Raw genomic sequence first — 72,089 nt, 5'->3', positions numbered from 1 at the left:
TGTAAAGGAATGTGAATCACTACCCACTTTCAAAAACACTCTCAAAAAACACCTACGTGAGACTGCAATTCGAAACTGGCCCCTACAAATGTCCTAACCTAGTTGTGCAGTAAATGACCAAGTAAGGCTTTGTCAGTATTCCAATGTACAGTGTAAAATGTGTGTGTGTCCCCTACCCAACCCCCCCCCCCCCCCCCCCCACCTCCAATGTACAGCCCTCACCTAAACCCACCCATCCAACCTCCTCCAATGTACAGTTTCTACGCCAAATGTATATACACTCCTTTTCTGGACACTTTTGTATCACAAACAGTACTGTATTTGCAAATCTGATATGTCATAAATGTATAGATGTAGCAGTACTGTAACTGAGGGGTACAATTCCCTGACTGTATTAATAAGTATGGTATCATTAAACCACTACTGTCTTATGTACATTACTACTGGCCATACAGTACACAGGTATATGATATGAACACTTCCACAATGACACGGTTCCACACAAATCTGGGTTATAATAATATTTATTAGCAGCAATGATAGTATATAACAATACTTTACGTAGGGTCGCGCTTATAAGGCGAAGAATGTGCGTGAGTAAATCAATAACGTAAGTCCATTATCATATTACGCAGGAGATAATGAATACCACCTGTGTCTTAGGAATTATATCTATGGTACACTAGTAAGGCAGCGGGAGATACTGGTAGGGTCCCTCCGGTTGTAGGCCAGCAAGGGGAGAAGATTTGTCGGTAGCAAAGTCTGGATCAACGGGGACTCAATAAGCTCCTGCTACGGGAGACGGTACATTACTCCCTTGATCGGCAGACGAAAGCAGCAGCTATTCTCCGGTATGCAGCTCCGCATTGAAGAAAGCTAGCCAGCCTCGGGCGTCCTAGAGGCGGGCTCGACGATGCTCCTCACAGGGTAAATCCCACACAATTGTGGGTGTAGACGATTCTCCGCTCCATCAGATACAGGACCAAAGCAAATATAATCCAGCCGAAAAGGGCTATGTAGTCGTCGGGTAGGTTATCCAGTGTACATGTCCACACGGTCCTCGTCTAGGGCTCCTCGGATGAAGGCGCCAGGGTAAGCTGCCCAGCCTGGATAAGCACACTAGCTGGTGCGAGGAAACGTTGGTGATGCTGGTCACTGTAGAACGGTAGCCGCACGATACACTATACATAAATAGACTATTACTGAATTAATAGAATAGGTCGAACTCGACGGTACAGCGTTAAACTCTGATACTTCAGTTATCAATTCGCACGCGGTCTCAATGCTCTATTTGGGGCCAAACGGGCCCTACTTCACCGCACGTTGTATCGTGGGTGAGGCTTCACTTGGGTAACTCGAACTACTTCTGTATTCACCTGCGCCATATTTATACGTTAGGTGAACAAACTAGTACCAGCCTTATTCCTGTCTCGTATTCTTGCGCAGAGCCGTTCACGTCCAGGCATGTCTTTGACGGTGACTTTGAACTAGACCTTGGGGGTATGGCAGTGGCGCCTAAGGGACCGCTGTCCAATAGGAGAACGAAATATTATGGTCTGTACTAGGTTAAAGGGATATTCCGTGTATATGTACAAAGAATACACAAGGGATATCAGACGATATACAAATATTATGCAATATATATATCAATTAGTAAATATATATATTCGGTTTAATCTGATCCTTCGTAACAAGTACTGTCTATCTGTATGTCATGTATGTCATATATGTTATGATGAATTGAAAATGGGGGACCCTGATGTAAACAAGATGAAAGTCTTTCTCTGGTCTGCATCCCCTTAACAATTGTATGTATTGAGCTGTACTGTACTGTACCCATTCTGCAATCTGTTAATAAACGTTTCAATCAATTCAATCAATCAAGTGTATACAGGTTCTGTACAGTATACCACATGCAAATCCCATATGGTCTAGCGGTAAGGATGCCCTGGTTTCAACAGGGAGGCGCGGGTTCGACTCCTGCTATGGGAATTACACCTTTTTCTATACATAGCAAATGTTATGGTATGTTTTATTGTAACTGTTTGACTGTTTGGTTGTTTTAGTGCAAGACTGTTGCATCATCTAAGAAGGGTCCGAGGTGCATTTTCGTCCTAACGATAGTTTTTTACATACCTTTGCAAGGATATGTATGACTGTGTTGCATTCATTTATTTTAAATTTGTTGGACTTTATGGTATTTTATGTTTTATTTATGATTTATTGTGATACTTCTTCTTGACTTGTTTAAATAAGATGTGTTTAACCCGAGGGGTCATTAATGTATGTATTGTAGGACCTTACAAATATGATTTGATCCTAACAAATGTTAAAAATGTTTTCATGCATTACATTTAACAGACAGTGGTGACATTTCGAAGTCTTAAAGGAATCACATTCACATAGCTGAACTTAAAATCATTCAAAACAATTATTACATCTAGAGGTAGAAAGAAACGCAGATGGGTATATTATAAATTCTTTTTATTAAAGAATATTGCAGATCATGCTGTAACCTTTTTTATCAATAATATAAGCGTGGATAACAGCGATAATGTGATTAATATCTAAAGTTTCTAAACACTTATGATTTGTCAGTTTAAAAGCCGTAACATCCACTATTACGGTGTATAAACATAACAGATGTGCTCTGTTAAAATGACCATTCATATGATCTAAAATAGTAACTAAGCCGTTTTCAGATAGAAGACTTTCATCCTCTGAGAGTGTCTCTATCATATATTGCCAATTATTTAGCAAGCCTTTCTCTCTCACCAGCTTCAACATATTTTCAAAAAGCCTTAAGCGCAGGATATTGACATTCCCGGTTACCCATCGATGTACAATTGTCCTGACAGCTCCGCGGCGGTCACTAAGGCTTTAAGAGTAGCTACTTTGATTGGGAAGTGGAGGGTTTTTCTTCTAGTAGGACACAGTCTCTTAACCATACCCCGGGTTGGGGATGGCAGTGATGATGTTTTGTTGGTTACATCAGCAATAGGTATTTCTTCGGGGTCAGGGTGGAATACATCAGATTCTGATGTAAGAGGGGTGTACCAGGGGCTATTAGGATCCATACACCTGACGGGGTTTGACGGTGGTGACTCCGGAGATGAAGTCTCCCAAATCGTTGTAAGAGGGCTGTAACTAGACTAGTCCTAGGGGTGTCTAGGAGGCTTTGCAATGAAAAAGTTTTAGTTGAACCATACAGGGGTACGGGTAATGTCTCAACTTCCTCGTCTGGAGCGTATAGTGGAGACAGGCTATCTAGTGTATCCGAGGCATGCTTAGAAGGATCTTCCCCGTGTCTCACATAGTAAGCAAAGTTTGATCGCGTTGAAGTAGGGTCACCGGATCTATAACCGCCAGCGGGTAGTGTCTCAACATCGTCAGGCGTGTATAGTGGAGACAGGCTATCTAGTGTATCCAATGCAGAGTTAGCAGGATCAGCCTCATGTGACACATACAAAGCCATGATTGCTATCTAAAAGTACAAAATGCACTGTAAGTCTTTTTAAAGGAGGATTTAGGGTTGACACGCCCCATCCTCCGCCCCCTCGCTGGGTCACTCCCAATCCATCTCCTCTGATTCGGTGTATGGGAATAGACGTCTTTTTAAATGATCCAGGTCTGTCCTCACCTTAACCCCTTCTTTAGTAACCATTCCGCAAGTCCGAAGACATTCTAACCAGGCCGGTACCGGTACTGAGAAGAGGATATACTCATGACTTGTATTAAGGAACCTTGAGAAGATGGTTAGATTAGTCTCTACACCAAAAGCCAGAGTACTTTTTATAGATATCCGCCCGTAATACACATACCCGTAGTCTTTTGAGCTTATTACCAGGGTGAATATATGCCCGTCCTTAAGCGGTCTACCCATTAATCCGTCCATAGCCTCATACGAAGCTTTATTTAGTTGCCAAAATTCACTCTCCGATAGGTCTATCTCAGATCTTCTTCCAACACCCTGGAAATTCTCCAAGGAGGTCTTGTAGAACAGAACTCTCTCAAATTTAACATCATAACAGAATCCTACCACACCATCCCTGAGGGGCCATATCTCGGTGTAAAACACGCTACCAAATTTGGATGGTGCAAGTAACTCTGCCTTAAAATGTGCTACTCGGGCTGACGTGCGTATAGTAGATGTAGCTAGACTGCTCGCCATTTTCTTTTCTAGGGTCTCTCTAAGAGGTAACTCTCTAAATATATAGGTTTCTATCCTACACATCTATAGCGTCATACAGACCCGTCCGCAGCTTCGCCCCCACCCCCATACAGAAATACACACCCACATAATCTTTTTGACAGTCGCAGTCTTTGACAGAAACTTTGAAGTATCAGCTGTTGTTTAAACTACCAGGATCGTAGCATAGGAAATGGGTAATTTCTTCAGCAGGACGAGCAGCTGTATTATGAGCTCTATAAACTATGATCTTGCATTGCTTTTAAAACATGCTATAGCTAATAAAGTCAACGATGCCCACTTGTACACTGTAACCGGGAATGTCAATAGCCTGCACTTAAGGCTTTTTGAAAATATGTTGAAGCTGGTGAGAGAGAAAGGCTTGCTAAATAATTGGCAATATATGATAGAGACACTCTCAGAGGATGAAAGTCTTCTATCTGAAAACGGCTTAGTTACTATTTTAGATCATATGAATGGTCATTTTAACAGAGCACACCTGTTATGTTTATACACCGTAATAGTGGATGTTACGGCTTTTAAACTGACAAATCATAAGTGTTTAGAAACTTTAGATATTAATCATATTATCGCTGTTATCCACGCTTATATTATTGATAAAAAAGGTTACAGCATGATCTGCAATATTCTTTAATAAAAAAAAATTATAATATACCCATCTGCGTTTCTTTCTACCTCTAGATGTAATAATTGTTTTGAATGATTTTAAGTTCAGCTATGTGAATGTGATCCCTTTAAGACTTCGAAATGTCACCACTGTCTGTTAAATGTAATGCATGAAAACATTTTTAACATTTGTTAGGATCAAATCATATTTGTAAGGTCCTACAATACATACATTAATGACCCCTCGGGTTAAACACATCTTATTTAAACAAGTCAAGAAGAAGTATCACAATAAATCATAAATAAAACATAAAATACCATAAAGTCCATCAAATTTAAAATAAATGAATGCAACACAGTCATACATATCCTTGCAAAGGTATGTAAAAAACTATCGATAGGACGCAAATGCACCTCGGACCCTTCTTAGATGATGCAACAGTCTTGCACTAAAACAACCAAACAGTCAAACAGTTACAATAAAACATACCATAACATTTGCTATGTATAGAAAAAGGTGTAATTCCCATAGCAGGAGTCGAACCCGCACCTCCCTGTTGAAACCAGGGCATCCTTACCACTAGACCATATGGGATTTGCATGTGGTATACTGTACAGAACCTGTATACACTTGATTGATTGAATTGATTGAAAAGTTTATTAACAGATTGCAGAATGGGTACAGTACAGTACAGCTCAATACATACAATTGTTAAGGGGATGCAGACCAGAGAAAGACTTTCGTCTTGTTTACATCAGGGTCCCCCATTTTCAATTCATCATAACATATATGACATACATGACATATAGATAGACAGTACTGCTACATCTATACATTTATGACATATCAGATTTGCAAATACAGTACTGTTTGTGATACAAAAGTGTCCAGAAAAGGAGTGTATATACATTTGGCGTAGAAACTGTACATTGGAGGAGGTTGGATGGGTGGGGTGGGGTTGGGTGGGTTTGGGTGAGGGCTGTACATTGGAGGTGGGGGGGGGGGGGGGGGTTGGGTAGGGGACACACACACATTTTACACTGTACATTGGAATACTGACAAAGCCTTACTTGGTCATTTACTGTACAACTAGGTTAGGACATTTGTAGGGGCCAGTTTCGAATTGCAGTCTCACGTAGGTGTTTTTTGAGAGTGTTTTTGAAAGTGGGTAGTGATTCACATTCCTTTACAGCTTTAGGTAGGGCGTTCCACATTGATGTGGCATAATTGCGAAACGTGTTTAGTCCCTTGTTTGAGCCGAATCTGGGTTTTACATGATTTGTGGAACTCCCTCTGGTGTTGTGATCGTGGTATTCACTGACCTTTGGGAAGTATTTTATTTTACACTCCGACAGGGCTCCTGGGGTCGGATATTTATCTTTCTGTACACGTTTTTAACATAAAATATATTAGTAGAACTCTTTTTACATAATTCTACATAAGACTTGTAGATATATAAGAACATCTTATAGAACATAAGACATGTTTTGATATTATAAATGAAATGCCTCATTGTTTTAAGGTGCTTCATACAAAATATAATCGATCCACTATACCCCTGGATTCACTATACAGTGAATCAGTCCGGATATTATACATTATTTTTACACAAACAGCATATTTATTGTGTGAATGAAGCAAATCTTCCATGTAGAAATAAGACATGTCGACAATAGACCTATCAGCCAGGCCATCACTGAAACAATATGAATTGTTTTTTGCTACACAATACATTTCACAGAGTAAATTTGACTCAAACAGAGTACATTTGGATAATTGAATGTGAATGATACATTCCTATCTCTGACTTCACAAGTCTGTCCAGGGTTACTGATAAAGGACCCCGTCCTGGATACATTCCTATCTGTGAACACTATAATCACGGTAAAACCTAACATTGCATTATTTTCATGGTTATAATGAATAAAAATACATCTTTGATGTTGGCCAGCTGTATGGTATGGTCAACTTGGGTGGAATTGTATTTGGAGTTACATACATACAATGGGTGAGTTTAAAGAAGTAGGCTCACTGGAGCCCGGAAATCATGTACATAACCACAATGTCGGATATGGAAGAAATATATGATTTTGAATATGATGTTGATCCTGAGACCCATGTGTTTAATGCAATTAATAATACCTGTAAATATTATACAGGTGAACAGCTTAGTGACATTGTTAAACCAGAAAATAGGTTTTCGTTGATACACCTAAATTGTAGAAGCCTTTATGCGAATTACACCAAGATTAATGAATACTTAAAAACATTTAATAATAGATTTTCAGTTATAGCATTATCTGTAACGGGGTTAAAGTAGGAGAATTGTGCTGATTTTCACTTGGATTATGAGCTGTATCACCTGGATAGAAACAACAAAAGGGGAGGGGGCGTGGCCCTGTATGTGGACAGTGACTTGAAATGTAAACAAGTGCAAAGTATAGTAATCGATGACTTAATGGAAGGTATAACTGTGGAAATTGAAATGGATAAGGTGAAGAATATTGTTGTTACTTGTGTATAAAGAACACCAGGGTCCAGCATAGAATCATTTAAAGACAGTTTGGAAGAGTTATTGAATGGGTTAAATGAGAGCAAAACATGTCTGATTTGTGGAGACTTTAACATTGATCTCTTAAAGGAATCTAATCACTGCACGTCAGATTTTGTGGATGCTCTATATGGCAGAGGGTTCTACCCACTGATCACAAAACCCAGTAGAGTAACCTCAACTTGTGCTACATTAATTGACAATATTTTTATAAACACTTTGGAGAACAATATTAAAAGCGGATTTGTGATAAATGATTTATGACTGTTGTGAAGGATCAGATTAAACCGAATATATATATTTATTTATGGATATATATTTAATAGTATTTATATATCGTTTGATATCCCTTGTATATTCCTTGTACATATACACTGAATATCTCTTTAGTCTACTAACAGCCCATAATAGTTTCATTCTCTCATTGGACAACAACCTGGCGCCAGCAGCCAAGCCCCTTGGTTCAAGTTCAATCGTGCCGACGAACATGTCGTTACTAGCCCGGTTCCGCGTAGGAATACGTCTGGCGAAATACGAATGGTACTATTTGTTCACAGCGCATATATATATGGCGCAAGTAAAGTAGAACTTTCTTTTAGTCCCTTAGCCCTTAGTTCTTTACCCTCCAACCTAGTGGCAAGACGTTAAGCCTCACCCACGATACACGTGTGGTGCAGTATGGTCAACTTGGCCTCAGAATGGCATTGAGACATCGTGTGGATTAATAGTTGAATTGTCATAGTTTGGCACTATACCGTCGAGTGGGACGTATTTCTATTAAGTTAATAATAGTCTATTATGTATGGTGCATCGTTCGGTTAGAGTTATAAAGTGAGCAGTACCCCCATCGTTTCCTCGCGTTATTTAGAGTCTTAACCAGGCTGGGCAGACCACGTGTGGTGCTTTCATCCGAGGAGTTCTGGGCCAGGACGAGTGGACCTGCACATTGGATTACCTTACCCGGACGACGGCGAGCCCTACACGGCTTGGATTATCTACTTGCTTTGGGTGCTTTGATTTATGCCATGGATAACAGCCAACACTAGTGAGTGTTGGAACTACCCCCCGAGAGGAGTCCAGGTGAGACGGCGCTCTACCCCGAGTGAGGTCGCCTCACGTCTCTTCGTTGTGAACCGGCAGCTACCGTCTACAAGAGGGCCCAGCTGTATTCATCTGTGGACCGAGGTTCTGTGGGCACCGTGTTCAGCACTCTGAATTCTCCCAAGAAATCGTTGGCCAGATGGGATATCGCCAGCGGCTCTCCTAACCCCCCCCCCTACTGACTTACAACCAGCGGGACCCCTCTTTAGTGTATCCAGCTATAATCATTTAAGTACCATCGCTATAGTTCCCTAAAGAACCAGGTTGTATACTTGCTTCCTGCGTAACCAGAGATTGGACATTCAATGTTGATTTGCCTACGAATACTCATTTGCCTTACAAGTGCATTCAAATCATAAATGTCATTAAGTGAACGTTGTATATACCCTTTGCTATATAAAATATTCGATTTATACATTTGTGTGGACTTGGTTTCATGGTGGGAAAGTGTTCATCATATCTATATCATGTACTGTGTGGCCAGTAGTTAAAGTACATAATCGGTAGTGGTTTAATGATACCATACTTATCAATACAGTCAGGGAATTGTACCCCTCAGTTACAATTGGTCCTTCGAGCCGGAGGGTAACTAGTGTAATATTAATATAGTGTTATTAATATTGAAATGGCCTATGATGAACACTCCACGAAACGGTCCTCCTAACGTAGAACGCCCGCGGCGCAGACGACAGACACCTCAGTACTTAGAGGATTACGCTGTCAGTCAACTACCTAGCCTTCTACAAACGGTAAACGCGGTAAAAGTAGAAAGTAAAATTATGTCTGACCTTAACGACCAGGTTACCCCGACCACAGAGGCCCTAGTGGGTTCTAATGTAACTGACCAAGCTCACGGTGGGGACCAGGAGGGAGCTGACATGCCTTTACCCCCCGCCAATACCGAAGAAGTAGTCCCCGACCAGCACCAGGAAGACAACCCTACAGAGAGAGAACTCTGCACGGAAGAAGAGGAGGAGAGCGCCGAGGAAATAGAGCTCCGGGACTCCCCAACGAGTACCGCCAGGAGCGGCTCACCTCTACAACCGTCTTCCCCCAGCGAAGCGGAGAGGATGCTATCACAGGCGTTCCTCGTCAGCCTGACAGCCTCTACCGAACGCGATCGACTCCAGGGTGAACGCGATCGACTTCAGGGTGAACGCGATCGACTCCAGACACAGCAACGGAGCGAAGAAGAGCGCATACGCCTGGAGATGAGACGCCTTCAGACGGAAGAGAATATGGCAAGAGACCGAGCAGACACCCAGCGTGCCGCTGCCGGTGCCCAAAGAGAAACAGAGCGCGACCTCGCTCTCATCCAGCGCGAAACCGAGCGCGACAGACTACAGGGCGAGCGCGACAAGTTACAAGCGCAGCTAATGGAGCAGCTGATCCTCAAGGCAACACCCTCTCCCTCCGCCAGGGGTTCAAGGAACTCGTCGAGACAACAGTCAAGGGCAGCGTCTCCTAACCGAGCAAGCGACCCTGAACTTGACCAACAGACCAAGCCTATACCCCCCGCAGACCCCCTTCCCAGACCGGTCCAAGCGAGACCCAGCTACAAGGAAGGAGAGGCATACACTGCGGAGAAGCTAAATAAACGACTACAGGATCTAGAGGACCTGATAGAAGAAGAAGAGGGAGAGGAGGAGAACCAAGCCCGACGACAGCACAGTACTCCACCGGACCAGGAGGTCCAGTACAGCCCAGGCTATACCCCCGCGGCGCTGCGCTACAGACCCCCGACTCTATTCACGGGTGAGCATGACGCACGACCAGCCCCGAGGAATAGCACCTGGACCAGCGGGCCATGGTACCCTGCCGGTACCAGCCCACAGAGAGGCGCAAGAGGAGACTCGCCTAGGAGGCCTCTCCCCCAACGCTCGCCGATGTATCAGCCATCCACGGCGTCATACATTGCCACACCGACGTTTCCAGACTTCACCTATGAGAATCGAGCACAGTACACGGAGCTCCGGATGTGCTTAGAGACAATGATGGTGGATGTCGCTGATGAACGCCACAAGTATGCAATATTACTGAAGCACCTGAAAGTACCGCGAGCGCACAATATAGCGCTAGCCTATGCCACCTCTACGACCCCATACACCGCGGCTCTAGCAGCGCTGGACCAGAGATATGGACGTATATGGGATTACGTAATCCAAGAGATAAGGCATATTGATCGCCTACCCCCAGCAACAGACAATCGCTCATTAGACGACCTGTCTATAAAAGTGCAGTCCCTGGTAGGGATGCTGGGAGCGCAACGAGAAAAGGGTATGCACGAGCTATACGCCAACTCTAACGTCGAGAGGATTATAGAGAAGCTGCCACCCGCCAGACAAGAGCGCTTTAGGCGGCAGAGAGACCACCGTGATCCTAACGGTCCCGAACCATCCCTCCTCGATCTAGCCGACTTCCTGGCGAGAGAAGTCAGCAGCTTACGACTGGATACGTTCGTGCGGAGCACACCAAGCTCCAGAGAGGGACCCAGGAGAATAAACGATGGAAGAAGATCGGTGACTGTCATGCACCAATCAGAATCAGTACCGAGCAGTAAGAACCACAGTACCCCCTCGAGAAAAGAGAAGTGGAAGATGGTGTGCCCGTACTGCGAGAAGGAACACTGGCTGTCACAATGTGACCTGTTCACAAAGATGAATGCAGAAGAAGTGAGTCAATGGATAAAGTCCAACAGGCGCTGTTACCGATGTGCGCGCAGTCACATGGCAGCCGAGTGCCGCCTAAAGAAGAGGTGCAGTCGGTGTGACGGAGCACACCTAGATGTACTACACGACAGTAACAGAAGAAAGCCTGCACCTGCACCATCGAGCAGCACCAAGGCAAGTGTCATGTACATTGACCCCGCCAGCAGCAGCGGCGCCCAAGTGCTCTTAAAGGTAGTCCGTGTAACATTGAGCTACCAAGATAAAGTCATGGACACTTACGCCGTCCTTGATGACGGGTCAGAGAAGACCCTTCTGCTCGCGTCCGCTGCGGCCCAGCTGGGACTGCGGGGGAGCGAGAACCAAATGACGATTCGGACAATAAGAAGATATTTAAAGACGATAAAGGGCGATAATGTCTCCTTCACTATCGCAGCAAGCGGGCAGCCAGAGCGACGGTATAGGATTACAAATGCTTTCACCAGCCAAGAAATAGGACTATCACAGTACACCTACCCCATCGCCAAGCTGATGGATAAATATGTGCACCTGCGTCAACTACCTATCCCGCTCATAGACGGCGCCACCCCGACCCTGCTGATAGGCTCCGACCATGCAGACCTCATAGTCCCGATAGACCGGGTCCATACAGGACCCAGAGGCTGTCCTGCAGCAGTCGAGACCCGCCTAGGATGGACACTACAAGGCCCCCTCGCTAAATCTCTCAACCGAACAGCAGCCACTAGCTGCCTCCACTCCAGAGTGACAGAAGAAGACACCACTCTCCTGCAGCATGTCGAGAGGCTATGGACACTAGAGACAATGCCCTTTAAGAACGAAAAGAAAGACATTCGTTCTAAAGAAGACATTTACGCCATAAACCTCCTCGAGCAAGGGACAAAGAGAGTCACAGTCGGCGGAGTGATGAGATACGCAACTCCACTCCTGAGGCGAGAGGGAATGCCCACCTTTCACGCAAAGAAAGACGCTACGGAGCGGTATCTATTGAACACAGAGCGGCGCCTAGCCAAAGACCCCGCTCAAGAGAGTGTGTACCGCGCTGAGATTGAGAAGCTAATCACAGCGGGACACGTGACAAAGATTGACATTAAAGAGGCCGATCAGACGACCGAATCATAGTACGTGCCGCACCACAAGGTCCACCACAACGGCAAGGATCGCATTGTGTTTAACTGCAGCTACCAGATCGGATCCCAAAATCTGAATAAAGAGCTCTTGCCCGGCCCCACACTCGGCCCCTCTCTACTAGGCGTGCTACTACGCTTCCGCCAGGACAAGGTGGCTATCAGCGGGGATATCAAAGGGATGTTCCTGCAGGTGAGACTAGTGGAGGAGGACAAGCCCCTGCTGCGGTTCCTATGGAGAGAGAGGATCGGAGATGAGCACCCAGCCATCTACCAGTGGGAAGTCCTCCCCTTCGGAACCACATGCAGCCCGTGCTGTGCTACATTTGCACTACAGAAACACGTCGCAGAGGACCCAGCAGCAGATGAAGAGGTCCGACACAGTGTGAAGAACAGTTTCTACGTGGACAACTGTTTACAAAGCGTTTCGACTCAAGAAGAAGCCGAGGTTCTCCTACTCAAGCTACGCGCCTCCCTGATCAAAGGCGGCTTTGATCTCAGGCAGTGGGCCAGCAGCGACCCGCACGTATTGCGCAGCCTCTCCCCCGCGGACAAGGCTGCCAGCAGCGAGACCTGGATGGCGACCATCCCAGGAGAAGCCCAAGAAATGACACTAGGATTAGTCTGGCGCTTCAAAACAGACTCGCTCCACTATAGACACAAACCCCTGACCACGGAGCAGGGAAGGTCGACGGCGATACCGACCACCAGACGGAGTGTGTACAGAACACTCGCCAGACAATATGACCCGTTGGGATGTATTCTACCTTACACCACCAGGGCAAAGATGATTGTACGAGCACTATGGGACAAGGACCAGGGCTGGGACGACCCAATACCCGCACACCTTGCCTCCACATGGAGAGAGTGGGAGACGGAACTCCGCTCACTCCCAGGCGTCAATATACGCCGCAGCTACTTCCCACCCACAGTGAGGCCAGAGACATGCAAGATGGATCTACACGTCTTCAGTGACGCCTCCGAAGTAGCCTATGGATCGGTGGCCTACTTGCGTGCCCAAGAGAAGGGAGGAGAGATACACACTGCTTTCATCCTGGCTCGCTCAAGAATAGCCCCACGAAAGCAACAATCTATCCCGCGTCTAGAGCTCTGCGCAGCCCTAGCAGGAGCGTATCTAGCCACGTTAATCCAACGTGAACTCACCATTCCGGTGCACAGAACAATCTTGTGGTCAGATTCCACGACAGTACTCACATGGATCAAGTCTGATTCATGCCGATACAAAGTCTTCGTGGGAATCAGAGTCACCGAGATTCAAGAGTTAACAGAAGCAGCGAGCTGGCGGTATGTGGACACCAAACACAACCCAGCTGACGTCATCACCCGGGGAATGTCCCTAGATGACCTCACCCGTCGCAACATCTACAGTGACGGACCAGAGTTCCTCAAGCTCCCGGAAGAAGAGTGGCCTACGCCCACCCCACGGGAAGCGAGTAAAGAGGAGGCTGAGAACAAGAAACCTATGTTCTGTGGACTGAGCACAGTCGCCTCCACAGACCCCAACATAGATGATTGCATTACCCTACAGAGTGCGCAACTAAAGACATTTCTGCGGCACCACCCAGAGATTCAGCCCACTGCCGACATTTCAGCAGCTGACTACGAAGAAGCAGAACTTCTTCTACTACAACGAGCCCAGAGAGACTCGTTCCCCGACGAGCTAGACTGTCTACAGGGAGGAAAGCCCGTCCCATCAGACAGCAGATTGCTCCACCTGGCACCCGAGAGTGATGCCCATAATCTCATCAGAGTGGGTATCAGAGTGGGTGGTCGTCTGCGGAGAGCCCCCAATCTACCGGATGACGTTAACATTTACATTTACATTTAGTCATTTAGCTGACGCTTTTATCCAAAGCGACTTACAAGTTCTGTACGACAAGCCATCAGGAAGGGCACAACTCTATCAGCTGAGCAACAATGTTCATCAAAGTGTTGAGTGCTACAGTGTAGGTTAGTTTATTAGGACAAGTGCATGACAGTACGGTTAGTTAGGGTTAGATTTTTTTTTTTTTTTTTTTTTTTTTTTTTTTTTAATTCAGATAATGGTTGAAGAAGTGCGTCTTTAGTCGACGGCGAAAGATTGGACGTGATTCGGCTGTCCTAACTGGGGTGGGTAGTTCATTCCACCATTGTGGGGCAAGGACTGAGAATAGGCGACTTCTCTTTGATGACCCTCCCGGAGCTTGGATAGGAGTAGGTCTGAGGCGGCCAGAAGATGCAGAGCGTAGGGGTCTTGAGGGTGTGTAGTTAGAGACCATTGACCGGAGGTAGGCGGGAGCGGTTCCCTTTGCCGCACGGTATGCTAGGTCGAGGGCCTTGAAGCGGATTCGTGCAGCAATGGGGAGCCAGTGCAGGTCCCTAAGAAGTGGGGTGACATGGGCCGACTTCGGTAGGTTTGAGATCAGGCGGGCCGCTGCGTTCTGAATGAGTTGAAGAGGCTTAGTGGCAGTGGCCGGGAGGCCAGCGAGCAGTGCATTGCAGTAGTCGAGGCGGGAGATGACTGTTGATTGGACGAGGAGTTGGGTGGCTTCTTTTGTCAGGAAGGGGCGTATCCTTCTGACGTTGCTCAGGAGTTAAGTACCCGATAGTCTTGAACAGCCGACACAAGGTCACCGAGCTGATCATAAAGAAATACGACGAGGATGTGCACCACGCAGGAGCCGAGAGAGTCTTCGCGGAGATCAGACGTCGCTATTGGATACTTCAAGGAAGAGAAGCAGTGCGACGCTTCCAGCGGACCTGTCTAGACTGCCGAAAGTGGCGCGCGCAGCCCAGCATACCCCGGATGGCTGACCTACCTCCCTGTCGCCTCCGACTCGGCGACAAGCCATTCCACTCCACAGGCATGGACTGTTTTGGCCCGTTGTATATAAAGAAAGGAAGAGGAACCGAGAAGCGGTGGGGTATTGTATTCAAATGCATGACCACCAGAGCGATACATATCGAACTCCTTCCGACCATGAGCACAGACTCATTCCTTATGGCCTTCCGAAGATTCACATCACGGAAAGGAAAACCGTCTACATTGTTGTCTGATCACGGGACAAACTTCAAAGGCAGAGAAAGAGAGCTGAGAGAGAGCTTCCAAGCTATGGGCCCAGAACTTAAGACCCACCTCGCTCCATCCCAGATTGACTTCCAGTTTAATCCCCCGAACGCACCCCACTTCGGTGGAACCTGGGAACGAGAAGTACGTTCTATAAAGACAGCCCTGTACGCCGTGCTTGGGGCCCAGACCGTGGCGGAAGAAGTCCTAATGACAGTCCTCACGGAGATCGAGGGAGTATTGAACTCAAAGCCCCTCGGTTACGTCTCAAGTGATGTAGCAGATGTCGACCCAGTCACCCCCAACACACTCTTGATGGGGCGGCTGGACCCCGCGCTACCCCAGACAATGTACAGGCCTGAAGAAGCGAACGGCCGAAGAATGTGGAGGTACAGTCAAGTACTAGCTGACAAGTTTTGGAACAGCTTTCTACTCCACTACCTACCGTCTCTACAGACTAAAAACGTGAATGAAGTGGTAAATTAATTTAATAATTTTTTTGTAAATGTAGGCCCAAACCTTGCTAAGAATATCCAAAGTCATAATGAAGGGAAAGCAAATAAAGACTGGACAGGGGAAAGTAAAGTGTGCAGTCTATGTTTCTAGGACATGTGAGTGAAAGACAAATTATAGAAATAGCATTAAATTCAAAAAAGAAAAAACATCAACTGACAGTGATGGAATTGACATGATAATTGTGAAGAAGACCATTGATTGTATAATTAACCCCCTGTGTCATATTTTTAATCTTTCCTTTCAAACAGGCACCTTTCCAGACAGAATGAAAATAGCAAAGGTTATTCCTCTATTTAAATCTGGGGACAAACACAGCTTTACCAACTACAGACCAGTGTCTTTGCTTTCACAATTTTCCAAGATTCTTGAAAAAGTGTTTGCTCATAAATTAGATAGTTTTATTGAAAAGAATAACCTGCTGAGTGAGAGTCAGTATGGATTCAGTATGGATTCAGGGCAAATCGATCAACAGCCTTAGCCTTAATGAATATATATGTAGAAATAACCACAGCCGTAGATGAGAGGAATTACACAATAGGGGTGTTTATTGACTTAAAAAAAGCATTTGATACGATAGATCATCACATTTTAATTTCTAAATTACAAACATACGGTGTGAGAGGGGTGGCGATGAACTGGTTAAGTAGCTATCTTGAAAATAGACAACAATATGTACAACTCTCTGGTTACACATCTGAATGTATGAATATTGAATGTGGTGTCCCTCAAGGTTCGGTCCTGGGGCCCAAACTTTTTATTTTATATATTAATGATATATGTGAAGTGTCAAACATATTGCAATTTGTTTTATTTGCTGACGATAAAAATGTCTTCAGTTCAGGAAAATACCTTAAAGAATTAGGAGATGACATTGTAAATGAAATGTGTAAACGTAAGATATGGTTTAATAACAATAAGCTATCCCTAAATTTGGAAAAACGAAATGTATGATATTTACTAATCGAAAGAAGGACAATGTGGCATTATGTATTGACGGAGTTAATATTGAAAGAGTATCTGAGTTAAAAATGTTGGGTGTTATGTTGGATGAGAAATTGACATGGAAGCCACATATAATGTACATAAAAAATAAGGTAGCCAAGAGTGTTTTTGTTTTGAACAAGGCAAAGAATGTGCTTGATTATAATTCTATGCTAATATTATATTGTTCACTCATCCTACCATATTTGAGTTACTGTGTGGAAGTGTGGGGTAACACGTATGAAAGCAACATAAAGCCATTATTTATATTACAGAAGAGAGCAGTAAGAATAGTTCACAATGTAGATTCAAGAGAACATACCAACAAATTATTTATTAAATCCAGACTATTGAAACTTAGGCTGCGGTTACACCTTTCGTATCATTTCGTATTGTTTTCTTATACGTATCGCCGCGTATCGCCGCGACGTCATGCGCCTCGAGTCACACTTTTGTTTTTTTTTCCGTTTTTGTCAGCCGAGCACACTGATGTAGTACACTGCCAAAGCAGTAGGTGGCAGTAGGTGGCAAACATGAAGGCAATTTCAACCAATCAGAACGAATGTGCCAATACACTTCCTGGTGGAAGCTCCAGCAAAGAAAATGTCAATAAGGCAGGCGCCTATGCCGCGCCACCATCTTGCCTATTTAGCAATAATTTTTCAGCAAAGCCTAATAAAAGTGCAATAAACAAAACGGATACATTCACTGTGTGTTCTGCCTGTCATTTGTTGATGAAACAAAACTAACATCAACACAAGTGACCACCAAGAGCGGATAGTTTAGTCTAAAAAACGATCGGTAGCATTGTTAGCTGCATGCTAACGTCAATGGAGTATGCCATTATAACAATATAGCATTGTGGCTAGAAGCTAACGTTAGCTCACGCTACTTAGCCAGCTCCAAAACTGATGATATCGCGAGCTATCAGTAGTTAGATAACATTAGAGACAACGCTGTGTGTATTAAACAAAGGTGAATAGATGACTGGGCCATTTTGTTTAATGCTTGTTAAGTTGAAAGAGGAACTCTGAGCTAACAGGGTCTGAATCCTGATAGCTCACGTTAGCCAGCTGCTCATGCAATCGGTAATGCTAGCAGAATGAATGGATGTAAACTTTATTTAACATATTGCATATGGGTACAATACAATACGGCTCAATACAAACAATTGTTAAGGGAATGCAGACTGTTGTAGCTTGGAATGGGGTCCTTATAACAATAACTTGACAACACATGGTAGCTGAAGCTATTTGGGACACGGAGCTCTGTCCCAAACACACACACTGTTGTCACCGGAAGGGCATGCAGATGGTATCTACTGCGCATGGGCGTTTTCGCAACAACTGCTCCGTGCTGACTACACGCTGTTGTCGAAGCGTTTTTTTTGCGTATCTCCAAACGCAAACACAATTTTGCGTTTCAGCCGTATCCACAAAAAAACGCCAAAAAACGCATTTCTGTGTAGATAGGACACCAAACGTCGTCAAAAACGTATAAAAAAACGCCAGGAATACACTAGTCTAACCATAGCCTTAAAGAGTTAGCTGAAATACAGACTTTATTAGTTTTGTTTAGAGTAAAATGCATAGTATTACCAGCAAATATACAGAGGTTGTTCGTTCCCTAAACGTTCACACCCCCATGCAGTGTTTTGACACCTATAACAGGCCCCCTGTTCACACCTCTCATACACCCAGATCCTCAAAAAGACAGATATTTTCAGCACTTTATATTTTCACCCCAACTCTTTAAGCTATCATGTCTTTAACTTTTATAATTAATGTGAATAATAATACAAAAAACACTGTAATGCAGCCTTTTTTAAAAATAATCTATTTTAAGTAAAAACGTTTCACCGAAACCTAATTACTATGACACCTAGAGGGGTGGTTGTAATCAGCCCCTCACCCCATCCCCTGAGATACACCCATCTAGCAGAACATAACCTAACCTCCATGCATATAACTTAAACATTACCCTTGCCCTCAATGACTAACCCCCTGGTCAGCACCGCTGACATACATACATACATACATACATACATACATACATACATACATACATACATACATACATACATACATACATACATACATACATACATACATACATACATACATACATACATACATACATACATACATACATACATACATACATACATACATACATACATAGATAGATAGATAGATAGATACATACATACATACATACATACATACATACATACATACATACATACATACATACATACATACATACATACATACATACATACATACATACATACATACATACATACATACATACATACATACATACATACATACACACACACACATTTTGTTTCTACTCAAACATATCTACACACACTCACAAACAGCATACTGACAGAACGGCTATTGAACATTTCTGAAGAATAATACATTGTATTTTACATTTGGCATTTGGCATTAAGAAAACACACACACACTTTAAATGTTTAATCTGAAAACCTTGGAATACTTATTGTGAAACTATATTCTTAAGATACACAAATACATATTGTGAAATGTTTAATCTGAAAACCTTGGAATACACAAATACAATCTGAAAAAAAAAACGTTTGAATCTTTTATTTCTGACAATAAAAAAAACTTATTTTTGAATCTTTTATTTTGAAGAACTTTTATTTTGAAAAAAAAAATTAAAAAACGTTTATTTTGAAAAAAAAATCTGAAAACTCCTCCCCTTCCGTAACCAGATGTCCCTCCCCTCCTAAACCGGATGTCCCTCCCCTCCAAACCGGATGTCCCGCCTCCTTGAATCCTCAACCAATCAGAGAAGCCCCAAGGGGTCATAAATCATCGGGAAAAAAGGGGGCGTGGCTACAATACATCAAACTTTGCTATATGCCCTTATAAGGTATGACATACCCATAAGCCCCGCCCCCTTAAACATCTCGACCAATCAGAGGGCTCCAACTGTATGTGACACAATGTGCCTCTGTATTCTCTCTCTAACGTTTGCTAGTCGAAATGACTGGACACACACAGGGACAAGTTAAACATCAATCAATTAATTTATTCCAACAGGTAGTTTGAGCTGCATGAGCCGAGGTCTTTCTCTCCTCTCCATTGGAAACTAATGACGTTACGGTAACGTTAGCTCGAAAAGCACAGAAACGGGCGACAGAAGTTAAGCTGCTAGCAACAGACACTATAACACTTCCGGTCGGGGGATTTCAAAATAAAAGAGCGACGTCTAAAAGCACCGGAAATATGTTTATTTTGTACATTATCTAACGTTAACACGAACCTAAACTAACTTTAGTTAAACTAACTTTGCGCATCGATGTTGCAGAAGCATAAAGGCAGAGTGTCTACAACACCGTTGCTTTGTCGATGTTGTGGTGCAGTTGCTTTGAAGTTGCTGTAGCATGTAGAGGCCTTAAGACTAAGGCCATGTCCCCACGTATCTGGATCTTTTGCCAAACACACATTTTATTCCACGATTGGGCCTTTCATCCACACGTAAAGGGTGTTTTCAGAAACATAAACGGAGATTTTCTTAAACGCATTTTAAAGTGAAGATTTAAACGATGACGCCACAGCTCACTACGCATGCTCAGACTGTTGTTCTATCTATGGCAATACAATAGGCACCCGTAGCCTTGAAGCGCACAGAGGTAATAAGATGGACAGCGCCTGGTGCTGAAATGACAGAATGACAGAAATAGCATGTAGTTTCTTCCCCCTCGAATGTATATATTTTCTCTTATTGATCTCTGCGTCTTAAGCAGTCCTGTATATTTGTATATCTTGTATATCATTATAGGCGAGGCATTATCACAAACTGTTGCAAAGATATTTAATGTTTTGCTAAACATGTCTAGTTTTGCGCCCGGCTTCAGTTAAAAGCCAAATTGCATTCTAAATTTTGTTAATAGACGGCGCAACAGAAGAGGTCTGCACCTGATGCTCTCTGATGTTGCGGATAGTTGAGGATGTCGGCACCAAACGTGAACAGTACAATGCAATTAATGAATGTCTTGTTGTAATTAGTATGTATATAGTTTGTGATAAGGACTCGCCATATTTAGTTTCAGAATCCGGAGATTGTGATCTCAACATTGACATTGTATCTCTCCATCGCCCAGTGCGCAGAAGTAAAGCATTGAATCGTAACATATCTAGATTGGTTGTTTCCTCTGGACTGCATCTAATCCACCGCTATATCTATCTATTTATTATCTACTGTATGTATGTCAATATAGCCAATGGAAGTGCTAGGAATGGTCACGTGGGCTGGGGGAACCAATGGACAATTCCTATAGTTTCTCAATCATCCTGACCGCTCGTACCACTATGGTATTTGAGATATCGCTTATCGCCACCTACTGGCCCGCATGCTTGTTGGAGCAATTTATATGCGTTTATGTGTTTGCGTCTGGATCAGGTTTTTTTTTTAACACTGTCGTGTGGACGAGGATTTCTTTTTAAACGGAGCCTGAGAATATCCGTTTGGGAAAAGATCCAGATACGTGGGGACATGGCCTAAATAACAACACAAGACAAGACTAACACACTGGGGACATAACACTAAATACAAGAAACAAGAACCTAAACCAGACAAGGGAAAACAAAGGGCAACAGGTACAATGGGAGATATAACAAGATGGGGAGAACATTCAGAAGCATGGACAATTTAACCAGACATACAAGTATATTGCGACCATGGGGTAATGATGGGAATTGTCCAGCAGGTGGAGGAAGAGGACCACGAATGAGTGGGGGAAATGAGGGAAACTGTCCAAGGGAAGGAGAGGGGAGGTGAGGTGCAGGGATAAGTCCAGGAATGCGAGGGGGGACGAGGGCAGGACCGGGTGGAACATAACAGGTTTTTAAAGAACATTTGTACCTCAGGTAAACACACTCAATTGTATTCTATGCTTTTATCCACCAATGATAGATATGACCATAATACCAGACATGCTTCAAGTAGTCGCTTTACACTACCTCTGCCTAGAACCATGCTCTAAAGAAAACTGCAATGTATAGAGCCATAACATATTGGATTAGGATCCCATTACATATCATACGGACGGAAAACAAGGACAGTTTCAAAAAGAAACTTAAAGGAACCATAATCCGGAAGGAAATCAATAGATGTCATGCATGAGTGTAGCTGCAGCCATGTTATCCAAACTTCTTCTGTTTACTTTTTTTTTTTTTTTATTGATTATGTATGTGATATATGACTACTGAATATTTCATATTTGTATGTGTATATCTGTACCAGGAAGAATTGTCAACACGTTGGTGATGAAATGGGGATCATAATAAACATAAACATAAACAAAATAAAGTGCAAATGTAACAGTAAAGTGCAACAGCAATATACAGTGTACAGGTTGTTGACAGAGTCTGGCTATGGGGCGACAATAATGTGGTCATGAGGCATGGTTTCTACCTTCAGCCTTTAATCGGCGTGGTTTATTATTTACATGGCAAGGCAGCAGTACATGAGTTCTCCTCTCCGTGAGAGGCAGGTGGGAAAGAGATAGAGGGGGAGGAGACATCTCCTTAAATACTCTCCACCTGGTGGTAGCATTAGCGGCTCCGCCTATAGAGCCCTCTAGTGGAAACAGTTATGTACAGTCAGTGGAAACAGTTGTGTACAGTTAGACAGTTACTTGCAATCCTACATAGAACCTCTAACTTTAACACAGGTGATTAAACTGGTACACAAGATATATATATACAGATATATGTACAGAGTTGTAATACCAATATGTACAGTGATACAGGTATAAAGACAGTATGGTTGTAGTCATACTGGCCAGCAGTGTAACTAGTACGAATAGGTAAGGGATATGTACAGATATAGATATAGTAAGCACATATTTGATAACATTTCAATAGAAAATAAGAAATAAAGTACAATTAACACCAGCCAAAAAAGGGTACTTTTTTACTCTGAGGGGAAAAGGGCAGGTACTCAAGTACCCTTTGGGCCCTATGTGTGCACATTCCTGGCCTGCCTTTACCATCTATCCCAATTCATTATCTACGGAGAAGTTTCAGACTTTATTTACCTGATTACATCACATGTTTTAGCATTCTTGTTTTTGGATGGTAGATGTTAGATCACACTGGGTCATCTGCACTATACTGGGGGTCGTCTAATTTTGGCCAAGATGTATAATTTTCACTTTAAAAGCTGTTATACACCTATCCCTTATATTAACGCACTAAAGTGTGTCTGACTCTTACCACCAAACCTGCACTGACTACAATGTATAACATTGACGTATATCATGCCAGTTAGGGTACCTGGTGTATACTGCAGCTGTGTAATACTTTACTGATAGTATATATTCAGATTCAAATAATTTATTGCCCATATTTATTGTAACATATAATATAACTGATAGGGCATACATACCCTCATCTGCACCTTTGATTACACTGTTTACGTTCTCATATTCAAAGTCAATTATATTGTTTACACTGTATATTATTATTTAGTTTTTCTCATATATATTTTTTATATTCAGAGCTACATTTCTTGCCTGTATTCACGTCTTTATACTATTGCTTTTGGACTGTCTTAGATTGGTTCTCAAAGTGGAGTCTGGGGACCCCCAGGGGTCCTTGAGGTGGTCACAGGGAGTCCCCAGCAAAATGGGGAATAGTTAAATGCCCCTAATTTCTTCATTGGAAGTTAACACAATGAAACTATACAAATATTCTGATCCCACCGATATCTAACAATAAATATCTTCTCAGATGAGGGTCTCTGGTGAAAATCGTATGGTCCTCCTTGACATGAAAAGGTTTATGAACCTCTGTCTTAGACCATAGGAATAACATGTAAGAATTCTTAAATTGGGTGGTGTTTCCCTTTAAGTTGCCCCTGTCTCAATGATTAACCGTTTGTTCTTCTTTGTAATACAATATTTGTGGACACAACTTGCATCACAAGTTACAGTATCAAATTAGTTGTAGACAGACGATGGTGTTACAATGTTTACGAGCCTACGCCCACTAATTCGGGAGACAGTACGTGGATGGTGATTGGACGCCAGTGGCCACACTGGACGCACACTGCGTGCAGAGACCGACGTCAGGTCCTCTCAGACTCGACCATGGCGGAATGTGAGCGGGTTGACAGGAGCAGCCACAGTATGGACAAAAGCATAACTCTTCCACCAGACGAAATATTTCGAAATTTGGAAAACGCAAAGAGGTTCGCAATAGACATAGGTAAAGTTACCTAACCTTTTAGATACTTCAATTTACGCTTCTTCTTCAATGTTGACTGCTTGAACTGTGAACATAATAATGCCAGCCAGTAGCAACCCATGGCTGTCTGAGCATATAATAGGCTCTGCTGCAGCAGCTTGGTGATAGTTTGACAAAACAATAAATAAATTAGGCAAAGCTAACGCCAGCTAGCTAACTAACTAACCCATTAACTAGCAATGGTGTGAGAGTGTGTGTGACTACTAGCCAAACGATTGTGTAACACAAGTGGGTGTAGTAAGCTTAACGTTAGCTAACGTTACATATAAGTGGATTCAACATGATCAACTTTATGACTGCAACGCCGCTAGCAGGTTATTGTACTGTAATATGTTAGCTCTGAATGTGTGTGGCTGGCTTTAGTTTGCTGCTGGCTGTGCTAACGTTACACAGCTTCTCACGGTACAATGCATGCTGTTGTTTATGACAGGAGGATCCTTGACGAAGCTCGCCTACTACTCCTCCGTTCAACACAAAGTGGCAAAAGTACGATCTTTCGATCATGCTGCAAAGGTATGTGAGTGACACTTCAATCAATCGCCATTTTTTGTGTGGTCTTCTGTAGTTGGGGATCCAGGGTTTGAGCTGGTGAAACGCTGATGGATTTGGATTACTGTAACTTGTGTGTCTGTTTTAATGTCTTGCGTTTCTGTAATTTCGTTTATGTCTCCCTCGCCAAGGAGGCAGCGAGTGGCAAGCTGTACGAGATCTCTGTTCAGGAAGAGATCACTGCTCGCCTGCACTTCATCAAGTTTGAAAATACCTACATTGAAACGTGCCTGGACTTCATCAAAGATCATCTGGTGAACACCGACACCAAAGTCATCAAAGCCACAGGCGGAGGGGCACACAAGTTCAAAGACCTCATTGAGAAGAAACTTGGCCTGAAGTGAGTGTCTAAACCAGGGGTAGGCAACCCTAGGCACGCGTGCGGGGGCATTTGCATAGGCACAGGGGGCAGCACTAAAAATAAAAAAAAAAAATAAAAAAAAATATTTAATTTAATTTTTTATTTTGCTTTGAAATATTATAGTGAACTATTTCGCACTGTTGTCGCATTTATCTTGTTGAAATCCTCCCACAGGTTCTTTTTACTTCCACATATTTAATTGAGACCCTTTATTTGTTTATTATTTCAATTTAGCTGGAAATACATTGCTACATCATTCAGTAACATTTGCAGAGCCTTATAACAAAAACATTATTACGGTCACCATTGTGACCAGTGGGATTAATCAACAAATTGTATTATTTATTTTTCTATTTCATTGAACATTGCACATGTTAAAAGCCATTTTTTTACTCAAAATTTGAGTATTACCAAGTCAACTTGTGTTCTTAAAACAATGACAATAAACATAGTTTTATTAGGTTGAAATAATGTGGTTGTGTACTTATTTTTCTGTTAACTTATTATGGATTGAAAACTGAAAACCTTAATGCACAGTAACTGAACTCAATATTTGTAAGTTCTGGTAACTAATAATTTTTTTTTTACAGTGTAGTCTTGCGATCAATCAAAACTTATTTACACGATATACCTCACATTCACCCTCCATTCACATCCTGGTGTTCTCCTGGTGTTCTCCATTAGGCCTGTAGGTGGAGCTATGACAGCACACGTACAGTACACACACCGATGGTGTGTGATGTGTCCAAAAATGAATGGGCAAATGTGAGTGAAATGGTCGCACTGTATGCAGCTGTTTGTCTGCATTGCATTCCCCCCCCCCCCCAACTCAGATTTAGGGTTGATACAACCACCATAATAATATTGTTAATAATAACAATAACAATAATGATGTAATAATGTAAAAATTATCATTAAAAAGACCTGATTATGAGAAAAGAAATTACGATGCATGGAATATTGTTGAGGCACACTAGTTACAACTATATTTCAAACAGGCACTCCATGTCAAAAAGGTTGCTGACCCCTGGTCTAAACCATGTTTTATGTGGGGCCAAAGAAAGACTGCCTTAGATGCCACCTGCTTTACTAAATTAAATGGCTTTTGTTGTGTTGTAGGGGATAAATAAGAACGATATTCCATTTGTTCCATCTAGTGGAGCTAGTTGTCTCAGGGGCAATAACTCTGGAACAAAAAGGTTTAGAGCAAAGTCCGATACAAATGTTTGCCCTCTTGATAAGAGGTTAGTTGGTTAGAACTTGGTCTTGGGGAACATAATTATAACACTCTCAGATGAGGACAGTTTGTGTATTTTTGATGCCCAAAAGTAAAACATGGCAATTGTAGCATTTATTCTTTGTCTATAAAAGAACCAAAGAAAATAGACACTGATTGACACACAGAGAAGAGTAAGCTACTGTATATTCTGATAATTTATTTAAACATGTACTTCCAGCTATGAGGCCAGGGTTTGGGCATTTGTGATGGACATTGGATTTCTGTTTGGGGTTCAGAGGCTACAGCCTGAAAAGACTAACATCAAGAAACCTTTTCTGATTTCATATGGATGCTTTACATAATGGAACGCTTAAAAAGCGAGAATTATTCATTTTATTTCTATAAACGGCAGAGTTTATAGTATTGTGACAACATGCCCCATCCTGTGTGACAACATGCCTCGCCATGCAGGGGCAAGTTGTCGAGGTGTGTCGAACTGGTCATTATTTTAGTTTTCAATAATTTATTAAATAAGTAATCGTTTATTTAATAAGTCTTATTTATCACTATAGAAACTGGATTTCAAAACGCAAGCATGCTGAGAAGTGACACCCATGAGTAAAACGTGTGACATCTAGCCTGGTCTCCCTCCACTGTATGAAAATTGCCAATGCTACAGGTACACCCTGTTGAGCATGTTGGCTGAGCGCGGTTGGAGAGCTGATGGACCTTGTGTATGTTGCATTATTTCCAGAGTGGACAAAGAAGACGAGATGACCTGCCTCATCAAGGGCTGTAACTTCGTCCTGAGGAACATCCCCCACGAGGCCTTCGTGTACGCTAAGCATGCAGACTCTGAGTTCCGCTTCCAGAACACCCATCCAGACATCTTCCCTTACCTCCTCGTAAACATCGGCTCAGGCGTGTCTATTGTCAAGGTAATTACTGCTGACTGCTGGGCGATTTCTCCGGCGTTACACTAGTATGTCCGTATCCTTGATCTGAACTGACTGTCGTGACCAGGGACATGTTGGTATGTTTGAGATACCTGGATGGTATACTGCAACTCTAGATTATGGGGTTAGCGAGGTTAACTTCAGGTTTAACCCTCGGTGGTTACCGGGGTAGATCGCCCTGGTGGTTTATGCTGCGTGCCTAACCTGCTCCGGAGCAGTTTGTGTGAATGAATGAATGAATGAAAACTTTATTTAACAGATTGCAGAATGGGTACAGTACAGTACGGCTCAATACACACAATTGTTAAGGGGATGCAGACCAGAGAAAGACGTTTGTCTTGTTTACATCAGGGTCCCCCATTTTCAATTCATAGCGACATTTATGACATACATTGAATTGTGTGTTCTTGCTAAGAGATCGAAACATAGAGTTGATCAATCAACTCTTGGAAATGGAATGGAATATCATTACTAGAAGATGACATGGCACTAACCTTTGCAGCAGGTTCACTGATAACAAGAGGCTCTCTTGGCAGCACAAAATATACTGAAAACCTGCTGGATTACCCTGATAATGAAAGCCTTTGACCCTTTTATTTGTTCATGACCATTGTGCCCAATAGCTCTTATTGCTGGAGATTACATTTAAAAGAATAATGCAAAAGATTGCCTGCTTTGCCATAATCTAATTGCTATTGCCTATAATATATACATAACATTTTAGGAAATCGTGCCTTAAAGGGGATCAATGGCCATTAAAAAAAAAAAAAAAAAAGGTAATAAAAATGTATATTGTTTAGGGGGTAATACAACATGTTAGGGTAAAAAAGCCCACACTGTACTCATGCCTGTGCATTCATTGAGAACACGCTTCAAAACCTTTTGGGGAGAACGTCATCAAGTGATCTCGCCAGGCAGCTCAACAAGGAAATGCGTGGAGCGTGAAATGACAGCAAAATTCAAACTTAAAGTACATATTAATAATAGGCAGAGCACCATTTTCTGTGAGATGAAAAGCTTCTAACCTATAGGGCAGGTATATTTTACATTTCTGAGTTAATTTTCCATTGATTTGAGTGAGTTTACCACACAAGGGAGGTTAGGGCATCAGTGCAGCAGCTTGTGCGACCAATATCACCATTGCTACTCTCACTCAACCCTACACAACACTGGTCATCATGATGTCTGAATCTGACTTGTAAACAAAAAGCAAATTGGTCAAATTGACGAGAGCACCGCTTGTCTGATGTAGCCTGCATACTGCAACCATACAGCCCTCTGTCTGTGCCACTTGTTTGATGTAGCCTGTGTCCTCCCACCATGTAGCCCTCTGCCTGCACCGTTCATCTGATGTAGCCTGTGTACTCCAAACATGTAGCCCTCTGCCTGCACAGTTCATCTGATGTAGCCTGTGTACTCCAAACATGTAGCCCTCTGCCTGCACCGTTCATCTGATGTAGCCTGAGAGTAAGCTCACAAAATCAATGGCTACAGGAAAATAACCGAACGCAGAAATGGAAGTTATACCTGTCCTAGCTTGTAAGTGTTTCCTGTTCTAGAATATGGTACATGGCCTGTTATTGAATCAGTATTTTATGTTTTCATTTAGCTTTCATTCTGTGCTGCATTGATTTCCTGTCTGGTGAGATTCCGGTGATAACGATCTCCTCACAAGCTTTTGAAGTGCTTCCTCTGTGAATGTACAGGCATAAGTACAGTGCAGGCTTTTTTCTAACATGTTGTAGTACCTACTAAATAATATTAATTAAAAAAAATCCCATTGTTCCCCTGTAATGATTAGGCAGAGATCATATTGTGTGCATTAATATTTTTTTCCAGCAGTCCTTTTGTGACCAATACTTTTCACTTGGATTCTCTGTTTAAGTTCATTCATATTTATTTAGCCTAATTCAGCATTTCTTTGGTCAGTGTTTAGGATTGGTCATCTGTTGCTGAACCATGCCTTTTATGTGATGGCTCAATTTGGAAAGCCAGGGTTGACTGACTAACCAAGTTGATAACCACCATCGTGATACCGGTTAAATGAGGCTGCAGTTGTTAGAGTTAGTGAAGCCAGCTACTGCAAAGATATCCTGGGTATGTAGAACTTGCTTTGGCCCCTGGCCAAACATGTTTCACAAACTGTGAAACCAGCACTCCTGTGTATTCCAAAACACCCTATGTTACAATTGAAATACTCACAATCCCATGAATAAGAAATTCCAATTCCAAGAAAGTCAAAATCGCAATTTAAAACGCATGTACACAATCTTTTTGCAAGTGTAATTCACCACGTCGGTCTTTCCAGATGCTAAAGTTTTGGATAAGCCATGTTCTTCTAGACTTTCTTCAGTCATTGATTTACAAACCAACATCCTGTTTTCTCTGTTAAACAGGTTGAATCGGAGGACAAATTTGAGCGTATTGGAGGAAGCTCAATAGGTGGGGGGACATTCTGGGGCCTTGGGGCCTTGCTCACCAAAACCAAGGTATCTACTTTCACCCTTCATGTACTTTCTGTCTTATTTGTCTTGGAAGCCGGCCATGAAAGATTGGTTGCTTAGTACTATGTTAATATTTATTTTGGGACATAATTTCCGGCATTCTTCAGTGCTATACACCAGATGCATTTTTCCAGTCCATTTCAGTTGTTAACACTTTCACTGCTGCACTACCAAATGGTTAACCCTTTCACTGCGACAAGTAAAGGGTTAACCTTCTGTAGTGTGGTAGTTAAAGGGGTATGCCAATATTATGGAAAAATGCACTTACTGTTTCCCCAGAGTCCAGACAAGAAGATGGATGCCAATTTCCTCTCTGCACAGTCAGTAGAAAGCTATCTGGCTGCAAACTAGCCTAGCTCAGCAAAAATTAATAGAAGCAGATACGGACCACTAGCCTAGCCGTTGGCCAAAAACACCTCTCCCGGAGTTTTAAGCTAGGCTAGTGGTCAGTATCCGCTTCCATTCATTTGTGCTAAGCTAGGCTAGCTTGCAGCCGGATAGCTTTCCACTGAAGGCACAGAGAGGAAACCGGTATCTATCTTCTTGCCTAGCTCTGGAGAAGAGGGTAAGCACATTTCTCATAATGTTGACGTGCCCGTTTTAACTAAAAATGTCAGAACAAAGTGCAATATTATTTTCCTAAAGCCTGTTGACCCTGTTGTCCCCCTCAAAAGAGGTTTGATGAGTTACTACAGCTGGCCTCTAGAGGGCAGCACACCAGTGTCGATATGCTGGTCAAGGACATCTATGGCGGATCCTACGGCTACTTGGGCTTGACTGGGGACCTTATTGCCAGCAGCTTTGGAAAGTCTGCCACCGCTGATAAAGGTGATGATTTTGTTTCCCTGTAGCATATCTTTCAGAGAGCTGAATGACCTTCTGCATCCTACAGTATGATCTGGCTTCCCTGTAGCATATCTGTCCAGGATAGTATGATGAGAGAGCTGAAGGACCTTCTGCATCCTACAGTATCTACTTGTGTAATTCCCACTTTTGGGATCTAATAACTGGTGACCTCTCACCCAGACGCTGAGTGGCCTTGGACCTTCTTGGCTTCTGTAATTGTTACTGTTGAGAAATGTAGAGAGATGGCAGATGTTCACGGCCCCGACTGGCTCGTTAGAACAAAGTACCACGAGACAGGCCACTTCCTCTGCTGCTATTAGACCATAAAGTGAGCTATAGTCTGTGATCTGTGTTAAATAGTACTTAAAGGGTAATTCTGGTTATTTTCAACCTAGGTCCTATTTTTCATAATCTGGCATCACACTGATGGATTCCATCTAGAATGATTTAATTATCTGTGTCATATATAATGCCCTGTTGTTTCATTCTTGCCTCTGAAGTGTTAATATGCATTTCCATTGGATTGTAGAGTCCTCTAAAGAAGACATGGCCAAGAGTTTGCTTCACATGATCAGTAATGATATAGGGCAGCTGGCCTGCCTGTACGCCAAGCTCCACAACCTAACCAGAGTGTACTTCGGAGGCTTTTTCATCAGAGGGCACCCCGTCACCATGCATACTATCACCTACAGCATCAACTTCTTCACCAAGGCAAGGGTTCCTCTATGGGTGACAAAATGGGTGTGAAAAATCCATTCACTTAATTATTGTGATTATATCTCTACAGATTCAAAATCTATGAACAAATTCCAAAAATGTTTTGTCTTTGCTTTGTTATTGCACAAGACTGCCAGTGAAATTTGTGTGTTCAAATTAGAGATGTTCCGATACCATTTTTTCCTTTCCCATCCGATTCCGATACCTAAGCTTTGGGTATCGGCCGATACCGATACTTATCCGATACCAGTGCATACATTAAAAAAATAAAAAAAATATTATATAAATTATAAAAAATAAAAATTTAATACAGCTACTGTTTTATATATACTGTTTTTTAGTAATAACTATAAAGTAATGGTATTTATTCAACAACAGGTGATTGTATAGATTAGTATTAGTATCAGTAATTGAAAACTATCTCAATGAGTTCACCCACGGAAAGGTTGTTGGCACATTAGTTCCACACGGACATTATTCGTTGCTGCACTTGCTTCCACAAGAAGGCTCCGTTTAGTAGCAGAGGCTCTGTTGTGATTTTTGCACAATAAATATTCAACATTCTCTTTTGAGACTCCGCCTCAGACTCTTATCATTTGGCACTAAAAGCTAAACATTGTCGCCGATATGGCTGTCCGCAACATGTCATTAATTGTGTACGCGACGTGCAATTGTGCAATGACGACGTTACCGTGAGCTAGGTTAGCTAGCATGAGCTACCGGTATATGGAAAGACTAACGTTACTGGTGACATTGTGATTTAACTTGGAATACTCCTTTGCCAACTTGCTGTACTTTGCTTGCAGGTCTGCAGCCATTATTGCTGGATTATGAATAGCCCCAACTTTAGCCAAGGTAACGTTATGGCTGAACCTTTAACGTTAGTTAATGCTAGCTTTCGGTTAGCTGTTCAGCTAATGCTAATAACATCAGAGCTCCCCGTCAACAGCGCTCTGCCGGGACGATGTCATTTTAAGAAAGTATCTGCTCTGCTGTTAAAATGACAAATGGCAATTGACACTTTAATTCACGGTCGATTAAGCACACGTTTGTTTTATAATGCTCACTCAGCGAGTAGGGTATATCTACAGAGCCCAACGTCCGCAGTGTTGTTGATAAATTACGTCATATGGTATCGGAGCGCAACATTAGAGGGTACTCGCCAATACCGATACCAGCATTTTAGGCAGTATCTGCGGCATTTCCGATACTGGTATCGGAACAACTCTAGTTCAAATGATTGCATTAATGTGGAGTAAACTGTAAAAACTGTTTTGTTTGCTCTAGGGTGAAGTTCAGGCCTTGTTCCTAAGGCATGAAGGATATCTGGGAGCCATTGGAGCGTTTCTCAAAGGAGCAGAAGAAGACAGTAAGAAAAAGAAGCATGTTGCATCATTCCCTCTTCGCTTGAGCACAGTGTTCCTTCTTCATTTAGTGGCTTCAGCCCATTCTGTTGTGTAGTCATTAGTAATTTTCTACTTATTGTTAAAATAAGCATTGTTGAGTTGCCAAGGCAACCTCGACTACTGTACAATAAGCAATTGTTGGCTGTAGTGCAGCTTATTTGAGACCCTCACAGTGCAGACACACCAGCCACGCGCGAAGGCAGGCAGGCGGACCATGTTAACGGACGTAGCTGCGCCACTCGCATTTTTACAGAAATACACTCAATATCTGCATTATTACCACACATATAGATGTTGTTCAACCAGCTAATGTGTCTGTATCTTTCCCAATACAAATAAACCATATTACTATACTTTTTCAGGAGTACAGTCATGAATTCTTTCTAACATTCGAATTAATTATATAATAACTGGTTATACATGCAAAATGGACAATAGAACACTGGAACCCGAAATCTTAAAAAAATCTTTAAACAGGGACTGACTTTGCAATAGACTAGGTATTTACAGCTGTTCCAATGTAAATGTGCCTTCCTCCATGCACTTTCGCCCGCTCTGAAGTCGGACTCTGTGTGCCCGGCCACGCACGCTGTTCTCGTGCGGAACCCGCGAGTGCCTGCGTGCATGGCTGGTGTGTCTGCGCTGTCGGGCTCTTTTATTTGTTGTGTTTTAATGTGTTATGAATCAGTAACGAAAGAAAAAAGAAAAGTGAAGTGAAACTTTTTTGAAAATCAGATATTCTGATTTTAAAAGAAAAGAAAAAGAGAGAAAATGGATGTGACAAAAACTAGACTAAAATGTCCTATGATTTGATTTACCAAAACTGAAAATGAATTGAATAACCAGAATATTACTAAAACCAATAGACCTACAAATATATATAAAAAAGAAAAAATGGCATTGATTATTTATATATAAAGAAAAAAAAAGGAATTGGCAATAACTGCAAATAATTGTGGGCCAACCAACTGTCAGGGGTCCAACCAGTCCAACCATGTGAATCACTACCTACTTTTAAAACCACTCTCAAGGAGCACCTACGGAGACTGCAATTCGAAACTGGCCCCTGTAAATATCCTAACACAACCCCCTCCAATGTACAGTAAATATCCTAACCCAGTAATACACAAGACCCTTCTTGGACCAAGTAAGGTTTTGTCGATAATCCAATGTACAGTTACCGCGCCCCCCGCCTACCCACCCCCCAACCCCACCCACCCAACCACCTCCAATGTACAGTTACCCCCCACCCCAGCTCCTCGGTTTGCCTCTCAGTAGGCGAACAGCGCTCTCTGTTTCTGGTTTCCGTCAGTTTATTGTAAAGACAATGACGAACTAACGTAATATGGACGAGACATGACCGAGGCAAAAACACGTATCTCTGGGGGAGAGTATAATAACCACCGTCACTCTCTCTTGGTCAAGAGTCACGTGAGCCTCCTGGATCACCAGCGAGAGTCTCTTTTCAGCACTCCCGCCATCAAAAGCCTGCCTTACCAAGACTGACACTAGGCTTGCCGCGGTAGTCTCAGTCTGTGATATTGGTGTTACTCGGCTCAGGCATCCACTGAGTACATTACCTGCCCAGCACTCCCACCGGTGTATCCTTTTTAAATGTAAAATGTTCTTTAAAAAAATAATTTGCAGGGGAGCTCCAGTAGCTCACCGCGTACCTCGGACGCTATTTCGGCGTCGGGGACAACCGTGCGCGTCACGGATCTGGGGTACACGAGTTCGACTCCCGGACTCGCCGTATTTTCTCAGTGTCTTTCCCCCGATCTATACCCCATTCAACCTGTTTCTGTCGGTCATGCTTGACCAGAAAAAGCGATAAACGCTAAAAGAACCAGCTGACTGGTCAAAGTAAAAAAATAAATAAAAAAAATGCAAAATAAAACCCATTTAGTGAACGTGTGCCAGACAGCTATTTTATAGGTCTCTGTGCAGCAGAGTAGCTTACGTTTCACTTTCACTGAGAGTAGATATTGAGTGTCATTTTGTAAAATCAATCCTATCAATAAATACATTTCAAAATTCCCGGTGTCACCGGTAATATCAGTGTTGTCATGAGTTTATTAGTCATGGGAAATTTCACATCACCCTAACTGCACAGCAAATCATATACCCATCATGTTACTAGAACCGGATGTGGCCATAACGCAATCAATCCACAGAGCGACCTATAGAGCTGTTGGTCGCAACTTTAATAATTGCTCTGTTGTAATATCTTGTGTCATAAATGTATCTTGTACTCTCATAGATCCCAACCAGTACAGCTGGGGTGAAAACTATGCGGGCAGTTCTGGCCTGATGAGTGTTTCTCCTGATCTCAACCCTTTGCAACGTGCACGCAGTGGAACGGTGAGTCCACAGGGAATACAGCAGCATTCAGAAGTAAACACAGCAGCCATGTTTTACATTATTCCATACTGACCATTTTCCAGAGCATATAATACGTTTAAAGCCTTTTTGACTATTCACTTTTAATTTCTTTATTTTTATAACCTCAAATGTTAAAGTTGCAATCAATTGATTTGGAAAGAACATTTTGGGTATCACAAGCGTAAAAACGACAGCAACATTTATCTTAGAGTTGTGAGTATTGGCGTTAGCATTAGCTACATACAGTAGCCTGAAGAGAGTGAGTTACTTACTTATGGCCATCTCTGCATCACTGTTTCAATGTCATCTGTGTGCATCTAAGGTGAAAGGTCTTTTCTCCCTCTCATCCTCTCTCTCTCGCTCTGTCACTCACACACACAGACACACGGGTGCCACAATAAAGCAATTTGGACAATAATGAACACTGATCAACTTGTTCCTGTTTGCGGACGACTCAGCCCTGCTGGTCTCTGACAAGAACAAGTTACAGGTTGAAAAAACCCTCAGCTCGGAACTAGGTAGAATCTGCATATGGCTCGCTGATAACAAACTATCATTACACATGGGCAAAACAGAGTCCATTCTCTTCGGTTCAAATAACAAACTCAGCAAGACCGACGGCTTCTCAGTTACAGTGGGTGACAATATTGTCACAAGGAAAGATGAAATTACCTACCTGGGTTCCATCCTAGAGGCTAATCTCTCCTGTGACAAAATGGCATCCAATGTAATAAAAAAAGTCAATCAACGAACTCGATTCTTGTACCGGATCTCCTCTCTGGTAAACAAGAATACCATGAAGACTCTGACAGGAGCACTCATTCAAGGGTACTACGACTATGCTTGCACCTCATGGTACCAAAGCACCTCAAAGGCGCTAAAAACAAAATTACAAACATCTCAAAACAAACTGGTCAGACTACTGCTTGACCTTACTCCTAGAACCCACCTCACCCCTGACCACTTTGACAACCTAGGATGGCTTAGAGTAGACGACAGAGTACAGCAACTTGCAATGGGCCTGGTCTACAAGATACACTACACGACCAAGGTACCCATGTACATGTCAAAATACTTCCCAAAGGTCAGTGAATACCACGATCACTACACCAGAGGGAGCTCCACAAATCATGTTAAACCCAGATTCGGCTCAAACAAGGGACTAAACACATTTCGCAATTATGCCACATCAATGTGGAACGCCCTACCCAAAGCTGTAAAGGAATGTGAATCACTACCCACCTTCAAAAACACTCTAAAAAAACACCTACGGGAGACTGGCCCCGAAACTGGCCCCTACAAATGTCCTAACCCAGTTGTACAGTAAATGACCAAGTATGGCTTTGTCAGTATTCCAATGTACAGTGTACAGTGTCCCCCCTACCCAACCCCCCCCCCCCCCCCCCCCCCACCTCCAATGTACAGCCACCCACCCACCCAACCCCACCCCACCTACCCAACCTCCTCCAATGTACAGTTTCTACGTCAAATGTATATACACTCTTTTTCTGGACACTTTTTGTATCACAAACAGTACTGTATTTGCAAATCTGGTATGTCATAAATGTATAGATGTAGCAGTACTGTCTATCTGTATGTTGTGTATGTCATATATGTTATGATGAATTGAAAATGGGGGACCCTGATGTAAACCAGACGAAAGTCTTTCTCTGGTCTGCATCCCCTTAACAATTGTATGTATTGAGCTGTACTGTACTGTACCCATTCTGCAATCTGTTAATAAACTTTTCAATCAATCAATAGATTACCTAACTCAAGCAAATCTCAAGTGTATGGGAGTTGGTTTACATACCGTTCCAAAATGAATGGCATTGAGTGGCTCACAGTGTGAAACATGAGTTCTGTTATTTCTAATGTCACTTGGCTGTAGACACTGACCACCACAACCGTTGTAAAAGACAGGAACAATGTACAGTGTGTTGGCGAGAACACTTTTATTTTTTTAAAGGTCAGGTCCTGAACCACCAGAGGGCGCTCCCAGCGCCTCACGGCATGTTGTCATTATGGTAGAGTCTCAGTGATTTTTATTGTGCCGTTGTCCTTTCCTCCCCATCCTTCTCCATCATATTTCTGAGAATTGTGTTTGTTCTTTTCAATATATATATATATATTTTCAGTGCAAATGCCACCAACGTTCTGTTTTTAATGCCTCATATGAAGACCTTTAATCTTTTCAATCTGACAATCTTTGTTTTCATCTCCTCTCTACACATACCTCTGTTTACCTAACCTTTTCCTTCAGTTCCCTGTAAGTACTTCCACGCCGTGTGCCTTGTGTGTCTTGGTGTGATGACAAGATGTCTCCTCACTTCGCTTTGCTTCTGTAGCTGTTTAGACACTTGACTGAAAGGGGCACTTCACAAAAAACAACGACGCACACAATCTCTCACGCATTGATTTAGTTTGACAGTTATTGAGTGTAAATGAGTTTTATTATGGCCACCAGGGAGTCTGAATCCTTGCGTTGTGTTAATTACAGCTCCATGAAATTATACCTTATCATTTCATGGAGCTGTAATTAACACAACGCAAGGATTCAATGTCCCTGATGACATCACTGGTGGCCATATTCAAACAAACGTTCTCTCAATAAATGTCGAAGTAAATGAATGTGTGTAAAATTGTTTTTGTGTGTGAGATTATGTGCGAAATAAATCAGCATTTCTTTTTGGTGTAGTGCCCCTTTTAAGCATTCAGTTATGCTTTAGACATTCACTTGTGCGTTTGTTGTGTGTTCATGGCTAAAAGCAGGTGTCAGGCCTAGGTAATACAGTATAGTCACAGCTTGATTTCATAGCAAAGCCTGGTGTTTTTTATGTCTTGTTAAATGAAGTGTTTTATTTTTGTGTAAAACTAATAACGTGAATATTTATGATGTCCTAAATAAATATGACTTGGTCTGGAATGTGCGTGTGAAGACCTCAATAACAGTGTGCAGTTTGGCCTTGTGTCCCCCGCTATGTTTACTAACCTGTGTGTGAGCAGAAACGATGTGACGTGTGAGAATCGGCTGAGGAGGCTCTGGTGCATGTTGAGTTATTAAAGGTGACTTCTCTATAGCGTGGGTCAGCGTGAGTAAGGGGCGTGTCCTCTCTCTCCTCTTGGCCTCCAGTTGGTCAGCGTGAGTAAGGGGCGTGTCCTCTCTCTCCTCTCGGCCTCCAGTTTGACATGCTGGAGATGGACCGTCTGGAGAGGAAGCTGGTCAACTTGCCTCTGCTGCAGGACGCCTCCTCCTACATCCCGGACACAGTGGACCTCACGGAGGACGCGCTGGCCCGCCAATACTGGCTCTACTGTTTCGAGGAGGCTCTAGATGGGGTACGAGGGGTGACTTGTCACTCTCCAATAATACCTTAAACTACTCCCAATTTAAGAATTTAACCCTTGCCCCTGAAGAAGCATAATATATATATATATTTTTATCAGTGACGGTGCATATCAATCAAGTTATACATTTATAAATTAATAAAAAAGAAAAACCGTAAATATGCCAACGTTAGCAGGGTTGCTAGTTTTCAGTTGTAGTCCCTGGGCTAGATGTTAAAGCCAGAAAAGAAACAGAAAAATAGAAGGTCATTAAAACTAATATAAAACTATTTAAAACATATTCTGTACATTCACTCACTAGGCATTCATGCATCTATAAAAACATTCTGTACAGGGACAAATCAAATCTCATGTGCAGTTGTGAAGTTAATCTAAATCACTTGGAATGTGAAGTATGTACTCAGCCTCGACTGAACACAACACTCTAACTAACTTACCATCGTTAGATAATAATAACGTTTAAAAACGTTGTTCCTCTGAAAACTTAAAACAGACTTGTATGGTTTTTCATTTTGATGTGCTCAATTGATACATGCGAATCCTATGGTCTTAAGACGGTGCAAAAATATTAGTGAATGTGAACGACTCATCGCCAGAGAGTTTCAGTTTGAGGTCACTCAAGCTTGTGATGTCACCGGGTATAGAGGCTGAAGCTGCTCCATAGACGATGCATTGGGAACTATGGCACTGAGAGCAGCCAGGGGAATGTATCTGGGTTACTGAGAACACTACTATAGAATAAAGCTCATTTGGGTTTAAAAACTCAAGCTAGGATTATGTGGGTCCACAAAATCAGTGTCCCATTCATCGTCAATGGAGCAGCTCCAGACTTTATGCCTGATGACATCAGCTGAAGACAACTTTTGAGTCTTACTTCTCTGGTTTCTGGCTTTGGGAGAGAGGAGCTCATGTTCACTAATATTGATTGGACTTCTCTCGGCTTTGGAAATAACATTATTGGAATTCTTAATTTGGACGGTGTTCCGCTTTAAAACCACATTTACCAGGAATATTTATTTATTTATTGTAAATATAAAAAAGGAAAAGCCGCCCCAGCGGCTGACTACTGCGCCTTGTGTCTGACGACTGCGCCTTGTGTCTGACGACTGGGCCTTGTGTCTGACGACTGCGCCTTGTGTCTGCATGCTTCTCCAGCGACTGACGACTGGGCCTTGTGTGTCTCTCTGAGCAGGTGGTGAAGAGAGCCGTGGCCAGCCAGCCAGACACCTTGGAGGCCGCTGAGCGGGCGGAGAAGTTCCGGCAGAAGTACAGGCACAAGCTGCAGACGCTCCGCCAGCAGCCGTTGTAAGGGCCGCCTCTGGCTCCGCACGCCACGCATCACCTCTTAGACCCATAGAACTTCATCCAGTTGCTTTTGAAAGCTTGTAGACTAGAAGAACTGAACTCCTGTTTCTTGACCGCCTTGCATTAGACGCACATCCTGATAGCCAGCCACAGTAACCACTTGCATACTTCAGTAGTGATGTTGACTTTCTTATCCCTTTCACTAGCACACTACAAAGGGTTAACCCTTTCACTACCACACTACAGAAGGTTAACCCTTTCACTACCACACTACAGACGGTTAAGCCTTTCACACTACCACACTACATATGGTTAACCCTTTCACTACCACACTACAGACTGTTAACCTTCTGTAGTTTGGTAGTGAAAGCGTAAACCCTTTGTAGTGTGGTAGTGAAAGGGTTAATGTCAATGCCTCAGTTTAAAGGAATGGTTGACTTGAATACCGAACTGTAACCACTTTTGAATCGCTGAAGGCCTTACGCATGCCATTAGGCTTTATTCATTTGCAAATCACACATCAAAGCACAGTATCAAATCACAATTCCACCTAGATATACTCCACTGTAGGTGTAGGGATACTGAACTGCTAGGCTAGGATCATATTGGTAGCCAGTGTTTTTTTTCCTGTTCTCTAAGCCCTGTTGTGTGTTTCCTTCTTGCTAATGTAGAGCTTCTCTTCTCACCTAGTGCTTACGGATCCCTCACTGTCAGAAGTCTGTTAGACACGAGGGAACACTGTTTAAACGAGTTCAACTTTCCTGATCCCTACTCGAAGGTCTGAGTGAAATCTATCAATCTCCTCGTCCCCTGTCTTTTTTTCACTGCTCTGTGTAGTACGACCATAGTGCATCCATCCCTGTGTAACTACTTCCGCTCTTCTTGTGTCGGGGTGGAACTAACGTGTCCATCTTTTTAGCGGACGTCTCTGTGATGTCTCCATAATCTAATGTGTTGGTTTGACTTTTCTTGCTGTTGTCATCTTGTAAAAAAAATATAATTTTATGCATTGCTTAAATCTGGTAGATGAGCATGCCGTGCCATGTGAAATGGAAGTTGTATCTCATCGCTGTACCTCTGTTCCGATCGCAGATCAAACAGAGGGAAAATGACATGGCTCTTAAGTGTTACTTGAAGGCCGTGGAGTCCCTGGAGCAGCTGAGCTGGGAGGATAGGCAGTTTGCCCTGGCAAGGGGAGTACTGGCTGGGAATGTGTTTGACTGGGGTGCCAAAGCTGTTTCTGAGTAAGTGGATGTTAGGGTGTTTTATTTATGGAAGTGCCTTCGGAACATTTACATTTCAACAACCCCCAATTAAATCCCCATCTGCGAAGACTTTTGTCGTTGGATATGATTTAGTCCAGAATTCTGTCTATACTGTCACAGGTCCAACCGATCCTGTACATATATATTAACGGTCACAACCAGAACCCAGTTGTCCTGTGATGTTATTTGGTTTAAGTAGGTATACGTTAGCTTGGCTTGTCAGACTGAGTATAATGATAACAGGCTTACCTGTATCTCCAGTAGCGAGTCGGTCAAGTGTGCCTGGCCAGCTCCTCGGTTTGCCTCTCGGTAGGCGAACAGCGCTCTCTGTTTCTGGTTTCAGTCAGTTTATTGTAAAGCCAATGACGAACTAACGTAATATGGACGAGACATGACCGAGGCAAAAACACATATCTCTGGGCGAGAGTATAATAACCACAGTCTCCTTTTAAATATGGCGCTCTTCTTCACCACGACTTCTAAGGAGCAAAATAACACTGAAATTAAACTATTACTCACTTTCTTACGGGGAACCTCCTGGGACACGGGACATATTGCAGGGTGTTGCTTATATTTCTGTTATAGTTAGGCACCCAGACATGTCTCACTACACTACAGCCTTCAATAACGTACCATCCCTCCCTGACTGGAGTAAACTACTAGTAACTTTATGTAGTCTAAAAAAAACAAGCAGAGGAAAGGGAACGTGTGGATCAGACCTGAAACAACTCATTCATTGTGAAGACGATTGCCTCAAGTAGCAAAATAAAGCAGAGTATTTCCAAATAAATTAATAAATAAAGGGAGAGAGAAGAGAATGATGCGGCAGAGGCACAGAAGTGTACGGATGATGGAGGGAGAGCGGACGGGTCTGACAGGTTCTACTCCTATCTCATCCCGACTTGCTGAGTCATTCCCTCTTCTCGTCTCAATCCTTTGATTAATTCTGGCTCATATAAGCTACTGTACATTACAGTGGAATGCTTGGTTCTGTATGAGCCCCCTGAGATTGTGCGTCTTACAGTAAAAAAAAAGTTAAATAATAAAGACCAAACACTATACAATATACAAACTAAAGTATGTACAACTTAAAGTACAAAATGCTAACTTTTTAAATTGCAAAAAGGCAAAAATGATCGTCCTGGTGATCTTTTTATTTAATGCCCATGGCCCTGAGCGGCGGGACTCCTATTCAAATGTCATACTACACACGTAACCGCTGTATAGATAGCAGTCACTTGTAGGCAGCTCTAACGAAACCTGTAGCGACGGAATGCGAGACCCAGAACACAGAGCCGCTTCACCTGCCAAACTGAGGCTGTGTAAACCTTCTGGGGCTTTTAATAATTAAAGGGGAGATGAAGCGTTAAACAATATGAGCCTAGTTTGTTTGTTGTGTACCTTGGGTAAGACATGGTCCTATAATCAAATGTGAACTCCTGCTTATTTGTCTGAAAACTCAAATGTAATTTCCCCGTTTTTGCCATGGGCGCCGCCATTTTAGATTTAGCTGGATGGTGACATCACGGTGATGGTTTGGGCTGGGTCCCGGTTTACAGTGCTGGTTAGATAGCTACGTAAATATGGAGTGTCGTGAAAGTCAGCCAGCAAATTGTCAACCAAATGTAACGTTACCCACAGAAAAAAAATATATTATATAATTACACTTGTAGTTGTATTATCTACGAGACATTCCTATTAGTCCTAGGTCAATGTCTGGCAGCAGTCGCTGCCCCCTGTTGTGGAGCCTGGAGGCCGCTAGTTGCTGCCCACTGTTGTGGAGCCTGATGGCCGCTGGTATGAAGGACTGTCCGAGGCGGTTAGTTGAGTGTCGGGGCAAGTATGAGTCTGTGGCTGAACGAGCTTCTCATCTTGACTAGCTCGTCGTAGAGGGGGTGGTAGGGGTTCTCCACGATGGCAGCCAGCTTCCTTCTCATCCCCCTCTCTGCCATCACCTCTAGTCTAGGTAGCTCGACTCTCACCACGGAGCTAGCCTTCCTCACCAGCTTGTTGAGCTTGTTGGTGTCCCTTGAGTTGATGTAGCCTCCCCAGCATGCCACAGCATAGAAGAGGACGCTGGCCACTACAGACTGGTAAAATGACTGCAGCAGTCTATTGCACACGTTGAAGTCTCCTCAGGAAGAACAGCCTGCTCTGTCCCTTCCTGTAGAGGGCCTCTGTGTTATCTGACCAGTCCAGTTTATTGTTCAGGTGTACCCCAAGGAACTTATGAGTCCACCACCTCCTCCCCTCGGATGGTGATGGGAATCGAGGGGGGCCTCTTCTTGCCCCTCCGGAAGTCCACCACCAGCTCCTTGATCTTACTGGTGTTGAGTTGGAGGTGGTTGCTGTCGCTCCACCCCACAAAGCTCTCCACCAGGGCTCTGTACTCCTCCTCAGCATCGTCGATGATGTAGCTTACGATGGAGGAGTCGTCTGAGAACTTCTGCAGGTGGCACCCGCTTGAGTTGCGGCAGAAGTCTGAGGTATAGAGGGTGAAGAGGAAGTATAGAGGGTGAAGAGGAAGGGTGACAGCACAGTTCCTTGGGGGGCGCCGGTGTTGCTCACCAGTATGTCAGACTGACTGTCCTTTAGTCTGACGTACTGCAGTCTCTCAGTGAGGTAGTCCTTGATCCAGGCCACCAAGCCGTGCTCCAGCTGCATCACAGAGAGCTTCTCCGCTAGCAGTGATGGCTGGATGGTGTTGAAGGCGCTGGAGAAATCAAAGAACATAATCCGCACTGAGCTGCGCGGCTTCTCCAGGTGCGTGTACGCTCTGTGGAGCATGTAGATGATGGCGTCCTCCACCCCAATGTTTGCTTGGTATGCAAACTGCAGGGGGTCGAGGGAGTCACACACCAGGGGCTTGAGGTGTTGCAGGACCAGTCTCTCAAACGTCTTCATGACGTGTGACGTCAGAGCGACTGGCCTGTAGTCGTTGAGGGTGCTGGGTCGTCCCTTCTTGGGCACCGGGACAATGCAGGAGGTCTTCCAGAGCTGGGGCACCCTCTCCAGCCTCAGGGAGAGGTTGAAAAGATGCTATGTTTATATCGCTATGCTTCATCTCCCCTTTAAGTTCATAGCTCACAACAATTTTCATAATACATAAATGTGCAATAATATCATTTTCACCATGACTTGTAGCGAACATGTCATAACTAACTAAAGAGAGAGAGATCTTATAGCCAACAACACGTGATGTTTGCTAACGTGGCTTTAGTGTTAAAGGAGGAGTTATTTCACACCAGGTGGAGAGAACTGAGCAGGAATATTTATTTCATTCTGGGAGCCTTGTCCTCACCCATTTTCAACACATCGCAGGCCGACAGTCACTGAGGAGTCGTAGGCCTACATTCACACTGGGTTGCCAGGTTGTGCAGGAATAATTAAGCTCAGTGTATGAAGGAGATTAGATGGTTTCTCAATCTAATCTGGCAACACTAATTCCCTATACAAAGCCCGATTTAATTTGTGTCACTATAAAACTCCATTAAACATTTGGGGGGGGGGGGGGGGGGGGGAATGAAAAAAAGAGAGAAACCCAGGGGGAACTAAATGAAAGGGTCTTCCAGTTCAACGCTGAAAGAGGAACTCCCCTCTGAAGTTTCACCTACTGTATAAGGTCAACCGCTGCTCATGGCAGAAAAAGAAAGAAGAATAACGTGCAATTAATGAATACTGTGCAGCTGTTAGTTAGTCTAGAGCCCTGCCCTAAACCACCCCAGAGGCTCGGACCCCCACGGTGGGAGCCACTCCATTCCTGGGGCCTGGGGTCAGCTGTTAGTTAGTCTAGAGCCCTGCCCTAAACCACCCCAGAGGCTCAGACCCCCACGGTGGGAGCCACTCCATTCCTGGGGCCTGGGGTCAGCTGTTAGTTAGTCTAGAGCCCTGCCCTAAACCACCCCAGAGGCTCGGACCCCCACCGCGGGAGCCACACTTTCCTGGGGCCTGGGGTTGTATCGGATGCTACGTCACATGTTTGTTATTCACTCATGTGCACTTTCTCTCTCAACGTCTCGTAGTGTTCTGGAATCCAATCCTGAGTTTGGGTTTGAGGAGGCGAAGCAGCAGCTGGAAGGTATAACTCTTGTCTTTGTCTGCATTTCCAGTATACCTGCTGCCCTGTACTGTTGGAAGTCATTTTTAGTCAAATGTGAAGTTGGATTTTGTTAACTGAAGTGTTTTCTTGTATTGGCCCGAATACAAGACAGTGCTTTTTGCCGCAAATTACACATGAAAAAGGTGTAAGAGGTGGTTTTCTATTCAGGGTCTAGAGATTGGAGGTGTCACGGTAAAGATTAACTTTAACTTTGGATGAATATTTACTCCCTATCCCCAGTAAGCTAGTATGGCATTGAAGACTGTCCAAATGACATTACTTCATTATTGGAATTGACCTCTGGACCCTATGGTAACAAACCAATGACATGCTCACACTTGTGCCTGGAGTTTATACTGAACTTGGTAGATCTGCCTTTGGCGTCTGCGCTCCTGAATCGTGGAACGCCCTGCAGGGCACATGGACATTAGGTCATTAGGTGCACTAGTGTCCATGGGTTGATTTAGAGCACTAGTGTCCATGGGTCGATTTAGAGCACTGGTGACCAAGCAGGTCACCACAATATGTATGAGTGTTTTAAACGATTAAACTTTTTTAGTACAGTGCTATTTATTTGTATTTATTTATTTATTTTTCTCTTCTTTGTACTTTGTCAAATTAAAAGATGACGATTATGTGAATGTAAATACTCTACGACATTGAAAGCGAGGGCTGCCCCTCAATGTAATATCAAGTCTAAATCAAATCAAATAATGAATGAATGAACAATCGGTAGGCTATAGCCTACTTATTTTCTTTATATAAACAAATGAATAAATGAAGAGAATCTTTAGGTCAATATGTTAATGCCATAAATCTTCTTTACTGTACCTCCTCAGAGCGGCCATGGCTTGTTGATGCGTATGACAAGTGGATTGAGAGATTGAAGGTCAGACCCTACATCTTTGCATTTCACTGCAACAAATCATCAGTGTTACACAGGGCACAATGTTTTTCACCAACTTGTTTTTGAAACACTGCTCATCAATGGTGGCTGAATACAATTCATACTGGCTTTCTTTTGCAGGGTCCTCCTCACAAGTGTGCCTTGTTTTTCGTAGATAATAGTGGAATGGATATCATTCTTGGGGTGTTCCCCTTTGTCAGAGAGCTTCTCTGTCGGGGCACAGAGGTAAGAAGCCAACTATCATAAGAATACTATTTTCGATATAATACTAGACTCTCAAGTCTTATCAGTGTATGTGATATTGTGATATTGTTAGGTTGTGCTGGCCAGCAACTCTGCTCCGGCTTTGAATGACGTCACAAATGGTGAACTGTTGATACTGACAGAGAAAATCGCCGCTATGGATCCTGTGATTCAGTGAGTAGGCCCTATTGTGGATTTCTTTTGATTTGATTGACTGTTGATTTATTTATTTTTGCACTGTTATTGCTTATATTTCTGTTATAGGTATGCTGCAAGAATACAGCACATTACATTTACATTAAAGATAAATAAATAGACTGTTGATTTATTTAGATTCTTGTGATGCTACAATATTCTAATCAAGTGTTTGTTGTGCAGTGCTGGGCTGAAGGAGGACAGGCTGACATTAGTCCAAAGTGGCTCCAGCTCTCCCTGCCTGGATCTGAGGTCAGAATGGTCGCCAGCACCCGCTTGTGTTTGATAATGTTTAAGTGCACCTTCTTATTCATGAGCCTTTTATAAACATGAGTTTCTGAACGGGGCTTTGATATTCTTGATTGATATTCGCTTGCCTCAACGACTACCGCCCTGTAGCCCTCACCTCCATAGCCATGAAGTGCTTTGAGAAGCTAGTGAAGGGCTACATCTGTTCCTCCCTCCCCATCAACCTGGACCCTCTGCAATTTGCATATCGCCCCAACAGGTCCACGGAGGACGCCATAGCCCATGTGCTGCACACAGCAGCATCACACCTGGACAAGAGGCAGGGGAACTATGTGAGAATGCTGTTCATCGACTACAGCTCAGCATTCAATACCATAGTCCCCTCCAAACTCATAGCCAAGCTCAGGGACCTGGGCTTGAACTATGACCTCTGCCAGTGGGTCTTGGACTTCCTGACGGGCAGACCCCAGGTGGTAAGAGCCGGCAACTGCACCTCCTCATCCATCACGCTCAACATAGGGGCCCCCCAGGGCTGTGTTCTGAGCCCCCTCCTCTACTCCCTGTACACACATGACTGCGTAGCACAGCGGAACAACAACACCATCATCAAATTTGCTGATGACACAGTAGTGGTGGGCCTGATCTCTGCCAACGACGAAAGGGCCTACCTGGAAGAGGTAGAGAACCTGTCGCAGTGGTGTCAGGAGAACTGCCTCTCCCTGAACGTCAGCAAAACAAAAAAAGATGATTGTGGACTTCAGGAGGTCGGGGGTCAAGGACTACAGCCCCCTCAGCATTGACGGGGCACCGGTTGAGAGAGTGAACAGTTTCAAGTACCTCGGAGCCCACATATCCGAGGACTTGACATGGACCACACACATTGACAGTGTTGTGAAGAAGGCACGACAACGCCTCTACTTCCTCAGGCGCCTAAGGAAGTTCCAAGTCAGTCAGAAGATCCTTAGGAACTTCTACTCATGTACAATAGAGAGCATCCTGACCGGCAACATCACCTCCTGGTTTGGGAATAGCACTGCACAAGACCGTAGCAGACTACAAAGAGTGACACGTTCAGCCGAACGCACAATTGGAGGGGGGCTTCCCACCCTCCAGAACATTTACAACAAGCGGTGCAAGGGGAAGGCTAAGAGAATTATTAAGGACTCGAGCCACCCGAACAACTGCCTCTTTTAACTGCTGCGGTCAGGCAAGCGATACCGGAGTCTTAAGGCGAGCACAGAAAGACTCAGAAGAAGCTTCTATCCCCAGGCCATCAGGCTGCTAAACGAACAATAAACACTATGCAACAACCATCAAATGCACACAGCACACACACCCACACGCACACACTCACTCAAACAAACAACACACTGCAGCACCCACTCTCCACACTTTAGATCACACAAACACACTTTACACTTTATATTTATTGATAAAGGATTTGCACTACAACTCGTACACCTACTGTGAATTGTACCTAAATTGCACCTCGTCCCATTTCTGCCTTGCACTATATAGTATTGTATATTAGTACACTGCACAGTATTGTATATTGTATGGTAACTACGTCTATTCTGCATCGAACATTGTACATATGTCTAAACTGAACACTGTGACCTCATTTTTTTTACTTCTAATTTTACTATGTTATTTTATTTCATACTTATCTTGTCTTGCACAGTCTCTGGAGCGTAACAGTAAGAAGCATTTTGTATAAAAGTATTCTGTACTTCTGTATGACAAATATTAAAGAAACTTGAAACTTGAACTTGAAACTTCTCTGCCTCTCCCATGTGCAGCCGCCTGGACAAAGAGTTGGCGATGGTGGTGCGGGAGCGTAAGACGGACCTGGTGATCATCGAGGGCATGGGCAGGGCCATCCACACCAACTACTACGCCATGCTGTCATGTGAGAGCCTCAAGATGGCCGTCATCAAGAACTCCTGGCTGGCCGACCGGCTGGGAGGCAAGCTGTTCAGCGTGGTCTTCAAGTACGAAGTGCCGCCCGGACAGCCCCGGCAGGAGGACCCCGAGCCGCTGACGCCCCTGTGAGCTAGTCTGCTCTGTGGACAGTAGGACAGGCTTGGAACTAGGGGACGTGGTCAGGGAGGCCAAGCTGGGGCTCAGGACGTGATGACTATGATCTGTGCTGCCGCTCGGTGAATGACTCCATCTCGATTGTCAAAGCAGACACATTTTTAAAGGTGATCGATATTAGAGAGGTGTTAAGTTGATTTTGAAAACATAGTTGGTCATTTTAGCAGGGATTTCGTTAAGAGGCTTATTTTGGGTGTCTGTCCAATAAGCTGTACAATCACTTAGTTTGCAACATAGTCTTTCTCTGCCGCCGACTGACCTTCAGGCCAGGTCGAGCCAGGTGTGTTGCCATTGTAGCGGAGAGAAAGTCATTAACAGCCACCGGTCGTCCTTTTGTTTTCTTAACCGGTTGTGATGGTAGATTAGATCTTGGGATCTGGCTCCTGACACCGAGTTTATACCATAGAAACTGCATCAAGTCGTCACCACCCTGCCCATGTGTAGCATCCTGACGGTTTCCATAACAACGCTGTGCTCTCACAATGGAGATGAGATGTTTTGGCTTGTGCGTGTGCCACAAGGGTAATTATATGGTTCAGTGGTAAAGCTTTCACGAAAAGTGTGGTTATTGTGCCTTGAGGCTGATGTTGATTAAAGCATAGTTCACTCAGAATGCAACCAGCTTGCTTTAATTTGAGATGGTGGTAAAGACTCGTTTGGTGGTAAAGCATTTGTTTTTTCAGCCACTTCACGCAGTCTACTCATTTGAATCCATCTTCCTTTCATTACTACCACTGAATGAGCGGAGATTCTTGACCAGATATTACATGTTATTATCATTACCTAAGTAGCTGTCAATGTTGCTTCAGGGAGTTTTTGTTTTTGTTTTATTTTTACAGTGAGTAACGGCACTTTATCACAGGGATTTAATTGATTGTTCCACAAGGTGGCAGTATTCTACTGTGAAGTTTAGTTTTGAACATCTCCGTTTTCTGAAGGTGCTCTGTGTCGGGTCAAGATGGCATATTTCAGGATAAATTCTTCTTCTTTTTCATATTCAACCAGTCTGCTAGATTTAGGCGTATGATGATTTGACAGGTAATTTTTCTGTCAAAATAAAGTTTTGAGTTGGAGAAGTAAAAGCTACTATTGATCCATACAATCACAATACAAGAAAATCCATTGTAACAGAGCACTTGTGAGTTTGGAAAATGGCTGACCTAATTTTCTTTTTAACATTGATTTCACTATACATGTTTACCTATTGTGATATCCAGAATCAAGGTGGTTGATTAGATTAAGGCCTTGCTGTCAGTGTTTCACAACTATTGGCTGGACATGTTGACTCACTTTATGATATTAAATTGTCATTTGTACATATATGTGATATATATTGTAAGTGTGTATATAATTAATTTGCATCACTTCATATAAGCTCACAAAGCACAAATGTATGTATTCTTATCTTCCTGACAATCACTTTTAATTAAACATTGAATACCTATATTTTACTTTTGCGTGTGTCTTTTGGTTTGTGGCTGAGATGGGGTGTGAGTGTAGGCATGGGAGTGTTTCTGTAGCCTACTCTGGCACCAAGAGGAGATGGTAGACTAGGGAGTTACCACCTTCACCCACAGTAACTTGTCCCTGGCGCTATAGAAGATGGGACATCCTGGCATGTGGCAGCGGTTGCCCCGCTGAGTGGCTGTGTGCTGATGATGCATGAAGGTGCCTAGGCGGGGGGCCTGTATCAGTTCCGCAGCCGTTCCTATTTCCGGGGTAGGCCTGATTGGCCCCGACAGGCACGTGACCCGCCGCGGCCACGCCCCGCGGCAGCCCCAGGACGCGGCAACGAGGCTGCTGTGGTTCACTGCCGCTTTCCGCCTTCAACGCCGCAGAGTTACCATACGCTATACAATATACTATGCAATGTACTAATATACAATACGGCTCACTTTTCCGCCGCGGCAGCATTATGTAGCAGTAATCCCCCCTTTTTTACCATCGAGAACTAGCTCAATTGGTAACGCTTGGCTGTGGATCCTATGGTCCGTTTGTGACAAGTTCGATTCCCTTACATTTTTTTTCCCCTTTTTTTTAACGTGCATTGCACTATAGCGTATTGTATATTGTATGGTACAGTAACGGTCTCTGGAGCGCAACAGTAAGAAGCATTTGCACTGCAACGCATACACCTTACTGTAAATTGTACCTCATCCCATTTCTGCTTTGCACTATAGCGTATTGTATATTGTATGGTACAGTAACGGTCTCTGGAGCGCAACAGTAAGAAGCATTTGCACTGCAACGCGTACACCTTACTGTAAATTGTACCTCATCCCATTTCTGCTTTGCACTATAGCGTATTGTATATTGGTACATTGCATTGTATATTGTATGGTACAGTAACGGTCTCTGGAGCGCGCCAGCATTTGCACTGTCTGCAACGCATACACCTTACTGTAAATTGTACCTCATCCCATTTCTGCTTTGCACTATAGCATATTGTATATTGTATGGTAACTCAGTTACTTCTATTCTGCATCGAACGCTGTACATATGTCTCTATACTATTTTATTTCATACAACAATGTATGCCTTTCAAATGTTAAATGATTGCATGATACACACTGAAATAATCCTGCGCTCGCGCAAATTTGCTGCTGCGGGCGCCGTTGAAGGCGGAAAGCGGCGGTGAACCACAGCAGCCTCGTTGCCGCGTCCTGGGGCTGCCGCGGGGCGTGGCCGCGGCGGGTCACGTGCCTGTCGGGGCCAATCAGGCCTACCCCGGAAATAGGAACGGTTGTGGAACTGATGCAGGCGGCAGGCGGCTCCACAAGCTACTCCTCCTCTTCACCAGCCCCCACTCTGCAAGATGGCACATGCATTTGGTTGCTTCGGATCTATTGTTCTGTCCGCTATGCTGTGCTGTTGTAGTACAGTACCTGCTGGTCAGTGAGCTTTTTGAGTTTTGCTGAATATAAAACTGGTTTAGCAGGCAGATCTATTTTTTGTTCCAGCATCAGTCTACTTAAAATACTACTTGGTTGAATTGATGTTAGAAAAATACTAACCCCAAAAACTGGAGTGAAATGCTACCCTGAATGTGACATGTAGTCTTAAGGCAAGCACATTAGCCTACTCATAAAGCTTGATGGTTGATTGGCATACATTAGTAATGGGGTTCATTTTTAGGGTGGTTCAACATAGCCTACAGTAGTTGTCGAAATGAGGAAAAATAGATTGACTAAATGTTGACGTAATACTGGATATTTTTGTACTGTAAACGTGCATTTTCCAAGCCTCAACTTGGATGTCGTGACTCATGTTTTTAAAACGTTTTGAGTAGTCAAGTAACATGCATACTGTGTAAGTAACAGTTGAGTCACTGACCATAAGATGGGTAGAAACTCATACTGCCTCCTTAGGCCAAGAGCCATTTCCAATCACATTTTGCAAATAACATTTTAATGATTTGTTTCCACTTCTTTTTGGTTTTGGTGAGATGTGTTATCCTAATAAAGAGGGCTGCCCCTTCTTAGTAAATTAGTCCATTGATTGTTGACCAAGACTTTGTTATCAACTAGTCAATTAGTGTTTTATTTTATTTTATATTGAATGAGTTATTTGTTTAAAAATAATAAGCACTAGATTTATAGAGTTCCCTCTGCATGATTGTATGCGGGGAAACACAATTTTACAGATTAGTCGATGAAATCAACTAATTGATTAGTCGACAAAGTCTTGTGACGTCGACAAAGTGCTATGACTGTTAGTTGACTAAGAATTTTGTCGAGGACAGTCCTAATTATAAGTTATTAGTCTAATGTTGATGTATCACTTAAACCAGAAAATAACCAAGAAAAAAAAGAATATGACAAAAAGTGGCACAGTGAATTTTTGTATCGCAAGAATGACTTGGAACCCACATTTAAAAAAGACTGGTCCTTTAAACTTTTGGCACTTCCTCTTCCCACCATGATTATAGAGAAACACTCACATGAGTTCTGCAGGAGCCCCAGGAGTCCTTCATCTGTCATCCTCTGTCATCTTCCGATAACAAGCTCATTATGCATGACACAGCAGAGCATGAAGCAATAGGTTGGAATCTCAATTCAGTCTTAATCCTCATATGAAGAGATGTGTTCGGGCCTCCTTCAGCAGTGCAATTAGAAATAGCATCCATCAACAACAGTCCATTTAGTCAATTGTCAGTTTGGATTATTATTGTGCCACAGGACATTAGTGATGGGACATTTCAGACATTTGACCATAGTACACTTGAACAGTTGGAGACAGGAAAAAGCAACATTTGAGCGAAGGTCACCTACACCAGTGGTTCCCAAAGTGGGGATTAGTTTAATTTCACTAATATCTTATTCATCAAAAGTTAACACAATAAATGAGAATGTATAAGCACAAGTATTCTGGTGATATAGGTTTCACTCTGTCTACAGTTATCGCCCCACAGTATAATGGAATTATGGACATAATCATATCTAACAATCAGAATCTTCTCAGATGGGGGTTCATGGCCTGTTATCAATTTAGGGGTCCTTGACATGAAAAGGTTTGAGAACCACTGACATATAAAGATGGGACACTTAAATAACAGAACATTTGATCAATGGCAGATTTGAGTGAAGGGACACTTGAGCAGGTCTTGCTGTCCAGCCATTGCTTCTTTAATCCTAGGCTACTTTAATTATAGGCTACTTTAACCCTAATTCTAGGCTACTTTAATCTTAAAATACTTTAACCCATTCTAGGCTACATTAATAGGATACTTTTATCCTAAATAATTTAATCCTAGGCTACTTTAACCCTAGGCTACTTTAATCTAAATGTGCAGGGGAAACCATACAACAACAGAGATGACATGTCATAATGAATTGTTATTCTAGGCTGAAACCATGGTATCTTGAAGACAATGGGTAAAGTAGCATGTATGCTATGTACATTAAACTTTCATTAGCTGTTATAATGTATTGCATTTGTAACCACCTACCTAAGGTGACTATCATGGTTAACCATCTGTAGTGTGGTAGTGAAAGGGTTAACCGTATGTAGTGTCGCAGTGAAAGGGTTAACCCTTTACCTCCACAGATGGTGGAGGTAAACGGTACCCTATCCCCCCCCCCCCTCACAGTGAGCTGTGGTGTTCCACAAGGAAGCATACTAGGACCGCTACTATTCCTAATTTATGCAAATGACATGTCATCAGCTTGTCACTGCAACTTGTTCCTGTTTGCGGACGACTCAGCCCTGCTGGTCTCTGACAAGAACAAGTTACAGGTTGAAAAAGCCCTCAGCTCGGAACTAGGCAAAATCTGCATATGGCTCGCCGACAACAAACTATCATTACACATGGTCAAAACAGAGTCCATTCTCTTCGGTTCAAATAACAAACTCAGCAAGACCGACGGCTTCTCGGTTACAGTGGGTGACAATATTGTCACAAGGAAAGATGAAATTACCTACCTGGGTTCCATCCTAGAGGCTAATCTTTCCTGTGACAAAATGGCATCCAATGTAATAAAAAAAAGTCAACCAACGAACTCGATTCTTGTACCGGATCTCCTCTCTGGTAAACAAGAATACCCTGAAGACTCTAGCAGGAGCACTCATTCAAGGGTACTACGACTATGCTTGCACCTCATGGTACCAAAGCACCTCAAAGGCACTAAAAAACAAATTACAAACATCTCAAAACAAGCTGGTCAGACTACTGCTTGACCTGACTCCTAGAACCCACCTCGACCTCACCCCTGCCCACTTTGACAACCTAGGATGGCTTAGAGTAGACGACAGAGTACAGCAACTTGCAATGGGCCTGGTCTACAAGATACACTACGCGACCAAGGTACCATGTACATGTCAAAATACTTCCCAAAGGTCAGTGAATACCACGATCACAACACCAGAGGGAGCTCCACAAATCATGTTAAACCCAGATTCGGCTCAAACAAGGGACTAAACACGTTTCGCAATTATGCCACATCAATGTGGAACGCCCTACCCAAAGCTGTAAAGGAATGTGAATCACTACCCACTTTCAAAAATACTCTCAAAAAACACCTACGGGAGACTGCAATTCGAAACTGGCCCCTACAAATGTCCTAACCTAGTTGTACAGTAAATGACCAAGTATGGCTTTGTCAGTATTCCAATGTACAGTGTACAATGTGTGTGTCCCCCCTACCCAACCCCCCCCCCCCCCCCCCCACCTCCAATGTACAGCCCCCACCCACCCACCCACCCACCCAACCCCACCCCACCCACCCAACCTCCTCCAATGTACAGTTTCTACGTCAAATGTATATACACTCTTTTTCTGGACACTTTTGTATCACAAACAGTACTGTATTTGCAAATCTGATATGTCATAAATGTATAGATGTAGCAGTACTGTCTATCTGTATGTCATGTATGTCATATATGTTATGATGAATTGAAAATGGGGGACCCTGATGTAAACAAGACGAAAGTCTTTCTCTGGTCTGCATCCCCTTAACAATTGTATGTATTGAGCTGTACTGTACTGTACCCATTCTGCAATTTGTTAATAAACGTTTCAATCAATCAATCAAAACCCTTTGGTAGTGTCTGGTGGTGAAAGGGTTAAACCTAATAGCAGACTCCTTCGTTTGCGCCTATATCAGATCTGCTAACAGTGGCCAAGATAATGCTGACTTGTAAATATCTTTAAATATTCATTGTTTTTGGAAATTGATATTAACTGGCTGGAGGGAAGTACTTCCCACTGTCTCCCAGATGTATTGTGGCAAACTAAAAGTGCAAATATAGCTCAAGAAAATAAAGGTCTAAATCAAGCAGTGCATTTAGAATGTGTGTATGTTTGTTTCTCTCATCGTTTCAGTTATATATCACAAATGATTTGAGAATGATTTACCCACGTAAAATGGTTGCATTTTGTCCCACTGCATCACCAGCATATGTATATTACTAACTGACTCAAACCTATATTTCCCCCAAACCCTGCAGTAATTTAATATGTTAGCCTAAATGAACACAGCTTCATTATACCTGAAGTTCCTCAATAAAAAAAAAAGATAAAGCTAATAACAAAAGGGCTAAATAACGTGCAATAGATTCAGAATGTCCCCTGCCCCCCTCCCTCTCTCTCTCTCTCTCTCTCTCTCTCTCTCTCTCTCTCTCTCTCTCTCTCTCTCTCTCTCTCTCTCTCTCTCTCTCTCTCTCTCTCTCTCTCTCCCTCCGGACCTTCCCTCTTCCCACCTCAACTCTACCTGACTTGTATTGTATTCCCCTCCGTTAACCAAAAAATCGGACATGGTGGAGTTGATCCTTCCATGGATCGATGATCCATGATTCTTTCTGTCTATGGCTTTCCGCGATGGGACCACTTATGGTGACGGAGCTGACATCAGTCCCGACTGAGCTGCGACCAGAACGCGCACAGAGCCTATAGTCGCGCGCTGCAGGTCCTAATTCTGACTCTCTTCATAAACCAGATCCAATCCCGACGAGTGAGCGAGCGGACCACAGTCGTATGGTCCTATATTTGCTATCAACCTGCAGCTGAGTTGCTTCTGCAATTATAATCAACCTATAAGAAAAACCAAACACGGGTAAGATTCATTATTCAATAACAGTTCTGCCGTTGTAACAGTTATATTGTTTGCAATAATTGTTTTATAGACATTAGGCCTGTCTGTGCGATATGAATTTACAACTGAACGGACTAATAGGCTCCAAACCAATCGTTATTTTTTTTATTTGAAAAAGTTTATAAATCTAAATTCCCGAAATGGGCTCCACCATTCTCTCCTCACCAATAATTGTGTCAAATGGGAATAATACAATTTAGCTGAATTGCTGATCACCTCGTCTAGGTGGGTGATCGGCTAACTTGAATGTTTGTAATGAACACATCTGTTTTATATTTAAAAGTAGTTTTACATCAACTTCATTTCTCATGTCGTTTCGTGTATGCTTTAAAAGCACAGGTCCAAATGATGATGATGAGGATGAGGTGAATTAAACATTATTTGGCGGTACCGATTGTTGCTTACTAAAAAAAACAATATTGATAGGAAAGAGAGAGGAGAGAGAGAGAGAGAGAGAGAGAGATTTAAATGGGTCTCAGTGTGATGCCATTAAAAAGTGAATACTGTAACAGAGATGTGGTGTATTTATGGTGTCATCATTAACAAGTATGTTAATTAAAAGCAAGGAAATCAGCAGGAAGGCATGATGAGAAGAAAAACGGAGGGACCCCACTGTGAGGGGAAACAACCCCGACATTTACTCATGAGAGATCATTAATTTGAAAGTGAATATATTATTAATATAAGGACATCACAAACGTCATCTTCTTATATCTGTAAAAATATTAGCATTTGTCCTCCTATTCGCGTTCTAAACCACAGTTGATAATACGACCACTTAGTCTGATAGCGTCTAATAGGAAGTGAAGTGGTATGACTTGATATCCCCTGCCTATACGGAGCTGTGCTGTGCCATGACCTCATATATACCCTCGCTGTCAGTTAGTCGATGAACCGCTCGGTTTGGTCTTCATCGACCGAGACTTCTTTGGTCGATTAATCATAATGCTGAATTTACAAGCATGTCTTTGGTAGACACTCAAATTAAAGTGGTCCTTCTCCATGATTGCACTGGGAAACATCTGATTTCATAGATTAAATCAACTCATCAAATCATCTGAAAGTCCTTCGACTGTCATTCGATTCAATATATTATTCTATATATTTATTTTTTGGGAGGACAGCCCTAGAATCCACAAGCCTTGTCATGAATGCGAGCTGTACGATGCCAAGTGCGGCATTCATTCTGTCCTGGCAAGCGTTCAAGATTGTACCAGTCCGAGAAGCTCGGGTCGAGAAAGTGTCTTTGCATGGTTCACTTGATCATTTGTAAACACAGTGTTTCCCAGTGACCTCTCAGTGTGACCCCCTCAACTGTTGTTCCCATGCCATGCGGACGGCCAGCCACAGGGCCAGGTGTCCGGCCTCCACAGGCCAGTAGAACACAAGTTGTTGTTGTGGTCTGTAGTAGCCCGGGCGTATCTGTGCGGACTAGTACACCCAGCTGGTCTCCTCAGATGCCACTACCACCCCCTTGTAATTAACCACAGGATTAATCTCTCTCTCTCCATCTCACACCCTATTTTGTCTTCTTTTCTCCTAAGGTCTCAGTTCCCCCCCCCTCCATCTCTTTTGTCTGTCTCATTCTCTCCCCTCTCTGTGGGATGTCTGTTGCTGTGCTGCTGGTGCTGTTTGTGTCTCAGAGCATTTTGGAAGCAGTTTCTATGTGTGTATCTGGAGGAGGTTGCCCCGCTGTGACTGTGTGTGTGTGTGTGTGTGTGTGTGTGTGTGTGTGTGTGTGTGTGTGTGTGTGTGTGTGTGTGTGTGTGTGTGTGTGTGTGTGTGTGTGTGTGTGTGTGTGTGTGTGTGTGTGTGTGTGTGTGTGTGTGTGTGTGTGTGTGTGTGTGTGTGCGTGCATGTGTGTGCGTGTGTGTGTGCGCGCGTGTGTGATTGCGCGTGTGTGCATGCATGTGTGTTCGTGCATGCATGCATATGAATGTGTGCATCAGTGTGTGTGAGTGAGTGCATGCATATGTGTGTGTGTCTTGTTGGTGTCTGTGTGTGTGTCTTGTTGGTGTGTGTGTGTGTGTGTGTGTGTGTGTGTGTGTGTGTGTGTGTGTGTGTGTGTGTGTGTGTGTGTGTGCGTGCGTGCGTGCGTGCGTGTGTGTGTGTCTTGTTTGTGTCTGTGTGTGTGTGTGTCCGTGTGTGTGTGTGTGTGTGTGTGTGTGTGTGCGTGCGTGCGTGTCTTGTTTGTGTGTGTGTGTGCACAGCGAGTGCACTCAACATGAAGATAAGGGCCACATGGCAGGATGTGGGTAATGTTGCCGTGCAACAGTGACAATGTAGGATCTTGCCTCACATCTGTTGTACCTGCGACTAAATGACCACAGAACGGCTCTGTGTCTCCTTTCTTCCGCCTCGCTTTGCTCGCTGACAGATGGAACCTCCTCATGGCTTTCTTTTTTTATCACCCGGAGCTGTTTCTAGGGCCTCCCCAACCAATGCACACTCCAGAGCTGCAAAAACCTCTCAAGTCAGTGTGTGAAATCCACCAATATAGTGTGTGGCAGGCCTTTGGTGAGTGGAAGCATTTGATATACGTAGCTGGAGTCAGTGGTATTGGTCCTTGATGAACTTGTATTGTGCTCACGGCAGCCTGGCAGAGAGATGCTCATTATGTCCAGACATTAACTCAGACATTGGCCGTATTCACATGGTGGCATGCTCCGGTTGGGATTCCTTTCCCCACCCTGTTAAGGAATCCCAACTTGAGCATGATGAGCAAAATGGTCGCCGTGTGAATATGGTCAATGAAAGTCCTCGTTATTTATTTGATATTGACAGCAATCCAGTGGTGCAAACTAGACATAGGTTTGACTTTTTTTGTTTGTTTTTTTGTCCCAAAAGGTTATTCTAAGGTAAGATGTTCAGCATCTTAGGACATAGAATACTTTTTCTGTTTCTTGAAAGTATGTGGGCGCTAAACTGCGTGGTATTGGTTCCTTATACTTTATTTTGTTGATATTTATATTTTTACTTGAACAATCCACTAATAGCATTAGGTGGCTCTAGGGGGGAGGGGGCATCCCCCCAGGATGGCCATAACACACACAATAAATGTCTGTAGTTGCTTTAGATTGTACACATACTGTATGTATACCTCCAATATGAACACTCGCTACATAATCACACAACCCATAACAGTGGCTAATAGAGCACATCATCACCTACTTCATACCACGTTCATTTGGTTTACTTTGGTCTTTACCTTGTGTTGTTTTCTTAATTTGATTCTGTCATCTGTAATCTGTAAAATGAATGTGGTTTAAGTAGCTGATGATCTACTCTATTAGCCAGTGTTATGTGTGTGAGTGAACCACGAGTAATAATGGATAAACTTAGCCTTAGCTGATGACAGCTCCTGGCAGCCTCTAATTAGCCATATTACCAAAGCAAACACTAGCTCTATAACCTGGTGTATAACAGCTTATTGTGTCATTAATCTGATATCTAACGGAAAATAGAACATTCCTGTTTTAAAAACCTAGCTCTCTAATCTCTTTAAGTCAAGTCAAGTCATTTATTTATAAAGCATGTTTAAAAACTCAAGAGCCAACCAAAGTGCTGTACAGTCAAAGCATACAATTCATAATACAAAAATACAAAAAGGCACAGCAGGACAAGACAGTACAGTCAGAGAATAGGACAACAGTAGGCCAACACACGGATAGAGTAGCACAAAGTACAATATAGCACACAGGGGATAGAAGAACACAAGAACAGATACAAGGGGGAAGGGGCAAGATAGAATTGGGACTTTATGGGACTAAAAACAGACCCATTCAAAGTGGCCTCTAGCTTGTTGTGTATCTAGCTTGGTTCTCTCAGACTGTGTGTGGAGGTCTTTGTTTGGCTCCTTGCTCCAACAGGGGAGCAGATGGCTCCTGGAGGCTGGCTGTCCCAGCAGGCCAGGTTAAAGATGCACACATACAGCAATCTACTGCCAGGGCTACAGTATCCCCTGCTCTGCCTCACCGACCCCCCTCATTCACTCACTGTCGGCTCTGGGGGAGTTTTATGAAGTATGTGGTGGGGGGCTCTTGTGTTTGAGGTCTAACCGATCAGTCATGGACCAAAGAGAGGTCTCCGATCTCATCAAATCTTAATGAAGCAGCCCCTCAGAGGTGCCCCTTTATGCTCTAAGATTACGATCACTTATCTCCACCACACTATAAATTAATCTCCCACGTCTTTATAACACACTGTATGGTTCCTCAAAGCTCTCCAGGATGTGTGTTGCCATAGTGTCCTCGGCCTTTCTCAATTAGTTATGGGTTGTGTTCACAGTCACCATATCACCGCTGAAGGTCCACCGTATGGTCCACGTCCTCTCTCCAAGCCTTCTCTGTCTCCTCGCAGTCGAGAGTCTCATCCACTGTCTTATCTCTTCCAGTTGTACTAATGTAGCCTCCCCGTAGCCTTAGCAGCAGATGCTGGGCCCGCTGTGCCCTACCAACATCCCACTGTGATGTATAATACGTTGTTTGACAGGAGGCAGTGTTGTTCGCGGGGACTGAGTGCAGAACCCAGGCCGCCACCCATAGTGCTCCATTATCAGCCCCATCATGTGTATCCTCAAAGGACCACCTGTTAGCGGCACATGAAAGCGTTCCAAGGAGATGGGGCACCGCTGTGCAGGGATGTGCTCAGAGCCTCCGTCTCTATCCTCCTTCTCTTTAGAGCTGACAGGCCTATTCAGGAGCAGTACTGCGGACGGGTTTGATGCGTGGCCCATGCCGTTTCTATTGCGGCGTCAACTTCTCTCTTTTGTGTGGGAAGAAAACATTTTTATATATATTCTTTTTTGTGCCATCTAATCATGCCACCACTCTCATGTTTGTATCAGGTGACTCCGTCTCACGGTGCGTTCTGATTTGGCGTTTACCCCCTGATGGGTGTTGATTAAAAACGATGTTTTTATGAACAGTGTTAATTGGTGACAGAGGGGCCCTTGAGATTATGAGCAAATACATAAGCAAGGATCCCCGCTCCCCATTCTCGCTCAAGCGTTTTAGTATGACATCCACTTGTTGTCTTGAAGATGAGCAGAGCCATAACACTCCAAGCCCAGCCAGCGCCTCAGGCGTCAAATGTGCAGAACACTAAGCCCGGTCAAACACTTTGCGCGTGATGATACGGCCGACCGCACCGGCTGAAGGGCCACTGGAGACGAAGGTCTCACTTCAACAGCCAGTCCCACTCTGTTGTTGGCAAACTGCACAGCTGGTGGAACTCCCAGAGGCAAGCCGGAGCAGTCTGCCTGCCGCTAATCCCCCAGCAGCCCGGCCTGCAGTAGCACTACAAAACTACCAAGGCCTCCTCCCCACCTCCAGCAGCCCGGCCTGCAGTAGCACTACAAAACTACCAAGGCCTCCTCCCCACCCCCAGCAGCCCGGCCTGCAGTAGCACTACAAAACTACCAAGGCCTCCTCCCCACCCCCAGCAGCCCGGCCTGCAGTAGCACTACAAAACTACCAAGGCCTCCTCCCCACCTCCGGCAGCCCGGCCTGCAGTAGCACTACAAAACTACCAAGGCCTCCTCCCCACCTCCAGCAGCCCGGCCTGCAGTAGCACTACAAAACTACCAAGGCCTCCTCCCCACCTCCGGCAGCCCGGCCTGCAGTAGCACTACAAAACTACCAAGGCCTCCTCCCCACCTCCAGCAGCCCGGCCTGCAGTAGCACTACAAAACTACCAAGGCCTCCTCCCCACCTCCAGCAGCCCGGCCTGCAGTAGCACTACAAAACTACCAAGGCCTCCTCCCCACCTCCGGCAGCCCGGCCTGCAGTAGCACTACAAAACTACCAAGGCCTCCTCCCCACCTCCAGCAGCCCGGCCTGCAGTAGCACTACAAAACTACCAAGGCTTCCAGCAAAATCAAACCCTGTCCCCCCTGCCCTGTTTTTAGAAACACCTAAACAACGCATTGTAAACCCAGGGTGAGTGTTTCCCACATGGCGTGTCACCATGATGAAGGAGGCAAGATCATATCGACTTCCCCCACCACACACACACACACACACACACACACACACACACACACACACACACACACACACACACACACACACACACACACACACACACGCACGTGCACACATACACACACACACACGGCACGTGCACACATACACACACACACACACACGGCACGTGCACACACACACGCACCAGCATGAGCGGCTCAATACGTCTCCCTTATTGATTTTCTGTACAGCCCCGTGCTGCCGTCTGTCTTTTAACACAAAGGAGCCGCACCGCCACGGCATAGACATAGTGCTGTGTTTCTATGGCAATGGATTGACCCCACACCTCATCAAAGTAAAAGACAAAACACAACATATTATATATTCTGTTCCGTATCATGAACTATACTCCCAAAACGCAAATCTAATATACGTAACACAACAATGCTTTTCGGTGAGCGGTGCTATTGTTTTGTTCACATTTGGATTATGGATTATTATGGTCTACCCAGGCGACTTAGACGATGTGCGCACCCCGAGAAGTCATTTGTAACAGAAGCGTGAGGGTCTCTCTCTATCGTTATATTGGCTCCTCCTCACTGCTACTGAGTTCAGATAGACTATAGCTCAAGACGCCGGTGCTGATCACTGTGACGACGGCTGCATGCTGTTTGATGGGGAATGAGAGAGAGAGAGAGAGAGAGAGAGAGAGAGAGAGAGAGAGAGAGAGAGAGAGAGAGAGAGAGAGAGAGAGAGAGAGAGAGAGAGAGAGAGGAGGGCTGACGGGGGATGAAGATGACTTAGTGGAGAAAGAACACAGAGAGAGAACATGTGTACTTGAGGTCTCCCAGGACAGTGACTGACGGCAGTGGCTTTAGGTTCATAGCAAACGGAGGGATATCCCTCTGAGGGAAGCTACACTAATCTATGTGACTCTGATGTTTGTCCAGAAGAAGATTCCAGTGACGGAATACTCACACTGTGTGTTGCACTGTATACACTGTGCACTGTACTCTGGAGCACCATGCGGGCTCATCCACTCGGCAGTGTGTGGGTTCTCTCTGCCTGCACTATGGACTACATTAAGCCAGGTCCAAAACACAGAAATTGGTACGCCCTCCCCAAACCTGCTTAATTCATATGATATATTAAACATAGTTTATTACTGGCCTCCACGATCATCATGATCATCATTCATCATCATTATTGCCAGTCACCCACAATTGACATGTGTTCTCTTTCCAGCAGGTGGCGCTGTGTCTACAGACAATGTCTTTCTCTTGGCGTCTGCTCCTGGCATTTCTGCTCGCCACCCTGGCAGTTTCCCACAGCGCTGAGCACGGAATCGCTCACGGCAAGAGGAGACTGGCACAGACCTCAGCGGGTGGCAGCAACGCCCTGCAGTACGCCGAGCAAGCTCTGCAGGGCCACGGCTACGGCAGGGAGCGCGGAGGGCACGGGAGCCAGGGGGGCCGCGGTGCCAAAGGTGGAGCCGGCCTGCTCTCTCACAGGTCCCTGCATCCTCTGGCCCGGCCGGAGGATGACGGCATGGGGCTGGAGAGCCTGAGCCCAGTGAGGCTGGAGATGGGTCCTGGCAGGGAGAGAGACAGGGCTCGTCTGGGCATCAAGAATCCATCCCAGGCCCGGGATAACCACCCTCTGGGGACGCGCAAGGGGGGGAGGGGGCACGGACACGGGCACGGGCACCACTTTGAGGTCAGGAGACATGGAAGTCGGCGCGACAAGGGGCGCCATATGAAAGGTGAGGCCTCAAAGGATTTTCACTAAAACCACTAAAACCCTTTGGTGATGTGTTTTTTTGTTTCCTCTATGGGACAAGCATCAGATAACAGAGGTGTACTGTACTTTGAGTTTAGTTATTTATACCACAGTATACAGTGTACACAGTGTATAATAGATATTCTTGTCTTCGGGTCCTAGATCTATATCCTCAGTACAGTTATACTGTAGCCTCTCCTCTCCTCTCCTCTCCTCTCCTCTCCTCTCCTCTCCTCTCCTCTCCTCTCCTCTCCTCTCCTCTCCTCTCCTCTCCTCTCCTCTCCTCTCCTCTCCTCTCCTCTCCTCTCCTCTCTTCTCCTCTCTTCTTCTCTCCTCCCCCACCTCTGTCTTTGTCCAGGCTTTCTTCCCGAGCCTGAGCTGAGCTCTGTTCTGAAGGACAGCGATCTGTTCGAGGAGCTCCCGTCCTCCTCTACCGCCTCCCCCTCTCTCAGCGTGACTCCGCCCACTGAACAAAACCCCTCCCCCGTCGCCGCTGTCTTTGGCTTGGGCTCTTCCTTGGTTACCACGGTGATGAACGAGCATCCCCCAACGCTGCCCCCAGCCTCCACCAAGCCCCAGGTAACTCCCAATGAAACCCAAGTGCTCATTTGAAGGCCTCAGTGTGACTCCAGTGTATGGGGGAAATGGGGGCCCATTACAACCATTATGCTGCCACAAAGTTCTCATCTTGGAAAATGACAATTCCTTTCCGTTGTTGTGGCAGGCCTCCTTCAATTCACTGTGATCATATTTGTGTGATAGATATGACCACAATAACATACACGCCCTCCAAGTCAACTCGAGTGAACTGTTCTCATACCCCCCCCTGTTATAATCTGAGTAAATCCATCTATTGAATTGACTTTCTGGAGCACCTTTTATCTGTCCTCCGGTATCTGTTAGACGTGTTCAGTGGGGGGTCTTTGCAAGTGGGTGAGGTGAGAGGTTGATGGGAGTTTTCCTCACAACCATCTGTCCTTCTCCCAGCACGCTGCCTCGACTTTAATTACAAATGCATGCGCACACACACACACACACACACACACACACACACGCACGCACACACACACACACACACACACACACACACACACACACACACACACACACACACACACACACACACACACACACACACACACACACACACACACACACACACACACACACACATACACACACACACACACACACACACACACACACACACACACACCAGTGTACCCCCCCCCCCCCCCGATTTTCCTCTTGGCTGAGTGGAAAGGCCTCATGTGATACTAAAGCTTTCTATTGAAACCAATACAAACTGAATTCTTTCAGGCAGGATGGCAGCTGCTCTAAGCAGGGTGGTCCATCCCACCTATTCAGTAGTAAGGGAAACACACGCGCGCACGCATACACACACACACACACACACACACACACACACGCACACACACACACACACACACACACACACACACACACACACACACACACACACACACACACACACACACACACACAGGTGAGTGAGTGTGCGCTTGCATGCACGTGCATATACACACACACACCGTTAAGATGAAATGTTGACCGCGGTAAATAATAATCCGTTTTCATCCCGTCCATGGATGTGGGATGTAGTATCCTGTGTCTCTGGTTTGAAGGTATAGTTTAGACCTCGTCGTAACTCTCCCCAACTAACTGGGTTATGGTGGAGCTGTGTGGCTTTACAGGCCAGTGTTAGTGTTTGATGTCTGCGGACTGGTCCGTCAGACTGCTTGGTATGCTGTTTACAAGCTGCCACAGAGCCCAGGAGACCGTGCATGTCTTTATTCAGAGAGCAGACAGATATTGGCCCGCAGTATAACAAGCACTGCTCACGCCTGGACCAGGGGTTCAATGACACGGGAGCGCTGCAAGGGGTTCTTAATTAATGTTCGATCCATGTTGATGACTAAATGAGCAGCCGAGCACTTGTAGCCCCACGCAATTAATCTAATTGATGTTCCCGTATACCTCCTGAGGGTGAAAGGAAACGGATCGCGGATGCGGATCGATGATTTGGAGGAGAGCCTAGCATAACATCCTTACGTTTTGATAGATTTTCCTCTGGAGTCTGACGTCCCCTCAGAGACTTCTCTCTTGAGGCCTGTTGTTGGCTGAATTTACATTCTCTAACATTAAATAAATAAATAAATAAATGGTGCATTTATATAGCGCTTTTATCCGAAGCGCTTTACAATTTTGTTCCTCACATTCACCCATTCACTCACACATTCACACACCGATAGCGGAGGCGACCATGCAAGGTGCCAACCTGCTCATCGGGAGCAATTAGGGGTTAAGTGTCTTGCCCAAGGACACTTCGACACGCTGTCTGGGAGGAGCAGGAATCAAACCGGGAACCTTCCGCCTACCTTCCACTCCCAGCCACTGTCACCCCACATTATTATTATGCTCTTCTTGGGGAGGTGACACTTTTTTCTTTTTTATTATTTATTCGTTTCTCACGTTATTTTATTGGCTGAGCAATTTGCGGTGATGATGACATGATGTTCCGTCACTTAGACAGGATTAAAGCAATATTTTGCTCCAGTGGAACATTTACTTTTTGACACTCATACCTCAATATAAATTGACAGTCAACCAATGACATTAGCTGCCATGGGAATCCATAGCCACCACTGTCACAAGTTTATACCCACCTCATTGCAAAAAGGTACAATTACATCTTGAGAAGTATGACATGAAGCACACAGGGGGGGACATCTCATTGTTATAGTTTAAGATCACACCCCGATTGATATGAATGCTATGATATGAATGCTAATGTTCTACTGAAGGACTTTCAAATGTAATCAAATGTAATGTATGTTGTATATAGCGGCATGTGATTATGTGTACATATAGTAATTATGCATGTATGTATGCATGCTGTAATATATAGTATGCTGTATAGGCATCCAGCTCCACTGTCCTTATGAGGGTGTTTTATAGGTCTGGTGTTAGTGCTCGTCTCTCCATGGGTTTATATGCTTCATTATCACTGGAACGTCATTAGAAACCATCAATATGAGATTGTAAGGTGTTCTTCCTGTTCCCAGAAGGCAGGCCGTGGGAAGGGGCAAGGAGAGGTTATGCCAACTTTGGATATGACCATGTTTGATTGGACGGACTATGAGGATATGAAACCTGTGGACTCCTGGCCGCCTTCCAGAAAGAAAGGTCAGCATTAATTTGCAATATTTCAGTCATTTCATTTTAATAGTTTGTGTAACACAAGCTGTTACCAACCATGGAGTGGAAACCCCTTTTGTGAGATTGCCTCATATGAAAATGGGTTGCTGAGAAGCATTTTGAAATTAAAACTACAATTCATCTTTTTTTTGGACTGTGAAAGATGTGGGGCTTGTCTTTACACAGTTGGTATCGACTAGCGAATAAGATCAGCTTGATTTGTGTGCACGCACGCACACACACACACGCACGCACACACACACACACACACACACACACACACACACACACACACACACACACACACACACACACACACACACACACACACACACACACACACATACACATACACACGACACACCCTCAAACATTTTTATGTATTTGTTTTCTGTTGTACAGTGAACATCAGCAAAATTGTAAAGGCAATTCGATGTTGGGCATTTTCCTGCCAAAAAAAAGTGGTTAATCTGGGTTTAACACATTCCCACAGTGTTATTCACTGGAAATTTACACAATACGTTTTGGAAATACACCATAGCCTGTCCTTTCCAGTTAAATGCAAAGAGTATTGGAAGCAGTGATGCCACATTGGTTGTTTTTCCTCTGTGCTAATCACATTTGTATTTTAAGTCAAATAATGGTCTTACATGTATGGATGGAAATCAGTGAAGAAATTGAACAGGAGAAATTCATTGAAACTGGGCCTCTCTTTGTTTTCCAATATAGAGGATTTATATGTTCTTTGTCACCTCAGGGACTGACTTGAATGTCATCCACCATGAGTCAACCACATATCCCCATACTGTCATGGAGTGTTCTGGTGGATAATCCACCCTACATCCTAAAATCCCATCAATGTATTGAGGGGACTTGGTCTGCATTGTTAGAGAGAAAGACTGAATTCAAAGAAAATATTGTTCAATTCAAGTCAAATCCGATTTATTTGTATAACCCAAAATAACATTACATGTATCCATGTCTGAACACAAACTACAGATGATGTCTGAATAACACATTAATTCAAACCTTTATCTCCTTCCCGAAAACAAATATGTAACAGTTAGGTCCAATACCTGACATTCATTTTATCCCAATTCTTATGCTGACATGAAATTGGGAGACTTGTTATAATGAATGTCATCGTTCCAATAATAATAATTTAACATTCTGAACTTCTACAGCCATTGTTTGATTTGAAAGACAAATTTGCTCAACAAAGAAGAAAATATTTCCCTTCCTTTTTTATTTCTTACATCACTGTCCCAATACTTCTTTACTTGACTGCATCAGCATCAAACTGTAAACTGTTCATGTATTTGTCACGTGACATCAAAGGGCTTATGCATCTGTCTGCTTGTCTGAGCCTGTGCTGTGTATCAAGCAGGTTCATTGGGTGTGTTGCACATTAATATTCCTATATTATTCAGGATGCTCTCATAACCTCGTATTCCAACCATGAGAATACAAATCTGACCGTTGGGATATGCAGATGCCTGTGTCAGTGTGTCAATCATGTTTTCATGGTAATACTAGCAATATTCAGTTTACTCGTGTGTCTACTGTCTACTGGTAGCCTGGCATGTGAAAATGCATATAAACAACCTTATCCTGTCTGAGACCTTAACCTTGATGTTCCTGTGTCTCCTGAATGTTAACGTGTATGTGAACACAGTCTCAAGTCCATCTGGTTCATTTCCTTTTGCCTGCTGCAGACAAGAGGCGCAGTAAGAACCTGAGTAGTGGGAACATGACGGTGGATGCTGACGCCATTGAGCCATGTGACCACCACCTGGACTGTCTCCCAGGTCAGTCTGGACCGGACATCTATCTCCCTGTGCTCCACAAAAAACGAATAATCTTCTCCCAAAGCCAGCCGCCGGGAGAACTAACACGTCAAGATGTAAAGTCTGAAGAGATGCTTAAATAAACAGTGGATGGAAGATTTTCAAAAGGGGCTCAAGTATAAAACATAAAACGCCCCAATTAAACACCTACTGTATATTTGGGGAATCTATTTTGAAAAAGCTAAGCAGTGCTCCCTAGTGAGTCTGCTCCCTGCCTTCACCTGCCTTCTGGGAAAACACGTCGCTGCCCCCTGTGCTCTGTATTAGAAAGTGATACCCCACTTAAAAGATTTTTTAACAATGGACCGCAATTGAATAAGAGGTGAAAACAGACATGAATCAGTAAACGTTTATGATATGCATGTTTGACTGAACCCTAAGGGTCAAACAGGCCTTTTGTAGCCTTCAGACTATATCCTTTGTCTGAAAAAGCTCTTTGTGGGTGAGTTGAAACAGGCTGTATGGTCGTGGTGTGTGGAGCGAGCCAAGCCGAGGGGCACATGGCACAGCTTGAGCCAAGTGCAGAGCAGGAACTGAGAGAGACGTGCATCTGGCCAACATTCCACTTTACATTCTTCTGAAAATCGACCTCTTAGTATGTGATTTTATGGTTTCATATCCCAATGAGATTCTATAGTTCTGCTATTAATATCCACAGATAATTCTTCTTCACAGTCTACCGTTCATCCCAATTCTTTATGGAGCAGGACTAGATTTTACATCTTCAAATCTTAGTACTTCCGTTACTGGTTTTGGGAGGGAGCTGTCAAATAAATAATTACTGGACAGTCCCAGATCATAAGAAGAACATATATCACTTCTGAAATGGTGTGATATTCAGCATTTAATACTAACTAATACTAATACTTACTCCTTTATAAACCACCTTTAGGGTCCTGCTGTGACCTAAGACAACATGAGTGTAAACCTCACAACAGAGGGCTCAACAACAAGTGCTATGATGACTGCATGTGTGAAGAAGGTGAGTGAGGAGAGAGTAGTACTATTGGTATGGTATGTTGGTTATAATGGTATATTTTCATAACTCAATAAACAAACTGGGAAAACTGAATCCCTGGGACACTGAAGCTAGAAATCTGCCTATTTCACTGCGATTGTTTACAATGGCATGACCTGCAATTCTGTTTAGAAACATTCAAAGAAGGTTCACGGTGCCACAAAATTATTGTTTGTTTAGATTTTTGATGACATAACATACAATAATTTTTTTTTTTATTGGTCTTTTTCCCCCTCCATTTTCCTCCGATTTTTCTCCCATCCCAATGTTAGTCGTATGCCAATTCCCAGTCCCTTCCTGGTCGCTGCGCACTTACCCCCCACAGTCAGATCATCTGGGAGAGTGGAGGCTACCACGTGCTTCCTCCGACACACGTCCAGCCAATCACCGCTTCTTTTCACCTGGCAGCGCGGATTCTCATCGAGAGGGCGTAGCGTGTGGGAGGATCACACTATCCCCCTCAAGTCCTATCCGCGCTTAGCAGGCGCCCCGACCGAACTGTAGGAGTCGCTGTTTACAACGACCCGGACCCACCCCGCCAGCTTCTCCCACCCTCTAATACAGCCAATTGTATTAGTGCAGACGGCCAGCCAAGCTGGTGACAACCCCGGAGCTGTGAGCTGGATTCGAAGAGGCGAATCCAGCTCACAGCTCCGGGGTTGGTGACGAACGCAATCTCCGCTCGGCCACCTAACCGCCCAACATACAATAATTCTAAGGATTACATGTATAGTAAATATGTTTTGTACACTAATCACAGTTTATGTAAACAAATCCCCCTCCTTCTAAACTGCATAAGTGCACCTTTAATGTTATTTATATAATACTGTAAAGCTAAATTTTATGTATGATAATATGAGCAAGTCTCTCCTTAAATTGAATACCAGAGAGACAATTCTTTAGTGATGATGTCATCAAGAGATGAATCCTGGAGCTGCTCCATAGACAGTGAGTAGTGGAACAACTCTATAGGACACTATAGCACACTATAACAGTACCCATGGTGATTTCGCTGTGATACTGGCACATTTTCAGAGCTGTAAGCCCTACATTTGGATGTAATAGCACACAGTCGAGCACAAATGCAATGCTAATGGGCCAACTCCAAAAGGTTTTACTTGATGATATAACTTAATTCAAGTCTTGATGCTCTGATTTCAATGTTAGGGAGATTGTTGTGTCTGTGTTTTTAGATATTGACTTAAGAAATCCTATTTATGATGCTACTTATGATGTACTGTGCTACAGTGGGTAGATGGGGACCCATGTCCACTGTGTTTAGAGACGGCAATTTCGAGGCATATTATGTCAGGCTGTAAGACTAGTCTTTCTTTTTTTTTTTTTTTTCTGATTTCTCTGATTTTCTCCCCATCCCAATTAGTCGTTGTGCCAATTCCCCCCCCTCCCCTACCTGGCTGCTGTATGCATGTTCTCCTACGAGTCGGTACAAGGGCGTCCCGAGTCGATCGCACGCTTCCTCCGAGACGTGCGCCGACAGCCAGTGACGTCTTTTCACTTGGCAGCGAGGACTCTCATTGGTGAAGTGTAACGCGTGGGAGGGCACACTATCTCCACCAAGTCCTGCCCCGCTTAGCAAGCACCGAGACCTGACCTGTAGGCGTCGCTGTCCACAACGCCAGATTCCCACCCGCCAGCTTCCCCACCCCCTAATACTGCCAATTGTATTAGTGTGAACGGCCAGCCAAGCTGGTGGCAACGCCGAGAGCTGGGCTCGAACTCAGCATCTCTTGCGTTGGTGACAAGCGCAATCTCCGCTACGCCACCTGACCGCCCAGACTAGTCTTTCTTAAGGCGGTATACATGGTGACATAACCAGGTTTTGAAAGGCTTAGCGGCATGCATTGAAAGTAGAAGAGTACAGGTGAATTC

The 72,089-nt window shown here is 43.9% G+C and overlaps 2 protein-coding genes across 4 annotated transcripts in view; both read left to right on the top strand.

Moving 5' to 3' along the window:
* Positions 1-23,976: 23,976 nt before the first annotated feature.
* On the top strand, positions 23,977-50,214 carry pank4 (pantothenate kinase 4 (inactive); the record flags this gene model as incomplete). 2 transcript variants are annotated; one of them, XM_084317398.1, is made up of 19 exons in its annotated part: positions 23,977-24,094; positions 24,564-24,646; positions 24,814-25,022; positions 27,017-27,200; positions 29,615-29,707; positions 30,397-30,550; positions 31,098-31,279; positions 32,573-32,654; positions 34,952-35,052; positions 38,257-38,412; positions 39,614-39,726; positions 40,417-40,504; positions 40,819-40,970; positions 45,014-45,069; positions 45,930-45,979; positions 46,118-46,222; positions 46,314-46,414; positions 46,619-46,687; positions 48,484-50,214. In XM_084317398.1, 19 exons carry the CDS (start codon positions 23,977-23,979, stop codon positions 48,734-48,736), a joined length of 2,349 nt encoding a protein of 782 aa, XP_084173524.1. In that variant the 3' UTR covers positions 48,737-50,214. The 2 variants fall into 2 exon arrangements, 1 of the variants encoding a protein (XP_084173524.1); XR_014619842.1 differs by lacking the exon at positions 48,484-50,214 and having other exon boundaries at positions 46,152-46,222.
* A 5,995-nt stretch (positions 50,215-56,209) lies between these two features.
* The window catches only part of draxina (dorsal inhibitory axon guidance protein a), a 23,850-nt gene continuing 7,970 nt past the window's right edge, over positions 56,210-72,089 (top strand). Inside the window, exons 1-6 of one of the 2 annotated variants that reach the window (XM_084317402.1) lie at positions 56,210-56,331; positions 63,582-64,098; positions 64,474-64,694; positions 67,202-67,322; positions 69,050-69,142; positions 70,074-70,163. In XM_084317402.1, the coding sequence (XP_084173528.1) occupies positions 63,606-64,098; positions 64,474-64,694; positions 67,202-67,322; positions 69,050-69,142; positions 70,074-70,163 (1,018 nt within the window). In that variant the 5' untranslated portion in view covers positions 56,210-56,331; positions 63,582-63,605. The remainder of the gene's footprint in view (positions 56,332-63,581; positions 64,099-64,473; positions 64,695-67,201; positions 67,323-69,049; positions 69,143-70,073; positions 70,164-72,089) is intronic. The other variant, XM_084317403.1, reaches the window with a different exon arrangement.

The sequence above is a fragment of the Notolepis coatsorum genome, assembly GCF_963971535.1.
Source record: "Notolepis coatsorum genome assembly, chromosome: 6".
NCBI classification, from domain to species: Eukaryota; Metazoa; Chordata; class Actinopteri; order Aulopiformes; family Paralepididae; genus Notolepis; species Notolepis coatsorum.
Note: the sequence above shows the minus strand (reverse complement) of the source record. Positions and strands in the feature narration are given on the sequence as shown.